General features: G+C 43.0%; 3 protein-coding genes and 2 pseudogenes across 5 annotated transcripts; 2 read left to right on the forward strand and 3 right to left on the reverse strand.

Annotated features, from left to right (window-relative positions):
- The first annotated feature begins 13,700 nt into the window (after window positions 1-13,700).
- Window positions 13,701-15,587, forward strand: LOC308344388 (H/ACA ribonucleoprotein complex non-core subunit NAF1-like; annotated as a pseudogene). Its single transcript has 2 exons — window positions 13,701-13,741; window positions 14,661-15,587. The product of its transcript is annotated as an H/ACA ribonucleoprotein complex non-core subunit NAF1-like (transcript).
- Window positions 15,588-18,548: 2,961 nt separating this feature from the next.
- LOC308344389 (CREB-regulated transcription coactivator 2-like) lies at window positions 18,549-22,812 on the reverse strand (annotated as a pseudogene). Its single transcript has 3 exons — window positions 22,807-22,812; window positions 18,905-20,489; window positions 18,549-18,824 (listed from the first exon to the last, which is right to left on the reverse strand). The product of its transcript is annotated as a CREB-regulated transcription coactivator 2-like (transcript).
- A 1,795-nt stretch (window positions 22,813-24,607) lies between these two features.
- Window positions 24,608-26,277, forward strand: LOC308344390 (ATP synthase subunit epsilon, mitochondrial-like; the record flags this gene model as incomplete). Its single annotated transcript, XM_080805942.1, has 2 exons — window positions 24,608-24,635; window positions 26,111-26,277. The coding sequence occupies 2 exons, from the start codon at window positions 24,608-24,610 to the stop codon at window positions 26,275-26,277; spliced, it is 195 nt and encodes a 64-aa protein (XP_080662068.1).
- A 2,401-nt stretch (window positions 26,278-28,678) lies between these two features.
- On the reverse strand, window positions 28,679-32,782 carry LOC308344391 (butyrophilin subfamily 1 member A1-like; the record flags this gene model as incomplete). The annotated part of the gene is made up of 3 exons (XM_080805943.1): window positions 28,679-29,343; window positions 32,535-32,561; window positions 32,764-32,782. 3 exons carry the CDS (start codon window positions 32,780-32,782, stop codon window positions 28,679-28,681), a joined length of 711 nt encoding a protein of 236 aa, XP_080662069.1.
- Window positions 32,783-33,690: 908 nt separating this feature from the next.
- LOC308344392 (butyrophilin-like protein 1) lies at window positions 33,691-52,162 on the reverse strand (the record flags this gene model as incomplete). Its single annotated transcript, XM_080805944.1, has 5 exons — window positions 33,691-34,588; window positions 35,043-35,243; window positions 35,358-35,550; window positions 39,178-39,260; window positions 52,153-52,162. The coding sequence occupies 5 exons, from the start codon at window positions 52,160-52,162 to the stop codon at window positions 34,434-34,436; spliced, it is 642 nt and encodes a 213-aa protein (XP_080662070.1). The 3' UTR covers window positions 33,691-34,433.
- Between the last annotated feature and the right edge of the window lie 13,504 nt (window positions 52,163-65,666).

The raw sequence follows: 65,666 nt of genomic DNA on the forward strand, positions 1-65,666 counted from the left end.
TGAGCAGACAGAGTTCCTAAGCATTGGAATGAAGAAAGCAGTGAGGGTCAACAAGCCCCGGAGAGGCAGTCAGATCGCCCTCACAGCTTTGTCTTTTTTAATGAACATATAATGTATTATTTGTTTCAAGGGTACAGGCCTGTGATTCATCAGTCTTACACAATTCACATCACTCACCATAGCACATACCCTCCTCAATGTCCATCACCCAGTTATCTTATCCCTCCCACCCCCCACCACTCCAGTAACCCTCAGTTTTTTCCTGAGATTAAAAGTCTCTTATGGTTTGTCTTCCTCTCTGGTTTCATCCCATTTCATTTTTTCCTCTCATCCCCCATGATCCTCTGCCTTGTTTCTTAAATTCCACACTTCAGCGAGATAATATGATAATTGCCTTTCTTTAATTGACTTATATCTCTTAGCATAATATGCCCTAATTCCAGCCATGTCGTTGCAAATGGCAAAATTTCTTTTTTTAATGGCTGCATAATATTTTAGTGTGTGTGTTTGTGTATGTAGATATGTATATAGATAGATAGAGATAGAGATGATATAGATACAGATAGATGATATAGATATATCAATCACATCTTCTTTATCCATTCATTTGTTGATGGACATCTAGGTCCTTTCCATAGTTTGGTATTGTGAACATAGCTGCTATAAACATCGGGGTGCATATGCCCCTTTGGATAATTACATTTGTATCGTTGGGGTAAATACCCAGTAGTGTGATTGCTGGATCATAGGGAAACTCTATTTTCAACTTTTTGAGGAACCTCCATACTGTTTTCCAGAGTGGCTGCACCAGCTTGCATTCCCACCAACAGTGTAGGACGGTTCCCCTTTCTCTATGTCCTCGCCAACATCTGTCGATTCCTGAAGTGTTTATTTTAGCCATTTTGACTGGTATGAAGTGGTATCTCATTGTGGTTTTGATTTGTATTTCCTTGATGCCAAGGGATGCTGAACATTTCTTCATGTGTTTGTTGGCCATTTGGGTGTCTTCTTTGTAGTTCCTTCACCACCTTGGTTAGGTTTATTGCAAGGTATCTTATGGTTTTTGGTGCTACTGTAAATGGAATCAATTCCTGAAATTCTCTTTCGACAGTTACATTGTTAGTGTATAGGAAAGCAACTGATTTCTCTACATTGATTTTGTATCGTGTCATATTACTGAATTGCTCTATGAGTTCTAGTAATTTGGGAGTAGAGTCTTTTGGGTTTTCCATATAAAGTATCATGTCATCTGTGAAGAGAGAAAGTTTGACTTCTTCTTTGCCCGTTTCAATACACTTTCTTTTTGTTGTCTGGTTGCTGAAGCTAGGACTTCTAGTACTATGTTGAACAACAGTGGGGATAGTGGGCAACCTTCTTGTGTTCCTGATCTTAAGGATCTCGGCTTTTCCCCATTGAGAATGATATTCTTTGTGGGCTTTTTGTAAATGGTTTTTATAAAATTGAGGAATGTTCCCTCTATCCCTATACTCTGAAGAGTTTCAATCAGGAAAGGATGCTATATTTTGTCAAATGCTTTTTCTGCACCAATTGAGAGAACCATATGGTTCTTCCCTCTCCTCTAATTAACGTGTTCTATCACATTGATTTGCCAGTGTTGAGCCACTCTTGCTTCCCAGGGATAAATCCCACCTGGCCCTGATGGATAATCCTCTTAATGTACTATTTTTAATGTACTCTTTTTAGGCACTGTTGGATCCTGTTAGGTAGGATTTTTTTGAGAATCTTGACATCCATATCCATCAGGGATGTGGGTCTGACATTCTCCTTTTTGATGGGGTCTTTGCCTGGTTTGGGGATCAAGGTAATGCTGGGCTTACAGAATGAGTCTGGAAGTTTTCCTTCTGTTTCTATTTTTTGAAACAGATTCAGGAAAATTGGTATTGTTTCTTCTTTGAATGTTTGGTAGAATTCCACAGGGAATCCATCATGTCCTGGACTCTTGTTTTTTGGGAGGTTTTTGATCACTGCTTCAACCTTGTTACTGGTTATGGGTCTCTTCAGGTTGTCAATTTCTTCCTGTTTCTGTCTTGGTAGTTCATAGGTTTCCAGGAAGGCAATCATTTCTTCCACATTTCTTACTTTATTGGTATATGTTTGCTGATAATAATCTCTAATAATAGTTTCTATTTCCTTGGTGTTAGTTATGATCTCTCTCCTGTCATTCATAATTTTATTCATTTGGGTCCTTTCTCTATTCTTTTGGATAAGTCTGGCCAGTGGTTTATTGATCTTATTAATTCTTTCAAAGAACCAGCTTCTAGTTTGTTGATCTGCTCTTGGCAATTCTGGTTTCTAATTAATTGATCCCTCCTCTAACTTTAATTATTTCTCTTCTCATGCGTGGCGTAGGCTTCATTTGTTGTTTTTACTTTAGTTCCTTAAGGTGTAAAGTTAGTTGGTGAATTTGGGATTTTTCTATTTTTCTGTGGCTTGGTTGGCTATGTATTTCCCCCTTAAGACTTCCTTTGCAACGGGGCACCTGGGTGGCTCCGTGGGTTAAAGCCTCTGCCTTCAGCTCAGGTCATGATCCCAGGGGCCTGGGATTGAGCCCCGCATCCGGCTCTCTGCTCAGCAGGGAGCCTGCTTCCTCCTCTCTCTGCCTGCCTCTCTGCCTACTTGTGATCTCTGTCTGTCAAATATATATCTTTTTTTTAAAAAAAGACTTCCTTTGCAATATCCCATAGTTTTTTTTTTTAAGATTTTCTTTATTTATTTGACAGACAGAAATCACAAGTAGACAGAGAGGCAGGCAGAGAGGCAGGCAGAGAGAGGGGGAAGCAGGCTCCCCGCAAGGAGCAGAGAACCTGATGTGGGGCTTGATCCCAGGACCTCGGGATCATGACCTGAGCCGAAGGCAGATGCTTTAACCCACTGAGCCACACAGGTGCCCCTCCCATAGGTTTTATAATGATGTGTTTTCATTCTTATTGGTTTCCATGAATCGTTTAAGTTCTTTGATTTCCTTGTTGACCCAAACATTCTTAAGCAGGATGTCTTTAGCTTCCAAGTGTTTGAATTTTTTCCAAACTTTTTCTTGTGGCTGACTTCCAGTTTCAAAGAAAACATTGTGGTCTGAGAATATACAGAAAATCATCTCAGTATTTTGGTATGGGTTGAGACCTGATTTGTGACCCAGTATGTGGTCTATTCTAGAGAAAGTTCTATGTGTGCTTGAAAAGAATGAGTATTCTGTTGTTTCAGGGGAACGTTCTGTATATATCTACAAGGTTCATCTGTATATATCCTAGAGGTTCACACTGAATGCAGTTTGTCATTCAAGGCTCTTGTTTCTTCTTTGATTTTCTGCTTAGATGATCTGTCTATTGCTGAGAGTGGAGTGTTGAGGTCTCCTACTATTAAGGTGTTATTATCAATATGGGGTTTTTTTGTTTGGTTGGTTAGTTGGTTTTTGAGGGGGGGGTAATAGTTGGATTATGTAGTTGGATGCTTCTATGTTGGGGGCATAAATATTTACAACTGTTAGATCCTCTTGTTGGATGGACTCCTTAAGAATGATATACTGTCCTTCTGTATCTCTAACTACAGTCCTTATCTTAAAATCTAATTTATCTGATATGAGAATTGCTACCTCAGCTTTCTTTTGAGGTCTGATGGCATGAACAATGGTTATCAATCCCTTCACTTTAGAGCTAGATGTATCTTTAAGTTCAACATGAGTCTCTTATAGAAAGCATATGGATGGGTCCTTTTTATCCAACCTGCAACCCTGTGCCATGTTATGGGAGCATTTAGGGCGTTCATGTTGAAAGTGATTATTGAAAGATGGGATTTTATTGTCCTCATGCTGCCTGTCCTTGTTTCTGTAGATTGTCTCCATATATTTCTGTTCTATATCACTCTTGGGGACTTTCTCCTTTTATCAAATTGCCCTTAATATTTCTTGCAGGGCTGGATTAGTGGTCACATATTCTTTCAGTTTCTGCCTGTCCTGAAAGCTCTTTGTCTCTCCATCTGTTCCGAATCACAGCCTTGTTGGATAAAATATTCTTGGCTGCATGTTTGTGCCACTAAGACCTTGAGTGATCCCAGTCTGGGTGGGTGACGTGGCAGCTGCGGAAGCTGCCCTGCCAAAGGCCAGCCCCCCAGGTCCACAGGCACAAGTCCTCACAAGTGCCTGCCCTGGTCCAGCAATTTCCCCATAAGCTCCTGGATTCTGTTCGAGTGCTGTTATATTGGGCCCTTCCTGTCCCACCACCACCCCTCTGCAAACTATCACTGGTCCCCAGGTGCAGGATGTTTTTGCACTGGGATATTATTTTACTTCCCAGTGGGTAGCTTCTGGTGGGCCCCTCCCCCTTCTGTTTATCCTCTGATATTGGTCTGCACAATCACAACTCCATCCTTTGTACCTCCCAACTCAAAATCCTCTGCCCCCATAGAGATCCAGACATGCAATCTTACATCTCAGGCTGATATCATGGGTGTTCAGACAGCTTGGTAGATATCCAGCTATAATCAGGGGATCAGGTGAAATGGAGTCCCCTACTTCTCGCCATTTTGCCCCCCTCTATCAGTTGATGGCATTTTGACAGGGATTGCATTAAATATGTAGATTGCTCTAAGCAGAATAGACATATTAACAATATTTGTCCTTCCAAGCCATGAGCATGGAACGTCTTTTCATTTTTTTTATGTCTTCCTCAATTTTTTAAGTCTTTTTCTGTCATTTTTCACGCTTACATTTTATCAATATATTCTGCATTTTTGGCTTCCTTTCCCTGTATTCATTTTATTTTTGTGTGTATATAAGTTTTGCTTTCTTTACAATTTTGGGATTTAGTGTCTTCTAACAAACAGACTAAAATACACTCAGGACAAGTGGATCACCCCGTTTTGTCCATCTGGGAAATTATATTGTCTCTTCTTCCTCTCTCTTTTTTTTATTTTCTTTCTTTCTTTTTCTTTTCTTTTTGGTTTTGACCTCTTTGGATTTGTCTGGTGTATATTTCACATGGGTCATGGTTGATGTGTTTTATTTATTTCACTTGTTCACCTATTCTTCTCTGAACAAAATGACTAGAAGGAGGAATTCACAACAATTAACCAGAGTTAATGCTCTCTCTCTGTCATGGATCCAATCAATATGGATATAAGTAAAGTGTTGGAGATGGAATTCAGGAAAATGATTATAAAGTTACTAGCTGGGCCTGAAAAAAAGAATAAAAGACACTAGACAGTCTCTTAGTGCCGAAATGAAATCCAATCAGGCCTAAATTTAAAATGCTTTAACTAAGATGCAGTTTAAACTGGATGTTTGAACAGCTAGGGTAAACGAGGCAGAAGAGAGTGTAAGTGACATAGAAGTCAAGTTGATGGAAAGGAAAGAAGTTGAGGAGAGAGAACAACTAATGGACCATTAGGGGAGACTTTGAGAAATCAGCAATGCCATCAAATGAAACAACATTAGAATTTTGAGGGTCCCTGAGAGAGAAGAAAGAGAAAGAGAGGGCCAGAAGGTATTGTTAAGCAAATCATAGCTGAGAACTTCTCTAATCTGGGGAAGGAAATGGGTATTCAAGTCCAAGAAGTAGAGAGGACCCTCCCAAAATCAATAAAAATAGATCCACACCCCGACATGTAATAGTGAACCTTGCAAATTTTAGGAATGAAAGCAAAATCCTGAAAGCAGCTCAAGACAAAAGGTTCTTAACCTACAATGGTAGAAACATTAGGCTGGCAACAAACCTATCTTAATGCAATGGCATACACATTCTTCTCAAGTGCACATGGAACATTCTCCAAAGAGATCACATCCTGGGTCACAAATCAAGTCTCAAGCAATACTGAAAGACTGGGATAATTCCCTGCGTATTTCCAGACAACAATGTTTGATCTTGGGTTCAATCACAAGAGCAAATTTGGAAGGAAATCAAACACTTAGAGGTTAAAGAGCACCCGACTAAAGAATGAAGAGTCAACCAGGAAATTAAAGAACTTTAAAAATTCATGAAAACTAATGAGAATGAAAACACAACTGTTCAAAACTTTGGGATACAGCAAAAGCAGTCTTAAGAGGGAGCTATATTTCAATACAAGCCTCTCTCAAAAATTAGAAAAATCTCCAATACACAAGCTCTCCTTACACCTAAAAGAACTGCAGAAAGAACAGCAAATATGGCTTAAACCAAGCAGGAGAAGGGAAATAATAAAGACTAGAGCAGAAATAAATGAAATAGAAACCAGAGGAATAGTAGAACAGGTCAGTGAAAATAGAAGCTGGTTCACTGAAAGAATTATTAAGATTGATAAATTCCCACCAGACTTTAAAAAAAAAGAAAAGAAAAGAAAAGGACCCATGGGCACCTGGGTGGCTTAGTTGGTTAAGCACCTGCCTTCAGCTCAGGTCATGATCCCAGGATCTTGGGATCGAGTTCCACATCAGGCTCCCTGCTTTGCAGGGTGTCTGCTTCTTCCTCTCTCCTTTTCCCACTTGTTCTCTCTCTCTCTCACTCACACTCTCTCTCTCTCTCAGAAATGAATAAATAAAGCCAAAAAATTTGTTTAAAAGAAAAGAGAAAGGACTCAAATAAAGAAAACCGGAGGTGAAAGGGGAGAGATCAAAACCAACACCGAGGAAATAGAAACAATTTTAAGAACATATTATAGCAACTATATGCCAACCAGCAAGGAAATTGAAAGAGTAATAAAAAAAGCCAATAAGTTAAGCAACCTAGATGAAATGGATGCATTCCTGGAAAACTATAAACTTCCAAAATTGAACCAGGAAGAAATTGACAACCTCAACCTAAATAGACTGATATCTAGTAATGAGATTGAAGCAGTGATCAAAAACCTCCCAAAAAGCAAGAGCCCAGGACCTGACGGATTCCCTGGGGAATTCTACCTAACTTTCAAAGAAGAAATAACACCTATTCTCCTGAAGCTGTTTCAAAAAATTGAAACAGAAGGAAAACTTCCAGACTCTTTTTTGAAGCCGGCATTACCCTGATCCCCAAACCAGGCAAAGACCACACTAAAAAGGAGAATTTCAGACCATATCACTGATGAATATGGATACTAAGATTCTCAACAAGATCCTAGCAAACAGGATCCAACAGCACATTAAAAAGATTATCCACCACGACCAGGTGGGATTCATCCGTGGGTTTCAAGGATGGTTCAACATTCGCAAATCAATCAATGTGATAGAACAAATGAATAAGAGAAGAAAGAAGAACCACATGGTCCTCTCAATTGATGCAGAAAAAGCATTTGACAAAATCCAGCATCCGCTCCTGATTAAAATGCTTCAAAGTATAGGGATAGAGGGAACATTTCTCAACTTCATAAAATCTATCTATGAAAAACCCACAGCAAATATCATCCTCAATGGGAAAAAGCTCACAGCCTTCCCGTTGAGATCAGGAACATGACAAGGATGCCCACTCTCACCATTCTTGTTCAACATAGTATTAGAAGTCCTAGCAACAGCAATCAGACAACAAAGAGAAATAAAGGGTGTTCAAATTGGCAATGAAGAAGTCAAACTCTCTTCCTTCACAGATGACATGATACTTTATATGGAAAACCCAAAAGACTCCACCCCCAAACTACTAGAACTCATACAGCAATTCAGTAATGTGGCAGGATACAAAGTCAATGTACAGAAATCAGTTGCTTTCTTATACACTAACAATGAAAATACAAAAGGGAAATGAGAGAATCGATTCCATTTACTATAGCACCAAGAACCATAAAATACCTGGGAATAAACCTAACCAAAGAGATAAAAGATCTGTACTCGAGGAACTACAGAACACTCATGAAAGAAATTGAAGAAGACACAAAAAGATGGAAGATTATTCCATGCTCATGATTCAGAAAAATAAATATTGTTAAAATGTCTATACTGCCTAGAGCAATCTATACTTTCAATGCCATTCCTATCAAAATTCCACCAGCATTTTACAAAGAGCAGGAACAAACAATCCTAAAATTTGTATGGAATCAGAAGAGATCCTGAATTGCTAAGGAAATGTTGAAAAAGAAAAACAAAACTGGCAGCATCACGTTGCCTGATTTCAAGCTTTACTACAAAGCTATGATCACCAAGACAGCATGGTACTGGCATTAAAACAGACACATAGATCAGTGGAACAGAGCAGAGAGCCCAGATACAGACCTTCAACTCTATGGTCAAATAATCTTCGACAAAGCAGGAAAGAATATCCAGTGGAAAAAAGAGAGTCTCTTGAATAAATGGTGCTGGGAAAATTGGAGAACTATATGCAGAAGAATGAAGCTTGACCATTCTCTTAGACCATACACAAAGATAAACTCAAAATGGATAAAAGACCTCAACATGAGGTAGGAATCCATCAGAATCACAAAGGAGAACATAGGCAGTAACCTCCTCGATATCAGTCACAGCAACTTCTTTCAAGACATGTCTCCAAAGACAAAGGAAACAAAAGTGAAAATGAATTTTGGGGACTTCATCAAGATCGAAAGCTTCTGCACAGCAAAGGAAACAGTCAACAAAACAAAGAGGCAACCCACGGAATGGGAGAAGATATTTGCAAATGACAGTACAGACAAAAGGCTGATATCCAGGATCTATAAAGAACTTCTCAAACTCAACACACACAAAACAGATAATCATGTCAAAAAATGGGCAGAAGACATGAACAGACACTTCTGCAATGAAGACATACAAATGGCTATCAGACACATGAAAAAATGATCATCATCACTAGCCATCAGGGAGATTCAAATCACAAACACATTTAGATACCACCTTACACCAGTTAGAATGGCCAAAATTAACAAGAGAGTAAACAACGTGTACTGGAGAGGATGTGGAGAAAGGGGAACCCTCTGACACTGTTGGTGGGAATGCAAGTTGGTGCAGCCACTTTGGAAAACAATGTGGAGATTCCTTAAGAAATTAAAAATAGAGGGGGCGCCTGAGTGGCTCAGTGGGTTAAGCCACTGCCTTCGGCTCAGGTCATGATCTCGGGGTCCTGGGATCGAGCCCCACATCGGGCTCTCTGCTCAGCAGGGAGCCTGCTTCCTTCTGTCTCTCTGCCTGCCTGTCTACTTGTGATCTCTCTCTCTGTCAAATAAATAAATAAATAAATAAAATCTTAAAAAAAAAAAAAAAAGAAATTAAAAATAGAGTTTCCCTATGACCCTGCAATTGCACTACTGGGTATTTACCCCAAAGATATAGATGTAGTGAAAAGAAGGGCCATCTGTACCCCAGTGTTCATAGCAGCAATAGCCACGGTTGCCAAACTGTGGAAAGAACCAAGATGCCCAACAGACAAATGGATAAGGAAGATGTGGTCCATATCCACTATGGAGTATTATGCCTCCATCAGAAAGGATGAATACCCAACTTTTGTAGCAACATGGAGAGGACTGGAAGAGATTATGCTGAGTGAAATAAGTCAAGCAGAGAGAGCCAATTATCATATGGTTTCACTTATTTGCGGAGCATAACAAATAACACGGAGGAGATGGGGAGATGGAGAGAAGGGAGTTGAGGGAAATTGGAGGGGGAGATGAACCATGAGAGACTATGGACACTGAAAAACAATCTGAGGGTTTTAAAGGGACGGGGGTTGGGAAGTTGGGTGAGCCTGGTGGTGGGTATTATGGAGGGCACGTATTGCATGGAGCACAGGGTGTGATGCATAAACAATGAATTCTGGTACACTGAGAAGAAATTTAAAAAATAAAAAAATTAAAGAAAATCTTTTGGCAAACAAGAATACAGGGCCAGATGACTCCAGGGGAATTCTACCAAACATCTAAAGAACCGATACCTATTCTTCTGAAACTGTTTAAAAAAAAATAGAAATGGAAAGAAAATCCCAATCATTCTATGAGGCCACTTTTACCTTGATCCCAGAACCAGATAAAGATCCCACCAAAAAGGAGAATTACTGACAGATATCCCTGATAAACATGGATACCAAAATTCTCACCAAGGTACTACCCAATAGGATGCAACAGTACATTAAAAGGATTATTCACCACGACCAAGTAGGATTTATTCCTGCGATGCAAGGGTGGTTCAACATTCACAAATCAATCAATGTGGTAGGTCACATAAATAAAAGAAAAGACAAGAACCATATGATCCTTTCAATTGATGCAGAAAATGCATTTGACAAAACACAGCATTCTTTCTTCATTAAAACTCTTCAAAGTGTAAGGATAGAGGGAACATACACCAGTATCATAAAAGTCATCTATGAGAAGCCCACAGCAAATATCATTCTCAATGGGAAGAAACTGAGAGTTTTCCCCTTAAGGTCGGGAACATGACAGGGATGCCCAGTCTCACTACTATTGTTCAACATAGTGCTAGAAGTCCTAGCCTCAGCAATGAGACAACAAAAATAAACAAAAAGCATTCACATTGGCAAAGAAGAAGTCAAACTTTCTCTCTTCCCAGATGGCATGGTACTTTATGTGGAAAACCCAAAAAACTCCACCCCAAAATTGCTAGAACTCATACAACAATTCAGCAACATGACAGGATACAAAATCAATGCACAGAAATCAGTTGCATTTCTATACATTAATAATGTGACTGAAGAAAGAGAACCACACACCATACACAAAGATAAACTCAAAATGGATGAAAGACCCAAATGTGAGACAGGAATCCATGAAAATCTCTGAGAACAAAGGCAGTAACCACTTCAACCTTGGCCAGAGCAAAGTCTTGCAAGACATGTCTCTAAAGGCAAGAGAAACAAAAGCAAAAATGAACTATTGGGACTTAAGGTAAAAAGTTTCTGCACAGCAAAGGAAACAGTCAACAAAACTAAAAGCCAACCCACAGAATCGGAAAAGATATTTGTAAATGGTATAACAGAGAAAGGGCTGGTATCCAAGATCTATAAAGAACTTCTTGGGCACCTGGGTGGCTCAGTGGGTTAAAGCCTCTGCCTTCGGCTCAGGTCATGATCTCAGGGTCCTGGGATCGAGCCCCACATCAGGCTCTCTGCTCAGCAGGGAGCCTGCTTCCTCCTCCTCTCTCTCTGCCTGCATCTCTGTCTACTTGTGATCTCTCTCTGTCAAATAAATAAATAAAATCTTTTAAAAAAATAAAAAATAATAAAAAATAAAAATAAAAAAAGAACTTCTCAAACTCAACACCAAAGAAACAAGTAATCCAGTCAAGAAATGGGAAGAGACATAAACAGACACTTCTCCGAGGAAGACATACAAATGGCCAGCATACACATGAAAGAATGCTCTGCATCACTTGACATCAGGGAAATACAAATCAAAACCACAATGAAATACCACCTTATACCAATTAGAACGGCAAAAAGCAGCAAGACGGGAAACAACAAATGTTGGAAAGGATGTGGAGAAAGGGGAACCCTCTTACACTGTTGATGGGAATGCAAACTGGCACAGCCACTCTGGAAAACAGTATGGAGTTTCCTCAGTAATTTGAAAATAGAGTTACCCTACATCCCAGCAATTGCACTATTGGCTATTTAGCCCCACGATACTTATGTAGTGAAAAGAAGGAGAACATGAACCCCAGTGTTCATAGCAGCCATATCCACAATAGCAAAACTCTGGATGGAGCTGAGAAGTCCATCAACAGATGAATGGATAAAGAAGATGTGGTTCTTATATACAATGGAGTATTACTGAGTATTACTCAGCCATCAGAAAGGATGAATACCTTTGACATCAATGTGAATGGAACCAGGGGGTATTACACTGAGCAAAATAAGTCGGTCAGAGAAAGACAATTATCATATGGATTCACTCGAAGAGAGGGAAAACTGAATGGGAAGAAATCAGAGAGGGACACAAACCATGAGAGACTCTGGACTCTGGGACACAAACTGAGGGTTGTGGAAGGGGAGGTTGGTGGGGGTATGGGGTAACTGGGTGATGGGCATTAAGGAGGACACACGATGTGACGAGCACTGGGTGTATATGCAACTGATGAATCATTGAATACTGCATCGGGAACTAATGATGTACTATACGCTGGCTAATTGAATTCAAATTTTAACAAAATGCTTTCCCTGTGTTCAAAGATATTTTTACCATTGTCTCATCATTTTCATTATTTTTATGTTTTTTATTATATGGAGAGGAATATTTTTGTTTTTTATGTTTCCACTTTTTATAGACATTTATATATATTTTCCACTTTTTCATTCCCTTAGACTTCTTTGTTGCATCACTAGTTGTTTAGTATCATGTTGTTTAGACTCTACGTGTTCATGTGTTTTCCAGTTTTTTTCTTGTGGTTGATTTCTAGTTATATACCACTGGGGTCAAAAAAAGTTGCATGGCATGATTTCAATTTTTTTAAATTTATTGAGGCTTGTTTTATGCCCTAACATGTGATATACTCTAGATGTCTCATATACACTTGAAGAGAATGTGTATTCTGTTGTTTGGGGATGGAATGGTCTGTATACATCTGTGTTGTCCACATGGGCTCATTTCTCATTCAAAGACATGATTTCCTTATTGATTTTCTGCACTGATGATCTATCCATTGATGTAATTTGAGGTTAAAGCCCCCTACTCTTGCTGTGCCATATCATCTTATCTCCTTATGTCCATTAATATTTGCTTTATGTATTTAGGTGCTTCAGTGTTGGGTGCATAGATATTTAGAATTGCTATATCTCCTTGTTAGATTTACCCCTTTGCATTATGTAATGTCTTTCTCTATCGCTCGTTACAGTCTTTGTTTCATAATTCCATTTATTCTGATATAAGCATTTCTTCTCTGGGTTGTTTCTGTTTTGTTTTGATTTTGTTTGTTTGGTTATTTTTTTGCTTCCAAACGCATGCATCTACATTTTCCATACCTTGGCTTTTACTCTGCATGTATCTCTACATCTGAGATGATCTCTTCTGGGCACTATATAGATAGGTCTTGCTTATTTATTCATTATCTACCTTTGATTTGGATTTGATTTGGAACATTTGATTTGATTGGAACATTTAGGCCCTTTACATTTAACGTAATTATTGAAACATATGTCCTTACTGAAATTATTTGTTGTCTGGTTGTTTGTAGTTAGTTCTCTGTTCCTGTCTCCTCAACTTCCTCTCTTTCTTTGTGATTGATGAGTTTCTGTAGTGTTGTTTGGCTTTCCCTTTTTTTAATTTTGCATATCCACTACAGGTTTTAGGTTTGCCGTTACCCTGAAGTTCTTATATAATATCCTGAGTTATAGCAGTGTATATTAATTGGACAGGCACTTGAGTCTAAACACATTCTCTACACGTACCTGGGTGACTCAGTTGGTTAAGCATCTGTCTTCAGCTCAGGTGTGATCCCAGGGTCCTGGGATCAAGCCCTACATCCAGTTCCCTGCTCAGCGGCCTGCTTCTCTCTCTCCCTCTGCCTGCTGCTCCCCCTTCTTATGCTCTCTCTTTTTCTCTCTCCCTGTCAAATAAATAAAATAAAAAAATAAGAAATAAACACATTCTTTAAAAAAAAAAACTTCTCTTCCTTTTTCTTTATCTCTTCCATATTTTATGTACATGCCATCATATTTACATATTTTTTGTATTTTACATCTCTTTACTCATAACTTACTTATGCAATTTCTGGCCACTCATTTTCCATTTTAAAAAGTCAGTTTAACATTTATCGTAAGGCTGGTTTGGTGGTGATAAACTCCTTTAGCTTTGGTTTCTCTAGGAACATGCTGATCTCTCTTTCAAATCTGAACAATAGTCTTGCCAAGTACGTTCTTCTTGGTGGTACTTCTTCTTCCTTTCAGCACTTTGCATATATCATGCCACTCATTCTGGCTTGCAGAGAGCTTCATTTATTTTGACACTGTTAAGATGAAGGGTTCACTGGGTTATCTTCTACTGCAGGGTAAAGTTTTTTGCTTGTTTGCTACCTGGAAAGATGTGGAATATGACAACACACACACACATACACACACACACACATAAAAACACACACACGCAATAGTATTCTTTTGAATTTTCAAAATTTTCCTTCCTCCTCTAACCAGCATTACTCTAGCTGGTGGGCTGAGTTTTGCCCTGGCAGCCTGCTATGAGACGTCAAAGGGTACAGTGCGAATGTTCATCATCCTCTGAGCCCACACATCTGCCCCTCTGAAGAGCACAAGCCCCTCCCAATAGATTGTCATCCCACAACGGAAGTATCAAAACAAAGGTGCCTCTGAGAATTCCTTAAGGAACTCCCAAGGGTTGGAGCATGCTGATGTCCACCCAGGGGTCAGCTGCACAGTGCATGTGACAGTGGGCACCTGTCCCAGCACCGTCTGAGTAGGCAATCCACTCTACTTCTAATGTCTGAGATTCCAAGGAAAGTGAGGAGGCATCACTCCCACCAAAGCCCTGAGCTATATAAAGGCAAAGGACTCACACATAAGGAAAAAGACATTCTTATAGACACTTGGAGAAATTTTAGCATACTCATTAATTAACAATGAGTAAATAAGAAATTAAAAGAAAATCAAGTGCAGAGTAGGCTCCCCCGGAAGTGCCCCTGTGTAAGTGGCGGGGGCATGTTTCCAGGCAGGCCCCCAGTGCAGTTACCCTAGAAACCCGGGAAATCTGGTGCAGATGCGGTTACAACCCTCACAGTTCTATTTTTTTCCTAGCGAGCTGTGAGCCTGTCTAAGGGCCCTCTGGCGCAACACCGTGGAAGTAGTTGAGGCCACCGCCGCTCAGCGGGAAACTCTGAAATTTAATGGCACCGGTTTAGGGGATGGCCAATGTCAGGCGGTGCAGTCTCGGGCCTGTATACCTGTCCCAGGGTCACGGCCGTCACTGCAGTCGGATGAGGTGTCCCCGGACAGCAGACAGGCCGCGGAGGTTCAGCCTGCCAGTGAGCAGCCGCCTGAATTCGTGCCACAGTCAAGGCCAGGACCTGCCCTTGGAGGGAACTACGTCACCGCCCCCGGCGCGGCAGAGCTGGCGGGGACCCCTGACTCTCTAGAGACTTCCGACTCGCATTTGGACTTGGACAGTGAAACAGATTCAGATAGTTCAACCACCTCCTCATTCTCATCATCTTCCTCTTGAATATCACTTCCTCCACTGCTCTCGGGCAGAGAAGATGATTGACAAACTGGGAAGGAAAATAAGAATTTTCGTCTTAAAACAAAAGATGAGTTACTCCTTAATGAACTACCTTCTGTTGAAGAACTCACTATTATTCTGCCTGAAGATACTGTTTTAAAGCCCTTTGGGTTGGTTTCAAGTATTATTGAGCAATTAGTAATAATTCCATCTATGATTAACCTACCTCCAGTTAATGAGTCTGTAATTTTTTTTTTTGAGACTGTAATTTTTAAAAGCAATCGACAGGCAGCAGGAAAGATATTTGAGATATTTGAACCTGTTGCACATCCATTTATGTGTCATGGTTTAATTCTTCAGAGCACATTGAGAGAAAAGGTATGAAAATAAAGGACATTGTGTATTTTGGTCCGTCAGTGAAAGACTTTACTCAGTACATAGTCACAGAAATGCCCAGAGCGTCTCAATCGCATTCCTCAGTTCCTGCGATGTCAGTGAATCATTTGCAGAGAGCAAGTGTGACCTAGAAGAATTTATTCACTCTCTCAGTCCCATGTAGGTCAGGCCCATCCAAGGTCAAGGCTGAAATGGGCAAATCCCGGTGGGAGGGATGTGAGTGCCAAGTTATGGGAAAAGGCCTGGAGAACTGGCACTTTGGCCTCTCACCTTGAAAACATCAAGGGAGAGAGGCCTGGGGCAGAAAAAGCAAGGGAGCCCCTGACCAATCCTGAGAGACTGATTCCAGTACTCTGCAATTCTCTGCATTCTCTGTCAGAGAAACTTACCTGCACAGGCTGGACTGTAGGCTGAAACCATGAGGCCAGGATCCTACTCCCTGCTGACCTTCACCAAATAATCAGGCCCACCATTCACCAAGTGCCATTTCACTCTGAACATTATGTACTTTATTTCAATAAATAATTTACACTAATCCTCAGAGGAGAGTCTTTCCTCATTTTAAATTTGAGAGACAGGAGCTCAACAATAGGAGAGCACCTGTCAAGGGTCATCTGGTTGTGTGGCCAAATCCTACAGGAGCCAGGGGCACCCCAACCTCAGCTGAGCTCTAAACAGAGGGCATCAGATTGGGAGCACCAGCAATAGGAGTGCTCCAGAGATCAGACAGGCAGGAGAGGAGACAGAAATCATATTAGAACTTCTACTATAAAAAAGGGAACTAATGTCTGTACATATTTATTAGCTGCACATTTAAAATATGTTCTGAAAGGAGTAGATGATCCAAAGAGTTCATTGTTCTGCTTGTGTTTCTCCAGTTTTCCCAGCACCATTTCTTGAAGGGACTATCCTTTCCATTGGGTGTTCTTGGCTTCCTTACCTATTATTGGTTGACCACATGCATTGGGATTTAATTCTGGGCTCTCTATTCTGTTTTATTAGTGCACATGTTGCTTTTTGTGCCATTACCACATTGTATTCTGTTACTATGGCTTTCAGGTATGGTTTGAAATGAGGAAATGTGCTACCTTCAGCTTTGCTCTCCTTTTGCAGGATTCCTTTGGCTATTTGGAGTCTCCTATGCTTCCACACAAATTTCAGAATGATTTCGTCTATTTCTATAAAGAATGCCTTTGGTATTTTGATTGAGATCACATTGACTCTGTAATGGCTTTGTGTAATATGGTCATTTCAACTGTATTAATTCTTCAAATCATGAACATGGGATGTGTTTCCATTTGTTTGTGTCTTCAACTTCTTTCAGGAAAGTCTTGTAGTTTTCATTGTACAGGTCCTTCACTTCCCTGGTTACTTACATTCCTATTTTGTTGCTTTTGATGCTATTTTCCTTTTCTGATGCTTCAGCATTAGTGTAAAAGGATGCCACTGATTTTTGTAAGTCAATTTGTAATATGTCACTTTATTGAATCATTGATCACTTTCAACAGATTTTTTTAATTTATTTATTTTTTTATAAACATAGAATGTATTATTATCCCCAGGGGTACAGGTCTGTGAATCACCAGGTTTACACACTTCACAGCACTCACCATAGCACATACCTTCCCCAAAGTCCATAATCCCACCCACCTCTCCCGACCCCCCTCCCCCAGCAACCCTCAGTTTGTTTTGTGAGATTGAGTCACTTATGGTTTGTCTCCCTCCCAATCCCATCTTGTTTCATTTATTCTTCTCCTACCCTCCTAACCCCCCATGTTGCATCTCCACTTCCTCATATCAGGAGATCATATGGTAGTTGTCTTTCTCCGATTAACTTATTTCACTAAGCATGATACCCTCTAGTTCCATCCACGTCGTTGCAAATGGCAAGCTTTCATTTCTTTTGATGGCTGCATAGTATTCCATTGTGTGTATATATACCACATCTTCTTTATCCATTCATCTTCAACAGATTTTTTTTTATTGACTCCTCAGATTTTTCTGTATGTAAGATGATATTTGCAAAGAATGACATTTTCACTTCCACCTTCCTGATGTGGAAGGCTTTTATTTCTTTCTCTTGCCTAATTGCTCTAGCTAGGGCTTCCGCTACTATATTGAATAGAGGTGGTGAGAGTGTCCTTCCTTGTTATGTTCCTGTTAGAGGAAATGTTTTCAATTTTTCTTCATTGAGTAAAGTGTTTGCTGTGAGGTTCCTGTAGGTGGCCTTTATTATGTAGTGGTATGCTCCTCCTATACCCAATCTGTTAAGAGTTTTTATCATAAATGAATGCTATATTTAGTCTAATTTCTCTGAGCAACTTTTGAGATGATCACGTGATTTTTATCTTTCATTCTCTTGGTGTATTGAATTACATTTATTGATCTTTGTAAGTTCAACTACCCTTGCATCCCACAGATAAATCCCATTTAGCCATGGTGTCTAATTCCTTTAATGTATGAACTCAGTTTCATAACATTTTGCTGAGAATTTTTCCATCTGTATTCATCAAGGATACTGGTTTACTGCTTTTTTGATCTGGTGTTATCCTTATCTGGTTTGCTATCAAAATAATACTGCCTTTGTAGAGTGAATTTGAAATTGTTGCCTCTTCCTTAACATTCTAGAAGAGTTTAAGGAGTGTTGGTATTAGTTTTCCACTGCATGTTCATTAGAATTACTAGTGAAGCCATTTGACCATGAGGTTTTCTTTGGGGAGTTTTTTGATTACTTACTCCATCTTTTGAGTTACAAGTTATAAGTGTTAGGCCCCCTGGAGCTTCAGTGGACCCAACCCTTGTGCAGAATTCAGGGGCCACCAGGACAAACCCCTGGCTTTTCCTCATTCTTTGGTTCCCTCATTCAGGTTAGAAAGAGGCTCTGCGGGCAGAGTGGAGTCTCTACTGACCCAGGGGAAGGGAGAAAAGGAACAGTGATGGAGCAGGGCCAAGAAGTGGGAGGCTGATGAGGCTCCTCACTGCAGATGCTGACTTTAGAATGAGTCCTCCACAGCAGGATCACACAGCGAGCCATAGGGGTCGCTCAGCATGTGGAATCATTCCAGGCCCAGTGATTCCGTGTGCAACAACTCCTAAAGCCCCAGCCCCGGCCTCAGCCAGGTTGCTGACACCTCAAAGCCAGGCACTCCAGCCAGGACTGCCACAATCTCCTTACAAATACCTGGGGAGGACTCTCCTGGGAGGATGATGTTGGGCCCTGAGCCATGGCAGGAACAGAGGGTCAAGTTCTGGTGGTTGAGGGCATGGGGGTCCTGTAGGAACACTAATTGGTCCCTTGTCCTCCAAAAATAAAGGCTCCTCCAAAAAGCTGGGGGCTCCAACACCAGACTGGTTGATGGGCTACCATGCTAAATCATACCTGCAGCTGAGACAGAGTGCGTGCATGCCAGGGGACAAACAAGTCAGCGCAGCGGTCATCAAAGACCACGCTGTGAGGAAACAGGTTTCCCTGGCGGAAGTCCCTAACTGACTGATGGTAAAATTCTTGCTCATGCCCACTGAGCTGGGTGGGTATAGTGTCCCACAGTGTGCTGGGCTGCCCACCTGAATGTTGCTTTGAGCAGGCCTGAGAGGACATCGCGGGATGCTGCAGAGGCTTTGGGGTAGGTGGCTGGGTGGGCAGAACCAAATTTGGGGGGCTGTATGGGTATGGAGGCAGCCTCTGGTCAGTGGGCAGATTGCTGGTATCCAGGGGGACACCCTGAGTGATGCAGGACAAGGCAGGTGACATTGTTGTCAAAACCTTTTTGAGCAGCTGCTCTTGGGTGTCAGCTGGGCCCTTGGGCAACCTCAGGCAGCTGAGGGGCACATGGTACTGGCAGGAAGGGATTTCAGAGGAAGAAGCTGGGTAAGGGGGGTACCCAGCACAGGAAAGGAAGCTGAGGGGGAGGAATTGGAGGATGAGAGAGCCAGAGCACTGAGTGAGGGATGGCCCAGGGAGGAGGCTGACAGTGAGGGGTGGCTATCAGAGCCTTGAACATGAGGGTGGGGAATGCTCCAGGAAGCCTAGGGGTTGGGATTGCTCAGGGAAGACCACAGGATGGGTAGCTGAGCAGGGAGTAAAGTCCTGTCTCATCATAGCCCAAGCTTGGTCCAGGCACTGGCTCCCACTGATCCTGAGGTGGATCATGCTGTGTCTTAATTTGGAGGTACTGATGCCCTCACTCAGGCTGGGGTAGGCTGTTGCCTCAGGGCCCTGGGGGGTGGGGTGTGCCAGAGGAAAGTGCAGGTTGGTGAGATCAGATAGGGAGCTTCCTGTGTTCATGGCTGGTGGAAGGGCAGGCACATTGGCAGGCTGGTCGGGAAGCACATGGTTCTCTGATTAACATCAGAAAGGTGTTCATTGCAGGGAGTTCACAGGACTAAGATCAGAAAGAACATAAGGACAGCTTCCAAGCATGGCAAGGCTTCAACAAATCTTTGCCCTCTAACAACTTCTCTTCAATAACAGGGACTTTGGAGTGCACTTTGCCATTCAGAAAATCTCCATGGTGGCTGTGCAGGATGCTAGGAGAGGCGGGGCCTGGGTAAGTGTCCTGAGGGCTGGAGTTCCTCACACTGGTGTGAAGGCAGAGTCAGTACTTGTCCTATTCAGTCAGATGGTAGTAGAAAGACCTGCCCCTTCTCCGGGACGTTGTCCCAGGGCACATCCTCCACCAGCTGGGCTCTGGGGGAAGAGACAAATAGGTAGGACCACAGGGAGAGCTGTCTTTCTGGCAGGGATAGCAGTGGAGTGGGGACACCATTTTTCTGGAATCTCTCTGTAACTGTTCCGAAGCTCCCAGTGCCCAGGGCTCCACAATGAATACAGAGGCAAGTTGAGGGGGCTTTTGGAACTCAGCCAGGTCAGGGCTCATCTGGTTATCAGTGGGCAGAGAACGGCCATAAGGAGAGCTCCTTGTGTATGCCAGTTGCAATTTGGGGGCGTGTAGGTCCCATGTGTTCCTCAACCCCAGGCTCTCTGGTGTCTGTGCTTTCCCTACAAGCCTGTCTTCCTGCCCTTCAGTCTCCACCTGTGCCTCTCAGATGACTAGACTGGTCTGTTCACGTTGTCTACACCTTCTTGATATAGTCAGGAAGTCTTGGTCAGTTGTGTGTTAGTCAGTCTTGGTCAGTTGTGTGTTTCTAGGAATGTACCCATTTCCTTTAGATACATAATTGTTGGTATGCAATTATTCATAGTCTTTCATGATTCTAAATATTCCTGTCCTATCCATTGTAATAACCCTCTTTTATTTCTTCTTTTTTTATTATATTATATTAGTCACCGTACAGTACTATGTCTCTTTTTTTCTTGGACTAGCTAACTTATTGCCAGCTTGTGTTCATCATCTTCTAGAACCAGCTTTTAGTTTCATTGATCTTTTCTATTGTTTTTCTGGTCTCTGTTTCATTTTCTTCTGCTCTGATTTTTATTATTTCTTTCTTTTTGTTAACTTTGGGTTTAATTTGTTCCTCTTTTTCTAGTTCACTGAAGTATAAAGGTAGATTGTTTGACATCTTTCAAATTTTTTGTTGCTCTAAACTTCTTCTCAGAACTGCTTTTACTGCAAACCACAAAATTTGATACATTTCATTTTCATTTTCACTTGTTTGAGACCATTATTTTATTTCCCTTTTGATTTCCTCTTTGACCTATTGATTGTGTTACCAAACTCAGACTAGTTGAGCACCCAATGCCCAGTAAGCGAATGTCTGAGACATGGGTTTTGAGGCAAAGAAACCTTCATTATCACAAGGAAAGCCCAGTGAGAAGGCTGGCTATCATTCCCAAAGCTGCAGTGCCCTCTGGAGGAAAAGGGACAGCCACTACTTGTTTAGGGAAGGAGGTGAATGTATGAGAGGAGGATGAGGTGTTTCTGGAAACCTTGAGAGGGTGGGCCTTGAAACAATCTGGAGCTCTATATTCTTCCGGAAAATAAGGCACCCCATTCAGGACCTGGAATGATGAGGTATGTCAGATAATTTTGAGACAAATGTTTCTTTCCACTCCCCATTAGGTTCCTATAATCAGTGGGTCAACAGGGAGTAGGGGTAAAAAGCAAAGTAAATGATTGATCATGCATGAGGTTAAGAGATGCAAAAACGTCCACAGTAGGGAATAAAATGTGATGTGTAGCTAAGGTAATAATGCAACTAATACAATATAGCTCTGCATATGCTTTCAAGACTAGTCCAAGAACCAGGTGTCTGACCTCAGTTGTTTAAAATTTTGTGATCTCTTTCCCACATATTTTTAGGTCTACTGAGTTTCCTCTTGTTCATTTTACTTTCATACCAACGTGGTCAGAGAAGTTGGCTGATATGGTTTCAATCTTCTTAATTTTGTTAAGATTTCTGTGTTCCATCAGGGGATCTATCCTGGAGAACGTTCAAGGTACACATGAGAAGAATATGCATTCCTCTGCAGGTGGACAGAATGTTCTGGAAATGTCTGTCATTTTTTTCTGAAGTGTGGTTATGTTCTGTTTCCTTGCTGATTCTGCATCTGGATGATCCATCCATTGTGGACCATGGGATATTAACGTCCCTGCTATTACTAGATTATTGTCTATTTCTCCCTTAAGATCTGTATTTGTTTAATGTGTTTCAATACTCAGGTGTTAAGCACAGGTATTTACAACTGTTATATCTTCTTTTTGGCTTAAAGTCTATCTAGTCTGATGTACATATGGCCACACCTGCTTTCTTTTCAGTACCATTTTCTTGGGTTATCCACATCCATTCCTACACTATAAACCTACATTTGTCCATTGTACAGCTAAAATGACCCTTCTGAAAGCATCACAAACTTGGTCTATGTTTTTAAGTTATCAAGGCACTCTCTGTCATTTGATTGGTAAAGTCAACCCACTTACGTTTACATGATTATTGATACCTAAGGACTTACTATTGTCCTTTTATCTTTTTTTTCTGGTTGTTTTGTATCTTTATTATTTCTTCTTTGTGTTTTTGTCTACTTTTATCATTTGATGGTTTTCCATGATGATTCCCTCAGTTTCCCCCTTTTTAAAGTTCTCTCTGCTCTAGATATTATTTTGTCTTACCATGAAGTTTGTATAAACTGTCTCATAGATTAAATGGTGCTTTTCCTGCTGTTGGCAACTTTTCTTCATTTGCCTACATAGCTGTTCTCATTTTCCCCCTCCCCTTTGACATTTTTGCTGTCACAAACTGTTTTCCTGGTATAGGTTTCTTACCAACTGTAGTAGCTCTAGTTATTTTTAATAACTTTAGCCATTGCTGTTATCATTAAGTGTTTAATGCCCTATTCTAAGATAAGGTTACAGTTTCTGACTCTGTCTGCCAGCTTACTCAGAGTCTCTGTACCTTCATCTTTTCATTACAGTATTAAAGTTCCGCTCAATATGTCTTGGAGGCAGGACTAGTGATGGGGAATACCCTCAAGTTTTCTTTGAATGGCAAAGTCTTTATTTCTCCTTCATGTCTGAAAGATAAATCCTGGATACAGATTTCTTGTCTGGTAATATTTATTTGTCAATGTTATGAGTATGTCATTCCATTCTCTCCTGGCCTATAGACTTTCTGCTGAGAAATCTGCTGATGTTCTCTCTTATGGGGGCTCGTTTTTAGGTTACTCTCTTTTATCCTTTCAAGATTCCTTCTTTATCTTTGACATTTGGCGGTGTCATTGGAAAGTGTCTTGGAGATGGTATTTTTGTATTGAGATAATAAGGTTGTCTATTAACTTCATAGACTTCTATGTCCACTTCTTTCCCCAGGATTGAGAAGTTCTCAGACAACACTTTTGTAATAACAGCTCTGCCCCTCTTCTCCTTCTCTTCTCCTTTTGATATACCCACTCTTCTTAACTGGCTTTCCTAATGGAGACTGGAAGCTCTTGCAGGATTTCTTCATTTTTTAAGCTTGTTTTCCTTTAAAGTAATCTCTACATGCAACGCAGGGCTTTGGGTCACAACCCAAAGATCAAGAGTCGGATGCTCCACTAACTGAAGCAGCCAGGCACCCCAGGGTTTCTTCACTTTAAAAAATAATAATAAACCTTAGTTCTCTTCACTTCCACCTGAATCATTTCTAGATTCCACCTTTCAGATCATGTATTCTCCCTTCCACCTGATCTGCTCTATTTCCAACGTTTCTAATGCATTGTTCATCTCATTTACTGAGTTCGGCTCCAGAATTTCGGTTTGGTGCTTTTTTAGAAATTCAGTCTCTTGGGTAAAGTACTCCTTCTATCCATTCATTTTATTACTGAGTTCATTGAATTGCCGATCTTCTTGTATCTTGCTGAATTCTGTTCTGACATTTATTTTGAATTCTCTATTACTTAGATCACAACCTTCTGTAAATGTAGGCTTGGTGGCTGGAGAACTGTCATTTTTTTTAGCAAAACCATATTACCATGATTTTTCATGCTCTTTAATGAGATTTTCCTCAGTCGAATACTTTGAAGTAGCCAACACCTTTTGTATGTAGGTAAAAATTTGTTAACTTTGATTCTAACAGTTCGTGGGTGGGAGGTTAGAGACCCTTCTTTAGTATTACAGCAGGTGGCAGAAGAGCACAAGTTTCTGGTTTCTCTTACCAGAGTAGCCCTGGTGGCTGTATAGACCAGGCTCAAAGAAAAAAAAAAAAAGGATGGAGCACTGGGTGTGGTGCAAAAATAATGAATACTGTTACGCTGAAAAGAAATTTTTAAAAAAAATTTTTTAAAAACCCACAAAAAAAAAAAAAAGTAGGAGGCTGGCACTCTGGAGGGGCCAATATGTACTAAGCCTTTGGGCCTTGGGTGTGCCCCACACTCCAGGAGGAGGATCCTCAAGTTCGGGAGTCCCACGGAGCTGGGAGCTCTCTTGCTGAACTCTGAGGGCAGACGGTGAATAAAGTGTTTCTTCTTCTCTGCCTCCTTCCCTTGCCTTTTCCTTCCCCCCACTGTCCCCTCCTGGTCACAGATGTCCTACCTCACAGGACCCTGCTCTGTGGCTTCATAGCTAGGGGGTCCTCCAGCCACAACCCAAAGGGCCAAGTAGCCTTTCACTCACCCCTTTCCAAACCCAGCTCCTCCGCCACAGGAGTCACAGGTGAGCATTACCACCACTGTAGAAGCCAGGATAGCAGGCCCCACCAAGCTGACTGGGCTCTGGTCTCCATGAGGCCCAATACACACCTCTTCAGATGTAAACATGGATGCATCTCTTTGGTGTCTCGTGTGCTGTGCAGAGGAACTTTGTTGGGTTTTGGAATCTTACTAGTTGTAAACAGAAAGGGGGAGACAAATGGAAGGACTCATTCTGCCATGATGCTGACCTCACTCCTCCCAAGAATGATGGTTTTAACCACTCTTTCTGGAATTACATGGGCAACTGGTGCACTTGTTTCAAAAGATTCCTCTTTTTGTGTGGATAATTCATATCACATCCATACCTTCCTTTCCTCTCCATTTCAAAGGAAATATACCCGTAGCCCCTCTAAAAGTAATCCACTGTCATAAAGCCACAAGCCATATGGAAGAAGGAGATGAACATGTCAGATAATATATTAACATGTAGAGCATTTAAAATATATGCACAGATCCCAAAGAGTATATTTATGGCTTTATTGGTATGTTGTTTTGGTTTTGTTTTGGGTTTTTTTTTTTTTATAAATTTGAACATTCTTCCACTACCCTTTCCCATATACTATGAGAAGTGCAGTGCCCTGTTCCAACATACAGTTCAGTTTAGATGTTTGTATCAGCCAGTGTCCAGTCAGGAGGCAGAAGCCACATCAGTCATTTTAACAAGAAAATCTGATATAAAGAATTATTAAGAAAGAGGTATTTAGTGGGGAAATGGACATTGGGGAGGGTATGTGCTATGATGAGTGCTGTGAAATGTGTAAACCTGGCGATTCACAGATCTGTACCCCTGGGGATAAAAATACATTATATGTTTATTAAAATAAAAAAATTAAAAAACAAAAAAAAAAGAAAGAAAGATGTATTTAATTTGAAAGAGATAAAAGAAAGCTCTATGGAAACCAAAAGTAGAAGATACAGGAAGCAGACATTACCTCTAGAATTGAGGTAGAGCATCCAAAAAACGGAATACATTTGAAAGAATAAGATTGACATTCTGTTTATTGGACCAGGTGGGACCAGAGTCCCCAGGAAGGAAAGAAATTCACCAATAGGCTGCAGAACAAGCCTGTTGGGCAGGAAAACCCTCACTAGAGAACTGGCAATATTCCCTGGGAGACAGCGTTCTACAACACAACCTGCTACAATGCCATACTCATTCACCCAAAGGCAAGAGAAGCTAAGTCTTCTCCAGGCCACTGTCAGCAGCATTATAAGATCAAGGGGGAAACGACACCAAAGGTAGGACACCTAGGTGGCTCACTCAGTTACATGTCTTCCTTCAGCTCAGGTCAGGATCCCAGGTTCCTGGGATCAAGTCCTGCTTTGGGTTCTCTGCTCAGCAGGGAGTCTGCTTCTCTCTCTGCCTGCCACTCTCCCTGCTTGTGCTCACTCAATCTCTCTCTGACAAATACATAAATAAAATCTTTTTTAAAAAACACAAAAAGAGTCCTTCCTGCCCCTGGGCCATGCGTCGAGCCGACATTGAGGCATCCTCGTGATTCGACCCCACACGCCCACCCTCGCGACATCAAGATGACTACTGGCAACAGGCTGGACTCAGCTACATCCGATACTCCCAGATCTGTGCAAAAGCAGTGAGAGATGCATTGAAGGCCGAGTTCAAAGCAAATGCTGAGAAGACTTCTGGCAGCACTGCAAAAATTGTGAAACTGAAAAAAAGAGTACTCTACTCTGGCTAAAGCTTGAAATGCTACATTTTCCAAGGTGAAGATGTGTGGGTCCATGTTACAACAGATTGAAAACGATCTCCTGGGGCACCTGGGTGGCTCAGTGGGTTAAGGCCTCTGCCTTAGGCTGGGGTCGTGATCCCGGGGTCCTGGGATCAAGCCCCACATCAGGCTCTGCTCGGAGGGGAGCCTGCTTCCCCCTCTCTCTCTGCCTGCTTGTGGTCTCTCTCTGTCAAATAAATTAAGAAAAAAAAAATCTTTAAAAAAAAAAAAAGAAAGAAAGAAAACGATCTCCCTGCATGGAAAAGAAATCCTGCCTTGTTTTCAAATGACAATGCCAATAAATTAAAATATGGTTCCAAAAAAAAAAAAAAACCCAAAAGAAAAAAGCTTTTACTCCTGCTCCATCTTGCTGTGTTCCCTCTGGTGCCCTGTAGGAATTCAGTGTCTGCATACACAAAATCTGACTTGTATACGCCTCCCTGGATGAGACTAATTGAAAAACAAAGGAGGAATGCCCAGAACGTTAGGCCTCCATTGAAATTTCTTGGCTGAAAGTGACCACATTCTTACTGCGGCTCAAGGCTCTCATCTAGGAAGTAAATGTTTAAATTTTAAGGAGAAACAGGCACATGGTGCTCATGTACTTCATGAACTCCTACCCTCCTTGCCCTATTCACACACTGCCCCATATATTATTGTCCTGACCATTAAGGCTACACTCTCCTCCTTGCTTTGTGCCTGTGCTTGGTGTATTGATACGACCCCAGTGAAACTGGAGACAAAGCTTGGCTGGAGGCTCTCTGCCACTAGAGTGTCTGGTCCCCAGGCCTCTCCTTTCTCCTATGAAGGTGTCTGGAGGAGTCTTTTCATTCACCATCTCAGGGTTTGCTGGCCAAACCCAACAGTGCACTAACTGACAAAGACTGTGCCAAATATGCCACATGGCAAAAATGAAACATTTATGACATCCGGTATCAACAAGTAGGGCACATACAGGGTAGATTTGACTCAAAAGGCAATGAATTGATAATGGGCAGATTTCACACTTTTAGTTCCTCAATTTCCACATACACCATTTACTCACATTGGAACTTCCATATAACAACACAACAACTCCACATTTTCACCCATCTACAGGGCTACACTTACAAATGAAAAAGTTCTCACTCTTTCCCCAAAATAGAATAAACAGGCAGTCCCAGGCATTGAATCAGTTATATTTATTCCTTAAGTCCAGCCACACTCATTTGACTAATCTGTTACCTAGAGATTATATTTGAAATATTACCAGGGACAACTTGCATAAAATCACACTGGTAAGAAGGGAGAAGGAAAATAGATAATTAATACAAATGACATATCTACATGACGAGAAAGAAATATGCAACCTGACTCCAGTCCTTTTCCTATTTTTGGTCACAGGCAGGAACTGAAATCAGTGACCTCCTTCTTCCACTTCCCATTCCGTGTCTTCCTGATCTCTCCCAGAACCACAACAGGTCGGTGTTCTAGTTCAGGAGCCAAAAAACCTTTATTCATTAAGGTCTGAGTCCTCAAGAGTTTGGCTTCCTTCTGTTTCCTGTGGAAACAGGATGTAAAGTTGGATGGAACCCACCTTTACAATTGGACTAGAAGTACTGAGAAGCCGTACATAGATTCTGGAACTGTGCTCATGGTCAAAACTTTCTACAATTCATACAGGCTCTGAAAACACTCATCTTCATTTACCTCTTTATTCTGGTAGCAGTTCTGTTCTTTCCAACTGCTGTTGACTCACAAGGAAACCCAAACTCTCATTTTCCATTCTCTGAATAAATGCAGCATCAGTATTTCAGAAATAACAAATATTTACTAAGTTTCGTTAAGATAAGTATGTCTCATCCATTCCAGAATAGGAAGCATGTACAATAGAATATTACACTCCACTCTTCTTAAGTCTATTAGCCATACATTTCTTCAGAAATGTTCAGATGGACAATGTTTTTTAGTCAGAGTGCACATTTCCTAAATAGAGCTGGTAACCCACCCATAGCCTCTGGGTTCATCTGCACATCTCAAACTATATAAAATAAAAACCATTTAATTCTTCAGAATAATTCAGACCTCATCTTATTTCATATCAAAACAATACAAAGACTCCATGAAATAATGTTCATGATCAAAAGAAACATGACTTCCAATAGCAAAATTCAGCCAACCCCATTATAGCTGAAAAAGTCAACATTTATCTTCTAATACCTGAGCATAAGGCATGAACCAACTATTCTCATAACCACACCCCAGCAGTCTATACCCAGAAGAGAAGGGCAAGACACCCGGTCATTCAGGACTAACTTCAGAGGTTATTACTCCTGGGAGTCTGCAGCTCCAGGAGGAGACACCATGAGGAATCTGGGACAGTGTTGGAGCATTATGGGGATATAACTTCAGGGCGCCAGGGGAGTAATGGAGATTCAGCCCCTGGGAGATCACCATCAACACCACAGCTTGAACTGAACCCCTGCCCTGAGAGGCTCACAGGCTCCTCTGAAGAACAAGGAGGGTTGTTAACAGGTACAGGGGTCTGCAAAGGCCCACCCACCCCAGAGCAGATGGTCAGGGACACATCTCCTGACCTCAACCTGAAGTATGGAAACAGAGTCCCACAGGAAGAAGCGAGAGGGAAGGAGAAAATGTGGGAACCATCAGTCATGTTGTAGAATGAGACATCCCCTTCCTTCAGGTCCAGGAAAACCCCTACCCTCTGGGGAATTCGCACGTGTTCTGAATTATATGGGAGGTAACAGAGTGTATTTTCATACATCCCCACAACCCAGAACTCCTTTTCTGGGGATTCATGGTAATAGGCTTTCCTCTCCAAATCTCCCCTACAGACTCCCAGCGCCCACTCACTTCTATTTGCATTCCTGATCTCCACCTCCCAGTAACAGCACCCTGATGTGATGCCTTCATGACCCAAGACACTATATAACCCAACTTCTGTGTCTTTGGGTGAGTCCTTCGAAGTCACACTAGTCTTGTCTTCAGAGACAGCAAGGTCGGAATGGGCAGACTCTGGATCCAGACTGACAGACACTGCAGAGACAGTTGCCAATCATTCAAGGACTTGCCTTACCACATAACAAGGCACACAACCACCACCCCACCCCCAGACAACTAGCTGCATACAGGGAGGACCAAAGCTCCTGAGATGAGAGCCTTCTGGCTCAAGTACACAGCCCTCCAACCAGAAGAAGTAAGCATAAGACTGATCTGGGGGTTAGACATGTCACAGGGCACTTGAGGGCCAGACTGGACTCCAGCACTAAAGAATACCCATTTATATCCAGTATCAGTCACACCCAGTAATCCCAGCTACATGACTTTCACCGCCCCATCCCACCCCACTACCACTGATGATGCCAGCATCTGCATCACCACAGCAAGCTGAAGGAAATGTCAGCAGCCATGGGATAGCAGTAGGAGCACCCAAACAACAGAAGTAACTCAAAGGCCTGGAACTTCTCCTTCTGCCAATCTACAAGAAAACCACATTGCACAAATGTGAACAACAAATCAGATATTTGAGGAGACTATACAAACCATTGTTGGTATATCCTCTGAAATACACTGAACCAAGACTTACAGGGAATAATGTTTTGGAAGCTTTCACCTGATAAATTTATTTTTCACGCACATTAATTCATTCTCTCTCTCTCTCTCTCTCTCTCTCTCTCTTTCTCTCTCTCTCTCTCTCACACACACACACACACACACATGCACACTCTCTCTATCATACACCCACAGCCATCATGTTCCCATGAAACCCAAGCCATAAAGCTTAACTCCACTGAGCGGCTGGATACTGACCTAAAAAGAAGGCTCTTTGCACAGATTTCATTATCAAAATAGGCTTTCTCAATTTCTAGCCACGTATCCATCCTGAAAGCTAAGTTTTCTTGAGAAAGAACTGAGGAGATCAAAATTTCTGAGGCCGGGACGCCTGGGTGGCTCAGTGGGTTAAGCCTCTGCCTTCGGCTCAGGTCATGATCTCAGGGTCCTGGGATCGAGCCCTGCATCGGGCTCTCTGCTCAGTGGGGAGCCTGCTTCCTCCTCTCTCTGTCTGCCTCTCTGCCTACTGGTGATCTCTGTCTGTCAAATAAATAAATAAAATCTTTAAAAAAAAAATTCTGAGGCCTCCATTTACTTATAAAGAACTGGCTGAACTGAACTTGCAGGTTGACTCAAAGCCATGGTAGAGGCAATAGAACTTGGTGAAGCTGCACTTGGAGGATGACTCTCAGCCATGGGTGAGGAGAACTCAGGATATGGCACCAGAGAAATCTGGTGCCATATCCTGAGTTACCCATCAAGAGGTAATGGAGAAGATTCAAGGAAGGAGAGAGAAAAGTTCAAAGCAAGAAAGACATACATCTAGTGAAAGAAAGTAATGAATTTGCTTCCCTATATCATGGAGTATTGCAAGGAAAAACATCCCTGCTTCTCCCTATAATCACCTAGAGAGATCAAAAGCAGCAGGAGACACCACACATGATCAGCCCCCAAGTATGGCTGTGTCCTATGCCCCAGAAACTGTGAATATGTTTTGGCAGAGAGGACTTTACAGATGTGAGTAAGGTTAAGGAACTGGAGATACAAATGCAGCAGGGGTGGAATAACAATTTCTCCAAAAACCTAGACGGAACCTCAAACCCAATTATCCTAAGGACCACATCAAGCTACCCTCTATAAAGTGAGGTCCTGAAATGAGCAAGAGAAGAATAGAGAGACTCCATCCCTCAGTGATGCAAAGCATAAACTCCTCCAACCTTCATACTCCCTTTTGGGAAGAAGAAAAGCCAACTGATCACAGCAAATATGTATCTGTCATTAGACCCTGAAAAGTCTGCACGGTAAAGCTGTGACCTCCAACAGGACAGAGACCCCAGAACAAAATTAGAACGATTATAAAATAAGAACAGGACACTTTCTCTAATATTTGCCGACAACATGGGACCCCTATTCTGCAACCCTAGGATCACACTCCTCCCCCGACAACTTCGGAAGGGTGAGATGGCCTCATTATGTGAAGCAAACCCAGTTAGAGAATTAATTCAAAACACCTTAAAATAAATATGTCTTTTAAGAAATCTCTCAAACATGTATCAAGGAGTTTATTACTTGTTGCACACCCAATAACTTGCATGTCCTTTGTGTACTTCCAACTCTAACCACCATGGCTGTCATTTGTGGTCTCTCTCCTGCCCAAAGCCACCCAAAGTGTCTCTTCTACTCTCAGCCCCCCAAAGTGTCTCTGAGAGGAATCACAGGCTCTCTACTTTCCTTCTCATCTCCTCCTCTCTTCTCCAACCAGCTTTTCTTTCCCTGATGTACTCCCAAATTTTCTCTGGTAAACAATTTTCACTCCTCAGATCTTCTCCTATTGCACTCCTCACACATTGCCCCTAATGAATCTAACAAGTACTGAGCCCACCAGGTAAATCCAGAATTCTCCTAAAAGGAGAGATAATGGTCGTGAACAATTATAAGTTACTGTCCTTTAAAAAATTAATTTCTTAATGTTGTAATACAAACACTTACATAAGATTTCGTATATAATGGTCAGAATCTCACAAACCCACTACCAGGACTCCCTACACATCCTGGAGACTCTGGATCTGAGAATCAGAACAGCTGACCTAAGGAAAACTACTTCCAACACAACCATGGAGGTTTAGAGGAAGATACCTGGCTTGGACAAGGAGTCCGAGCATGCAGAAGCAAAATGAAGACCATCGCTCCAGAGAAAGAGAAAAAAAAAAAAAAAAAAAACAGGAAAACCAAAGCAAGATCCAAAAAGAGGTAGGAATTTCAGGGTAAAATGGATTCAGAAACAAGGATCCCTTAAGGAAGACCTGAGTCCTAAGCAGGCAAGCTTGATTTTGAAATCTTCCAGAGACAACAAATTCTGAAGTACACCGTCAATGCCATGGTCCAACCGCCCTTACAAATGACCACTCTGTTGTCACTGTACCAACAAACTATCCGTTGAACAAGGTGTGTCCAGAGGGTGTTGCTAATTCTAACAGCAACCTACAGTAGAGGATGGGTCAGAATAGAGGCAGATCTGTGTTCCCAAGGACAGTCCCTGCAGTCTTCAGAAGGACACAACAAACATAACAAGGAGATCAGGGACACCAACCCCATCCTGGTGTGAGGTCCAATGACAGAGAAGGTGGCACAGTGGAGGCTGGGGAGGTAAAGCCACAGGAAACGGAGTCACTTACCTGCATACAGTTTTGCCTTCTTCAGGGCTGAAAGGGAAGACACCCTGGTAAGACATGAGCCAGAACAAGTCTACATAGTATTGATCTACTGGCACTTGACTCCTCTCTGTGCTACAGGTGACACTATCAACAGAGTCAGGAGAGAGGCCAGAGAGGAGATATCCTCCTGACATGGGCAGACAATAGGATGTTGTGGGAAATTGCCTGGACCACAGGTCAGAGAGCCGGCATTGCAGGCTGAGTTCCATGCCTGCCAATTGCTGTTGTGTGACCTTTGCCAAGTTAATGTCCTGAGTCTTAAAAACCACAACATTAAAATAAAAACTCTGAGAAACAAACTGAGGGTTTTAGAGGGGAGAGGAGTGGGAGGTTGGGTGAGCCTGGTGGTGGGTATTATGCAGGGCCCAATTACATGGAGCACTGGGTGTGCTGCATAAACAATGAATTATGGAACACTGAAAAGAAATTAAAAAAAAAAAGATACATGTGGTTGAATAGTAAAACCATCAAAATGACAATTAAAAATCAAAAGCACTTTTAACTATTCAACTTCTACTCTCCTACAGACAAGTAGACTCAAGAGTCAACCAAGAAAAACAATTTTAACCAGAAGAGACAAAATTTTAAAAATAAACAAATAAATTCAGCAGAGTCCAAAGAGACAAATGAAAATAACATAGAATTGAACGACTGATTATGACATTAAGAATCTCTAAGGTGGGGGTGCCTGGGTAGCTCAGTGGGTTAAAGCCTCTGCCTTCGGCTTACGTCGTGATTCCAGGGTCCTGGGATCGAGGCCCGTGTCAGGCTCGAGGCCCACGTCAGGCTCTTCCTCTCTCTCTGCCTGCCTCTCTGCCTACTTGTGATCTCTGTCTGTCAAATAAATAAATAAAATCTTAAAAAAAAAAGACTCTCTAAGGTGAAAAAACTCAAGTTATTCATTCAATTTAATGCACACAAGCATTGCAAGACCAGTTATCTATATGCATTTTATTTTCTGAACAATAGAAGAGACACAACTTCTGCAGAAACACTGAACCCATAAGAGTCAAGTAGACCTCCTGGGGCCAGTGGAGAAGAATTTCAATCTCTAAAGAAATTTCATGTTTAAAAAGTTGGTAGCAGTGTGGGAGGTACTCAGCATAAATACAGTCAACATCTAAATCTGTTTCTTCTTTTTTTTAAGGGGTGCAGGGGGATTCAACAATAAGTCAAAATGTGCATTTCAAATAAATTTTCAATAAAAAATAGTATTCCTTCAAAGAAAAATACACTGTGTCCAACCATTCTTGATCACCAAAAGAAAATGCATAATACTAACAGATTTCATCCACAGAATTTTTCTGAAATGAATTCCAATATCAATCGCATCCCAAAATAAAGAAATTTTCACATAAAAAAAAGTGCAAAATTTTTATTCCATCTGCTTTCAATTGCTTAAAGTTCAAAAATTATGCAATGTATAAAAATGTTTTAGGGAATAATGTATACATTATTACATGAAAGTAAGAAGTCATTATTACATCCAATGATTTCCAGAAAAGAGAGATATGGGAAATAACACAAAGGGGGAGATGAAATAAGGACCGGGATGATAGGTGAGCTCTAGGGTAAAAGTGGCCAAACGTTCTCAGAAAACCCATCACTGGACCATTAACAACTTATCCCATGACATTCCCACCCAAGCTCTGCCCAGTTCGCTACCCAAAACTTTGTGATCAGTACCACCAGGAACTGGAGCGAAAAGACTCTCCCACGATGCTGTTATGTGGAGGGATCACACTCCTAAATTTAATGACCCCATTTATTTATATAGTTTCTCTAAAATATTCCAGAGTATTCAGGCTGACTGAGAACCAGTTGCATTGAAAACTAAAAGCTACAAAGGCGGTGGGTAGATCAACCCAAGATGCACGACAGACTCCAGTGACCACCATCATTCCAGGTTTCAAAACACCATGTGCGAAACAATAGCCCAGATGGGGAAAGCCCATGGAGCAAGTTCTGCCTCCCACGAGTTTCCACCTCTGCACCAGGGATGGGTCCACATGTCTCTGCATAAAACGGAGAGAGAAAGCTATGGCTTAGGGGGCAAGAGATCCAAGGACATCCGGACAATCACTCACCAGCCAGGTAAACAAATTTCCTCCAGTCTGAAACGCAACACAGGAAACAGGTGAGCTAAGAACCAGAATGTCTCCTACAAATGTGACACAGGAACTTCTGGGAAAAGGACACAACATACCAAGATCTGCTTGGAGTTCATCCAAAAGTGAAAAATACACTTAAACTCCCATCACTAAGAGCAGCAAAGACTGTACCTGGAAAACCCACAAGAGCATCTATATGTCTCTGTGAAGATCTAACTCCAGACCCCTCGAGACTCCGCAGCCCCACCTGTCCTCTCTGGTCCTCCTCAGTCCCCTGCTCCTGGCCAGGGGCCCTACTGTCCACTTCTCCTCTGCACCAGCTTCCACACTTGTCTGCCTTGGCCCTGTCCTGCCTTACCTCTGGCCTTCAGTGCCTCCTTCTTTATCTGCTGGTCCTCCTCCTTGTCTCTGTGCAGTTTCACCCATTCCTGCATCTCCTGGTGCTTTGCAGTATGTTCTCTCATGATGTAAAAGGCAGCCCCAAGGATTGGGAGCATCAGCACAGTCAGGATCACCATGAAAGCCGGCTTCCAGGGAGAACTCCGAGGGAAGAAGGGTTCTGTGCCCAGCCAGACACCCCATCAGGGCATTGCTCAGGACGGCCCAGCCCAGCACACACAGGGACCCCCAACCAGACCACCCCACCCTTCTAGGAGTGGGAAGTAGTACTGACCTGGGATGAAAATGGCCATTGCCTTCTCCTGGCCCAGGATGGGGTTGAGGACTGAGCAGGTCACATTCCCTGAAGAGCTGTCCCTCACCACAAGAGTGGCCTCTATGGTGAACAGCCCTTCAGCATCTTGGACCTGGGTCTCAGAGAACGTCAGGAACTTCTCTCCACTGAGAGCTCTCCACTGCACCTGGGACTTTGGGAACCACCCCGAGGCCATGCACACAACTTGGACCCCGTCCTCCTCTGGCCCTGTGATGTGCACTTGAGGGGCAGAGCCCACACCTAAAGAGAGAAGCTGGAGAGCACAGGGAGGCCACCCAGAGCCCAGGGCTTCCAGCAGAACCTTCCCGTACACAACTCCATGTGCAGCACTGCATTTTGGGGGCTCCTTGGGGGAGTGGTCCCTACAAGGGACCACCAATATAAGGGTTCCTGCCATGGGGAACAGAAGGAAGAAACATGGGGACCTGTGGCAGGCCCAGAGGGCAGGCACTGCTCCCCAACCGTGAGGGTGGGAATTCCATCACCCAGAGGGATAGAAGGAGGAATTTGGCTCCAGGATCCATCCTTCTCTGCTCTTCTCAACTCACACACTCTCCAGGGCATCTGCGGGCACACCCACTGCCACTCGGTCATCACTTCCACCAACCTACATACCTCCTGAGCTCATTCCCTAATATCCACATCTATGGTTTAGCTGTGCCAGGATTCCTCACAGATGCTTCAGACTCAAACCCTGAACTAATTCATGTTTGGCCTCTGTGACAGGATAATGAGGAAAATACCCCCAATCTTTAAGCCTTCCTTACATCTAGCCAGCCCTCTACCACCTATTGTTAATGCCTTCACACTCTGCTTCTGGGCTCATCTTGTGACTTGAATCCCTGAGAGTTCAGGGAATGTGACTCTAGCAGAGGTTGGAAACTGCTTCCGCCATTGCCTTGTCCTCTGCCACAGGACAGACATCTTCAGGCTAGGGCAGCCTTTCCAGCTGAAGCTGTCCTAGATCAAGCAATAGCCACCTGGACAACAGCAGCTGAGCAAACCCAGCCAGGGTCCACTGGGAGGACAAAATAGATTTAAAGTAAGAGTCTTATTGTCCCAGTTGAAAATAGGGAAAGAGAGCCCCTTCCCAGCCTTTTCTTATAGCTTTTACTTGAGGAAACTTGTGGTTCTGGGTGTTTTCTCTCCTCTTTGAAATGTATAGAAGTACTTTAAAAATAATAATAATTAGGCCTTTGCCAGCTCTGTGATCCAAGAATGTGTTTCTCAAGGACCTGGGAACCCTCTCTTTGAAGTGCTCACACCAAGGAAGACAGCAGCCCTCTCTTCCCCTTCTCTGCCGGGGTAGGATCCTAACCTCAGTGGGTACCATGATCCACGTGTAAAATCACCGCCTGTCATCATGATGGGAGAATTGGTAACAAAACAAAACAAAAACAAAACAAAACAGTGCTCGTTTCGGCAGCACATATACTAAAAAAACAAAACAAAACAAAAAAAAACACCAATTTAACTTTTATTTGTCTGGGAAACGCTTCATCTCTCCTTCTACTCTGAATGATCCCCTTGCTAGATTCTTGGCTGCAGATTTTTTTTTTCCTTTTAGTACATTGAATATATCACACCACTCCATTCTGGCCTGCAGAGTTTCTATTGAAATTCCCACTGAGTATATGTAAAAGTGTTGAATCACTATATTGCACATTTGAAATGAATATAACACTCTGTGTTAACTACACTGGAATTATTTTTTTTTATTTTTAAGGTAGGAGAATTTGGTTTTCCTCAGAATAAAGCCAATTAGCTAACTTACATGCTCACCCAATTTCCAAGCAAATATAAGGTGCACCACCTAGGACAAATAGTGCTGGCAAGTCCAGCTACTTGAGGGCTCATAACTGTTGATCCTGAGAATGTGTATGGGATGAGTTCTGTCTGTATATGGAAAAGATGAGATTTCTTCTGTCTTTGCATTTCTTCATAGAATCTCTGTGATGCACAGCACATTGTAGTTAATGCTAATTTAATAATAAAAAGGATCTTTCTTCCTACTATCTTAGAGACAAGATTCTGAGTTGGAAGATTATGTTTTTAATTATATTTCCCCTACATGACTGAAGATTTATGAGTAAGACCTAATAAGATTAGCCAAACACAGCCCAGATGAGCAGAACTCCCTGAATGCCAGATTAAATACATGGTTGGTGTTATAGGCCACTGAGATTTCTATGTCTGTGTTACACAGCATTATGGCAGCAACCTGCAGCTTACACATAAAATCAATATATCAACCACTAAACAACAACAACAAAAAAAAAGACCTATGAGTACCTGAAGTCCCTTCTCTCCACACCTCCAAACTCCTTGTCCCCAAATCTCCTCACTCAGCTGGGTCTACTTTCCAAAACTCTCCGATGCTGAAGTGCTCCCTTCCCACCACACCGCCCCTACATGAATGCAGGAGGCCATCCTCTCCACCCCATAACTACATCCAGGCCTCCAGTCTTGTTCACCTTCCATACACCTTCCATTACAGCTGTCAAAGCAAACCTGCCCTCACATACCTTGCTCCACTGCTCTGTTGAAAATTCCCTCAGCCCTGCATCTAAATGGCATAAGAGCACACAAAGCCTTTGATGGTCTGGTATTACCACCCCCACCACCCCCACTACCCCCACTACCCCTATCCACTTCCTCCCCAATCCCACCATCAGCACCCATCAGGGAGTACACACTCCAGGCCTGGGACAATTCAGTTGACTGCTCAGAATCACAATCACCATGCTGTGTATACGCCACACAGATCCATCAACCAGAAGGCCATTTCAGAACACTGTCTGCTTCACTCAAATATCTGTTCAAGTGTGTGTTACTAATGGGCTTCTGATAAATCCCGTCTCTGTGCACCTGGACCAGGAACACCTCTTTATTCCAGAGAGTCACCTCTCACCACCCTCCCATTCACCTCAATACCAGTCATGTGGCCTCTTTCTCTACCCAGACTCACCAGCCACACTCCTCCCTCAGGTGTCTCACGTGGGTGTTCTTCTGCTTGGAAATCTCATCCCTAATATATTTATTTGGCTAAGTCTCTACTCATTACCGTCTAATGTTGTCTATAACCTATCTATTTGGCTATTTATTGTCTGTATAATATAAACTCTACAGGGCAGGGACCTTTATTTGTTACACTGAGATATCCAGGTGCAGACAACAATAGCTATCACGTACCAGGAGTTCTATATATTTATACTGAATAAATGAAGAGTGAAAGACCCATTTTCATTCTAGTATAAATTGAGGGCTATTAACTTAGACCCTGATCCTCAGCACAGGATAAAATAAGACCTGGTCAAAAAGAAGGGCTTCAAACCAATAACCCTGAGGGGGGAGGGGGGCAGCCAGTGGTCCTGGGAAGGACAGATTCTGGGCCTACTGCTAAGGTCTCCTCCCCACTCAGCCATCTGCCGTGGGAATCACCTGAGGCAAGTTTCTTGATCTGCTCTGACCCAGGTCCTATCTGCAATATGGAGAAAGTAATAAGACCTCATCCCACGTTATAAGAAGTATCCTATGAAGTTATGTATGGAGAGTCAGTGCACATTAGAACAGTGCCTGTTCCTAGGAATGCTACAGCAATGACATTAAATCAATGAATGAAGTGGAGCCCCCACTGTAGTTGTCCTGGGTCCTCTCAGATTCTCATTATTATTTGCACCAGCTCCCCAGCCCCACCATGATCTCGTCTACCTCTTCCCAAGCATCTGCTCCCCACTTTCCTCTTCTTATCCAACAAGTATCTTCAGAACCCACTCACCTGCTTGAAAACCTGGGGCTTCTGGAGCGTCTCTAACTCAATACTGTGAGACCTCAGCCAGCCCCCAAATCTGCTCTCAGAGACTGCACATGCGGTTCACTGCTCAAGCCCCAAAGCCTGCTCCAGATCCAACATTGGTGCCACAGGCTCCTCTTGTCTGAGAGGCAGCTGGTTCCAGGAGAGCGGAAAAGCACAGCCTGGCACAGGTTGCAGAGGTCTCAGCTGAATCAGGGACCTGGGGCACTCAGCACTCCCAGACAGAAGAATCCTGCGCTGACTCCTTCCACCATTTGAAAGTGAAAGCTTACAAAACACAACCCTAGCAGACTCTGCCCTGCCCACTGGACAGTGCACCCTAGTTATCAGGAAGAAAACAGCATGATCAGAGCCACAGAAACAGGGCAGCAGATACACTGACAAGGGGACTCTGTCAGGGGGGACACACAGAGACGGAGACTCCGTAATGCTTTGTTGAACAACTGCCACTCTCCAGGTTGGCTAGCTTTTAGACCAGAAGCTGGGAATGTGTGTGGCACAGCCAAGATTTAAAAAGCCCTATGCTTGGGGCACCTGGGTGGCTCAGGGGGTTAAAGCCTCTGCCTTCAGCTCAGTCATGATCCCAGGGTCCTGGGGTCGAGTCCCGCATCGGGCTCTCTGCTCAAGAGGGAGCCTGCTTCCCCCTCTCTCTCTACCTCTCTGCCTACTTGTGATCTCTCCCTCTGTCAAATAAAGAAATAAAATCTTTAAAAAAAAAAAAAAAAAAGCCCTATGCTTGGGGCTACTTGTACTTTCTGTTCACTACCAAAACTATTCTGTTGGTTGGTGAATCCTGTCAGCTGGTGAATGCTATGTGGCAGGAGCCTTTGAAAAGCCCCCAGTGCAGCTGCTTTGCTTTTTATCACCAGGAGATAACCCAGGTGCTCCCCCACAGCATGGCAACAGAGAGGTTAAACCTGAGCATCACAGAATCTTCCAGGACCAGCTCCAAGACCCTGGCCCTGCCCCAGCTGATTGGACAGCACCCTGTGGCTTCCTAATACTGTACTATCACACAAGGCCTGAGTACACCACTTACTTTTTTTTAAAGGTTTTATTCATTTATTTGACAGACAGAGATCACAAGTAGGCAGAGAGGCAGGCAGAGAGAGAGGGGGAAGCAGGCTCCCTGCTGAGCAGAGAGCCCAATGCAGGGCTCGATCCCAGGACCCTGGGATCATGACCTGAGCAGAAGGCAGAGGCTTTAACCCACTGGGCCACCCTACTGGGTACATCATTCAGCCCCTCCCCGCCAGGCCACAGTGTGCAGCAGGAAAGGCAGATTCCGTGTCTCTGAACGAACACCTGTGGAGCACTAGGGCTTCCTTTCCAGCCCCTCCCTTCCTGCAGTTCCCCATCCCAGTAAAGGACACCTGGGGTCACCCAGTTATGTCTTCCAGAAACTGGAGGGTCATTCCACCACACACTCCACTTTCCCACCCAGTCTGCTGCCAGTGCACCTGAAAGTTCAAGACTTTTCTCTAATCCATATCCATGGCTACCTTCTAGCTCCACACCCATCTCACTTCCCGCCTCACCCTTCCCTGCTTCCCCATGGGCGTCCCCTGCCCACCTCCAGCCTCGCCCTCTCAAGTTCATTTTCCATCCAAGGTTGTAACCTCTCAAATCATCTCCTATCAGCTCTGCTTCACCCCTTCCAGGGATCCCCCTGCCAAACCTCTTGTCTGTGGCTCCTGGGCCCCAGCTTCCTCCCTGACCTCATTCCACTGCTCCCAGGGCTCCCTCCTGGCCTGGCAGCATTCCTCCAGTTCACGGAGCTTTCCCAGCCTCAGGCCTTCTCACAAGCCCCTGGATGTCCTGTTCTCTCTCATCCCCCAAACTGCTCACCTTTCCAGTCTCACCTAAAGTGACCTCCCTCAGAGGAGCCTTCCCCAACCTGCTCATCCCCATCTGAGCCCCATACACGTGCTTGCTGGGGTTTAGTGGTGCCCTGTTCTCCTCCACAGCCCTGACATGTGATCTTCTGTGGAATGTCCGAGGCATCCACAGAGGGAGGCACTGTGTGTCCTGGTCACGTGTCCAGCACACAGCAAACACTCAGGAAACTTCGCCTGATCTCATGTGCAGAGAAGTCACCTCAGCAGCACGTTGGCTTCTCTGTCCAATTTGGAAAACACTTCAGTCCACTGAGAAACAGGAGGACTTAACTCTGACCTAAACAGGTCAGCCGCTGGGTGGATGCAACAACTGCACCAACTTCCCCGCTCTTTTGTTCTTCCTACCCCAAACATATATGCAGCACCGGGCTAGAAAATGTCAGACTCAACCACCTTGTTTGCTCCCTCAAGCGCGCCCAGCGCTCGGGTGGTCTTGTGTTTCGTGACTGGCGTTGACACCAGTTTGGGCTAGAGCCTCCCTGGCCCCACTTCTGCCAGGTTGTTGTCATTATTGTCTTCATTCTACAGGTGAGGAAACCAGTCTCTCAGAGTTCAGTCACAATCACAATCACACACCCAGCAAAACCTCTCCCAGTCTGCGTTCACTTTCAATTTTTTTGAGTGATCCACTAAATGTTTTTCATGAAGCAAAGACTGATGGACCCATTGATGCATGGGAGTGATTGCTTTATGCCCGAATGTGTGGTCTAAAATATTAAAAACTCTGGGCAGCAGCGCCTGGGTGGCTCAATTGTTAAGCTTCCAACTCAGCTCAGGTCATGATCTCAGGATCCTTGGAACAAGACCAGTGTTGTACTCCCCACAGGGTGCTGAGTCTGCTTGTCCTTCTCCCTCCCTGTTCACACATCCCCAACTGCCCCCCTCCCCTCCCAAATAAATAAATAAATAAACTTTTTTTAAAAGATTTTATTTTATTATTTATTTGACAGACAGAGATCACAAGTATGCAGAGAGGCAGGCAGAGAGAGAGGGAGAAGCAGGCTCCCTGCTGAGCAGAGAGCCCAATGCGGGGCTCAATCCCAGGACCCTGGGACCGTGACCTGAGCCGAAGGCAGAAGCTTTAACCTACTGAGCCACCCAGGCACCCCAAATAAATAAACTTTTTAAATGAAATAAAAGATAAAACTCTGGGCAAACCTCAGACATCTAGATATACATGAACACATCCCCTGCAGTCATCCCCAAAGGTCCATTTCCACTTACACACGGGAATATTGGGAAAATCCATCTTTATTCAAAAATTATGAATGAACAAGGACCAATATCAGTCTCCAAGTCCACCCCCCACTGCCACCACCAATCCCTGCCCATGAGGGAGACTCCTCAAGGCCGAAGAACATTAGAGGAATTTTGTGAAAAGTCAGAGGGGAAAAAATCAAATTTATTGAGTACCTAAGTGCCAGCACCTGGCCTACACAACTTGTATTTATGACACTTCATTCTCACACATGGAACAGAGATGAAGGCAGACATGAGCCCTACCATCTAGTAAACTTTCATCCAGGAACTTCCCAGAGGAGGGAGGGCTGGAGCTGCAAGGACAACGCCCCCACACCCCTACACACCCCAGTCCTCAAGCCCAGCCCGGCCCCCAGCTCCACACAACTCAGCGTGAAAGAGGAGCAGAAAGGGGATCTTGGACTCAGCAATGGTCCAGTGTGATATGGCCAGAAAGGTTATCTGCCCTGAATGTAGCCCTAGGATCCCATGTTGGGAGGGAAGGGGAAGGAATGACCAAACACAAGGAAGATTTTCCTGAAGGACAGTGGAAGGACCCCTGAAAACACTGCAGGAGGGACACTAAACAGTAAACTTCACTGCCTCCCCCAGCTCATTAGGCTCATGGTCCAGCTGTTTATCTACAGATACTATTAATTGGCCATGAATGATTTTTCTTGCTATGGTATAAATTATCCTGATGCTGGGGTGCCTGGGTGGCTCAGTGGGTTAAAGCCTCTGCCTTTGGCTCAGGTCATGATCCCACAGTCCTGGGATCGAGCCCTGCATCGGGCTCTCTGCTCAGCGGGGAGCCTACTTCCCTTCCTCTCTCTCTGACTGCCTCTCTGCCTACTTGTGATCTCTGTCCATCAAGTAAAATTAAAAATTAAAAATTAAAAAATTTAAATTACCCTGATGCTAATAGGGTTAATATTATATGTTCTACTTTAACAACCATGTATTACCTCTTACCTTTGGTTGCTTCAAGTGCTTTTGAAACAGTTTCAGATAAATACTGAAGCCGTAAAACAATGGCTAATGTAAAAAGAACTGTAATTTTAGGGACTCCTGGGTGGCTCAGTCAGTTTAAGCGTCCTGCTCTTGATTTCGGCTCAGGTCATGATCTCGGGGTCCTGGGAGTCTCCATGTTCAGTGTGGGGTCTGCTTGAGATTCTCTCTCGCTCCCTTCCTGCCTCTCCCCCACTCTTGTGTGCATGCGCACACTCTCTCTCTCAAATAAATAAATAAATCTTTTTTAAAAAGAACTGTAGGGACACCTGGGTGGCTCAGTGGGTTAAGCCTCTGCCTTCAGCTCAGGTCATAATCTCAGGTTCCTGGGATCAAGTCCCACATCAGGCTCTCTGCTCAGCAGGGAGCCTGCTTCCCCACTCCCCCGCTCTCTGCCTACTTGTGATATCTATCTATCTCTCTCTCTGTCAAATGAATAAATAAAATCTTTAAAATATATATATAAATATAAATAAATAAATAAAATTTTAAAAAGAATTGTAATTTTAAAATGTGATATTTGGTGGAAAGGATTAAACCCCATTTTTAGAAACCTACAATCTGGTGAATCTTAATTTTTTTTGACATTGTAAGATGAAGGTCCATTGGGTTATCGTCTACAGCACAGAAAAGCTTTTTTTTCATTCTTATCTTTTTTCTAAATCTTTTATTAACATATAATGTATTATTAGCCCCACGGGTACAGGTCTGTGAATAGCCAGATTTACACACTTCACAGCACTCCAGCATGCACCACAGCACATACCTTCCCCAGTGTCCATAAAGCAACCACCCTCTCCCTACCCAGCCCCCCACCGGCAACCCTCAGTTTGTTTTGTGAGATTAAAAGTCTCTTATGGTTTACAACTGACAGAATGGAAGAAGATATTTGCAAACGACATATCAGATAAAGGGCCGCTATCCAAAATCTATAAAGAACTTCTCAAACTCAACACCCAAAGAACCAATAATCCAATCAAGAAATGGGCAGAGGACATGAACAGACATTTCTGCAAAGAAGACATCCATATGGCCAACAGACATGAAAAAGTGCTCCACATCACTCGGCATCAGGGAAATACAAATCAAAACCACAATGAGATACCACCTCACACCAGTCAGAATGGCTAAAATGAACTAGTCAAGAAATGACAGGTGCTGGCAAGACTGCAGAGAAAGGGGAACCCTCCTACACTGTTGGTGGGAATGCAAGCTGGTACGACCACTCTGGAAAACACCATGGGTGGTGTTTTCTATATATAACCCTATAAAAGGGTTTTTCAAAAAGTTGAAAATAGAGCTACTCTATGACCCAGCAATCACATTACTGGGTATTTACCCTAAAGATACAAATGTAGTGATCCGAAGGGGCACGTGCACCCAAATGTTTATAGCAGCAGTGTCCACAATAGCCAAACTGTGGAAAGAACCTAGATGTCCTTCAACAGATGAATGGATAAAGAAGATGTGATATACATATACAATGGAATACTATGCGGCCATCAAAAGAAATGAAATCTTGCCATTTGCGACAACGACGTGGATCGAACTAGAGGGTATTATGCTGAGGGAAATAAGTCAGTCAGACAAAGACAATTATCATATGATCTACCTGATATGAGGAAGTGGAGAGGCAACATGGGGGGGTTGGGGGGTAGGAAAAGATTTAATGAGAAAAGATGGGATCGGGAGGGAGACAAACCATAAGAGACTTTTTAAAAAAAATTAACATATAATGTATTATTAGCCCCAGGGGTACAGGTCTGTGAATCGCCAGGTTTACACACTTCACAGCACTCATAATAGCACATACCCTCCCCAATGTCCATAACCCCACCCTACCCCCCCTCCCCCCAGAAACCCTCAGTTTGTTTTGTGAGATTAAGAGTCTCTTATGGTTTGTCTCCCTCCCGATCCCATCTTTTCTCATTAAATCTTTTCCTACCCCCCAACCCCCCCATGTTGCCTCTCCACTTCCTCATATCAGGTAGATCATATGATAATTGTCTTTGTCTGACTGACTTATTTCCCTCAGCATAATACCCTCTAGTTCGATCCACGTCGTTGTCGCAAATGGCAAGATTTCATTTCTTTTGATGGCCGCATAGTATTCCATTGTATATGTATATCACATCTTCTTTATCCATTCATCTGTTGAAGGACATCTAGGTTCTTTCCACAGTTTGGCTATTGTGGACACTGCTGCTATAAACATTTGGGTGCACGTGCCCCTTCGGATCACTACATTTGTATCTTTAGGGTAAATACCCAGTAATGTGATTGCTGGGTCATAGAGTAGCTCTATTTTCAACTTTTTGAAAAACCCTTTTATAGGGTTATATATAGAAAACACCACCCATGGTGTTTTCCAGAGTGGTCGTACCAGCTTGCATTCCCACCAACAGTGTAGGAGGGTTCCCCTTTCTCTGCAGTCTTGCCAGCACCTGTCATTTCTTGACTAGTTCATTTTAGCCATTCTGACTGGTGTGAGGTGGTATCTCATTGTGGTTTTGATTTGTATTTCCCTGATGCCGAGTGATGTGGAGCACTTTTTCATGTCTGTTGGCCATATGGATGTCTTCTTTGCAGAAATGTCTGTTCATGTCCTCTGCCCATTTCTTGATTGGATTATTGGTTCTTTGGGTGTTGAGTTTGAGAAGTTCTTTATAGATTTTGGATAGCGGCCCTTTATCTGATATGTCGTTTGCAAATATCTTCTTCCATTCTGTCAGTTGTCTTTTGGTTTTCTTGACTGTTTCCTTTGCTGTACAAAAGCTTTTGGTCTTGATGAAGTCCCAATAGCTCATTTTTGCCCTTGCTTCCCTTGCCTTTGGTGATGTTTCTAGGAAGAAGTTGCTGAGGCTGAGGTCGAAGAGGTTGCTGCCTGTGTTCTCCTCAAGGATTTTGATGGACTCCTTTCTCACATTGAGGTCTTTCATCCATTTGGATTCTATTTTTGTGTGTGGTGTAAGGAAATGGCCCAGTTTCATTTTTCTGCATGTGGCTGTCCAATTTTCCAAGCACCATTTGTTGAAGACACTGTCTTTTTTCCATTGGACATTCTTTTCTGCTTTGTCGAAGATTAGTTGACCATAGAGTTAAGGGTCTATTTCTGGGCTCTCTATTCTATTCCACTGATCTATGTGTCTATGTTTGTACCAGTACCATACTGTCTTGATGATGACAGCTTTGTAATAGAGCTTGAAATCTGGAATGATGATGCCACCAACTTTGGCCTTCTTTTTCAACATTCCTCTGGCTATTCAAGGTCTTTTCTGGTTCCATATAAATTTTAGGATTATTTGTTCCATTTCTTTGGAAAAAATGGATGGTATTTTGATAGGGATTGCATTAAACTTGTAGATGCTTTAGGTAGAATAGACATTTTCACAATATTTGTTCTTCCAATCCATGAGCATGGGACATTTTTCCATTTCTTTGTGCCTTCCTCAATTTCTTTCATGAGTACTTTATAGTTTTCTGAGTACAAATTCTTTGCCTCTTTGGTTAGGTTTATTCCTAGGTATCTTATGGTTTTGGGTGCAATTGTAAATGGGTTTGACTCCTTCATTTCTCTTTCTACTGTCTTGTTGTTGGTGTATAGAAATGCGACTGATTTCTGTGCATTGATTTTATATCCTGACACTTTACTGAATTCCTGTACAAGTTGTAGCAGATTTGGAGTGGAGTCTCTTGGGTTTTCCCCATATAGTATCATATCATCTGCAAAGAGTGATAGTTTGACTTCTTCTTTGCCAATTTGGATGCCTTTAATTTCTTTTTGTTGTCTAATTATACAGCACAGAAAAGTTAAGTTTTAAGAGGTATTTTCTGTTTGTTTTGTATCTGGAAAAAGTGAAAAATAACAGGAAACACACAAACACACATACATACACACACGTACACCCACATGAGGTGATAGTTTCTGTGTGGACTTGAAAATCTGTCCTTCCAAGTTAAAAATAGAGCTACCCTATGACTCAAGAATTGCACTACTAGGTATTTATGTAAACAATACAAACATAGTGATTCAAAGGGGCACCTGCACCCCCAATGTTTATAGCAGCAATGTCCACAATAGTCAAACTAAGGAAAGAGTCCCGATGGCCATCAACAGATGAATGGATAAAGTAGATGTGGTACATAGAGAGAGTGTGGACTATTACTCAGCCATCAAAAAGAATGAAATCTTCCCATTCACAAGGATGTGAATGGAACTAGAAGACATTATGCTAAGTGATATAAGTCAGTCAGAGAAAGACAAACTATGTATGATTTCACTCATATGTGGAATTTAAGCAAGAAAACTGATGAGTGTAGGGAAAGAGATGGAAAAATAAAACAAGATGAAATCAGAGAGGGCGACAAACCATAAGAGATTCTTAACTCTAGGAAACAAACTGAGGGTTGCTGGAGGGGAGGTGGGAGACAGATGGGGTAACTGGGCAATGGGCATTAAGTAAGACATATAATATAATGAGCACTGGGTGTTATAAACAACTGATGAATCCCTAAACTGATGAATCCCTGAAACTAAAATACACTAAAGTTAATTAAATTGATTTTAAATAAAATTTTGCCTTTCTCCTCTAACCAGCACGACCCTGGCTAATGGGCTGAGATCTCCCCTGACAGTCAGCTGAGGACAGGCCAAGGGCTCAGTGGGGATGATCACTATCCTCTGAGCCTGCACATTTGCCCCTCTGGGGAGCACAGCCCCTCCCAGTGGAGACTGTCGTCCTATAACTGAAATATCCAACCAACGGTGCCTCAGAAAATTCCTAAGACCTTACACACTCTCAGGAATGGGGCCTGGCCAGGACAACCCAGCGGTCAGCTGCAAAGCCTGCCTGGCCAGGAGCACCTGCCCCAGCACCCTCTGAGTGAGTAAGCCACTCTGCTTCCAAAGTCTGAGATTCCAGCGACATGAGGAGGCATCACTCCCACCCATGCTCTCTGAGCTCTAGGAAAGCAAAGGAGTGAGACCAGGGAGAAAAACATTTTATAGGAATTTTAATAAATTTTGGGCACCTGATGGCTCTGATGGTTAAGCATCTGCCTTCAGGCAGAGGTCATGATCTTGGGGTCCTGGGATCGAGTCCTGCATCGGGCTCTCCACTCAGTGGGGAGTCTGCTTCTCTCTCTTCTTCTCACTCTCACTCTCTCTCTCAAATAAATGAATAAAAATATCTTTTTAAAAAAAAGAAATTTTAATAAATTTTATTACACTCACCAATTAGCAAAAGATAGATAAGAAATTAAAAGGAAAGGAAGCTGAGAGGAAGATGGTATAAGAATGGAAAGAGCGGGGGGAAAAAGAAAGAATGGAAAGAACAGGAAGGAAGAAGGGAGGGAGGCAGGGAGAGGAGAAAAGGAAGGAGCAGCTTCTCCTTGCGTTCAGTCCTGATATATCTGGGGACAAGATACAGGTCTGCCCAGAGTGTCTCAAGCAGGTTTCCCAGTCCCTGAGATGTCAGTGAATGATTTGCAGAGAGCAAGTGCATGTACTACACACATGGGTGACCCATGGAGTGACCTGGAAGAATTTACTCACTCTTCCAATCCCATGATGGTCAGGTCCATCCAAGGTCAAGGCTGAAGCAGGCTAGTCCAGGGGCGGTGGGGGGTGGGGGGTTGTGAGTGCCAAGTTATGGGAAAGGGCCTGGAGAACTGGCAGTTTGGCCTCTGACCTTGAAAGAATCAGAGAGGCCTGGGGCAGAAAAGGCAGGAGAAGCCCTGACCAACCATGAGAGGCTAATTCTAACAGTCCCCAAGATGCCTGACACCCTGTTCCTCCATGTCAGAAAGACGTGTCTCCATAGGATGTAGGCTGAAGCCCTGGGGTCAGGCCCCTGCTCTCTGCTGACCTTCACCAAATATTCAGGCCCACCATTTATCAAGGGCCACTTTATTCTGAACATGGGGAACTTTATTTCAATAAATGTACTCTAGGGGTGCCTGGGTGGCTCAGTGGGTTAAAGCCTCTGCCTTCAGCTCAGGTCATGATCCCAGGGTCCTGGAATCGAGTCCCACATCGGGCTCTCTGCTCAGCGAGGAGCCTGCTTCTTCCTTTCTCTCTGCCTGCTTCTCTGCCTACTTGTGATCTCCACCTGTCAAATAAACAAATAAATTATTTTTAAATAAATAAATAAATGGACTCCAATCCTCAGAGGAGAACCTTTCTTCATTTTAAAGCTGAGAGACAGAAGCTGAACAAGAGGAAGAAACCTGCCCAAGGTCACGTGATTCTGTGACCAAACCCTGGAGGAGCCAGGTCCACCCCAAAGCTCACTGAGCTCTAAACAGAGAGCAGCAGGCTGGGGCCCAGAAATCAGAGAGGGAAGCAGCAGGACCTAACTGCAGCAGCCTGGGAGGCCACCAGACAGGGAGCTGGAAGGGCACAGTCACCCTGAGGCCCTCGGCTCTCCCAAGTTCCATCAAGTTCTGCTGCCCCCTAGTGACCAGCACGCACAACACTGAAGGAGGGCTTCCCTGGGGGAGGACAGAGAGAGGGAGGGAATGTACTATACAAACAAGGAATCTTAGAAATGTGGATGGAGCACAGGAAACCAGACACAAAAGACCACCCTCTACAGGATACCTGAAAGATGAAGTTAGAGAACAGGCACAGATCTGTGGTGGGAGAAGTCAGATGAGTTTCCCTGACACTGAGGGGGTAGTTAGGACAGGAAGACACCAGAGAGTGTCCTGGGGGTGCGGCTTAATTCACATACTTACTCACTTCCAGAAGTTAGCTTACTCATTTTATTAGCCCTATTTTATTTCTTTATTTTAATTAAATATTATTCATTTCTTAAGAACACAGGAAAGTGCTAGGACAATGTCAGCATCTCTGTGCAACCAAATCCCCAGATATTGGTCTGTCCCACAATGTTCCCCATTGTCACTGTTCCCCTGAAGCCTAGTAGGGTGAGGATGCCCCTTCACAGACACCCCCATAAACACACACACACACACACACAACTGCACCTTGTCTTTGCAAAAGGTCCACGCACAGCAGACCTTGGCTCTGCCATTACCCCCAAACCAAAAGCTTTCTTCTCCACCTGCCCCCTCCCTTTTCGCCCCTTACTGTGCCCCTAGTGAAGGGTTATAGGATACAACGCCCACACTCACTTGTTCAGTGGGCATTTATTAATAGCCAGCTGCATACATCTGGGGAAGAAAAAGAAAGTCTCTTGCCCCAGACAGTCTCACAACCCGGCCACTGACAGGACACATGGTGAAGCAGAGAAAACCCTCAGCAATGTGAGCAGGAAGCAGAGACTCTCAGATACACTGAAGACAAGATAAAGCTAAGGGAGGCCCTGGGCAGAAATGCTAGAGAAATGCCCTGGGTTTGCAGCCTTGACTCCCCTGGGGGAAACTCCAGGTTCCCTGAACAAAGCTGGAAATGGTTGATCCAAATCTGACATCTCTGAGAAGATGGCTTCCTTGCTGAGGAGACACTGACACAGAGTTGGAAACAGAGGTTTAAGGTAGAGGGAGACATTGAAGGCAGAATCCCAAGAAGGTGGGCGATGGAAAGGAAGATGAACACTCTGCCCTACGGTTTGTGGTGAGAAAGAGCACAGTTGTGAGTGAGGCGAGAGTGTCCTCCACCACATGCAAACTCAGTCCTTATCAGCCCACCTGAGGGCCAGAGTAAGAAGAAGAGAGGAGGACAGGCCCAGAAGAACGCAGAATTCCATCGAGAGCTCAGACAAGGGCAGTGAGGGAGCAAGGGCAAATACCCCACCTGCTCTCCTTCCACCAAAGCCTCCCTCTAGTGCCTCCCACAGGCCATACCCAGTGAAAAGCTGCCAGCAAGTTCCCTGTGTCCTCCTTCCCCATGATCGGTCCACAGTGGTCAGTCTCCCCAGTTACAGAGCAGGCAGGGAAAAGTGAGAAAGGACAAGAAGAGGGGACAGACAGAAAGCAAAGCAACAAAGGACAAAAGGACCCCGGGGGAGAGGTTAACATGAGAAGCCCCACACTGATCCACCTCTACCACAAGCCCCTTCCCAGGTGACCCAGTGATTGCTTCTGCCAGATGGCAACCCTCCCCCAACAAAGATAAGGGCACAGTGACCACCCAGTGACAAGTTCAGTGAGTGGGGAATCCAGGTGCACGTAGAGGTGGGAGAGCTAGGGAGGCCTGCTAGGGGGTTCTGGAGTGGAAAAGCCATAGCTTTTGATGTCTCCAGACCAAAACCCATAGCCCAGACCACCCTGTGGGGCCAGCAGGGCCCCTGCCACCACTTCTGCTCCATCCCCTACTGCTGGCTGAGCCTCCTGGGAACAGGTGACCTCCTCAGCTGGGAAGGTGGGGGCCTCCCAGCAGGTGTTAAAACAGACCTCAGGTCTGGGTTGTATGTAAGTTAACCCCCAGGAGCCTTCCCCAGACACAGCCTCCATCCACTCCTGCCACCACCACCACAGAGACCAGGAAGAATCACCCTCTTTGTTCCTTTAGTTCACACTCAAGAGATAGAGATTTTTAGAGAATTTTGCATAGGAAATGCAAGTGGGAACACATGCAGTAAGGACACAGAGAAGAAGGGTTTTCAGTGTACATGGCTCTCAGAAAACCAGTCACAGGTGACCTAGGTGCAAAGCATGGTCCCAGCTAAGGACCACCTCCTCTCCCTAAATCTCTCATCCCAGTGAGCTCTGGGGCTCTCCCTCATGCCGCTGCTTCACTCTGCAAGTATGTCTCCATCCCCTCAGGACTTTCCTGTCCCATCTGCCTGCTCTGGGAAGGCCAGTGCCTCAGCTCCTGATCCCAGCTCACCTTCCCCCATGTTGCCCTCCTGCTCCCACCCACACTGTCCTCATGTCCCGTCCCTGCCCTCATTGCCGCCCACGCAGGCTAGCTTCTGTGGGCAACAACCATCCTCAATTTCCTTCCACCTTGACTCCGAACCTTTTCCTGCCAGTCTGTTCTGCTCAGTCCCTCCTCAAACTACTCACTGCCACCTGGGGTCAGATAGGAGACAGAAAGAAGCACCCAAAATGTCTAGTTCATGCAATAGGGTTCAAATTGTCCACTAACCCTGCTCACCATTTCCCACTCTATCCCTCTACCTGTGAAGTAACACCTTCTCCTTGACTAAAATGCAGGTGGATGAATGGAGTGGCTCCCAGTGATTGTGACAGGTTGCCCCTCCCCAAGGCTGCCTGCCCTCCCTGGCCCTGGGATTTCCCATTTGCTTCCTCCATTGCAAGGTGAGGGTTCTTCCCTGTCCTGGGGCTGCACCCAACAGATAACACAATTCCTCTTCCAAAGGGCCAAGCATGGCCACCAGCTTCTGAAGAGGTCTGAGGTGCACAGACCACATCAGCGCCTCCCAGGAGACAGGGCTCAACCTGCTCCTCTCCTCCCACAGCCAAGAGTTTGGACACCCTCAGTGAGCAGAAACCAGGTGCCCACACATCAACGAGTCTTTTCCCCCAGGGAGCAGGTGACAGGTCACATTCATCAAAAGATATGCTGGGGGATGGGAGTGGGAAGTATTCCAGAAACTTCCTAAAGACCTCCTCATTTCCCCAGTCCCCCAGGCCACAGAAGGGGAGAGCCTTCAGTGCTCAACAGCACCCAAGGAATTCCTATGCCCAGAAAGGCAGAATCCAGAGCACCTCTGCCCACATCCAGCCCAGAGCACTTCATTGCAGGGAGGGGAATCGTGAGTTTGGAGGTAGACATATTTCTGTTGACTTTCCTGTTAGACATCTTGGTGGGGAGTGGAAGACACAGTTGAACATGTGGGTCTTGAGCCCATGGAAAGTTCTGGGCTGGAACCATCCATTGTTTGGCTACAAGGCCATTGATGGTGGTTAGAGCTGAGGGCATGGAGAATAGTTGGCTTCTCCCAGAGCTTCCACAAGGAATGTTCACACCCCTTCCCTTCACATCCACAGTTCTACTTGTTATAACTGTCTCCATCTCCCATGTAGGTTCGGAACCTCTAGAGGGCAGAGCGTGGGAGGCCAAGATCCTTTAGTACAGAGAGATCCTCCAACACCTAAAGCTAGGTTAGTTCCAGAACTAACCAAGGCTAGGCAGGCCTTGCCCCATGACTGTGCCAGGCTGGAGCCCAGGATCCAGGAGAGTCACTCCCAGCTTTGCCATCAACACAGACCATGGACTGGAGAATTTACCTCCTGTCCCAAACACGCAGGGAGGGTGGGTTGTGAGAAGAGCAGAGCAGCCCAGAAAGGGCTACTAGCTACTTTCACAGCACACTGACCTCCTCACTCCCACATCATGCATCTTGGGACCCTCTGCATCTCCACTGAGTCTGCCCCTTCATCCACCCCTAAACAGTCCCTGGGATAGGCCGTAAAAACCCCAGCCAAATATCTGCTGCCCCCACCCAGTGTCATACTCCACCCTTATTACCTCCCTAACTCCGCCCCTCCCCATCCTACCTTCTGCCATCCCACTCCCTGCCCACCCAGCCACTCCCCCTTCAGGACCCTTGCCTAAGGGCTTTCTTCTACCACTGCCAAAGCACTACACTTCCCCCTGAAAACACATCTAAGGGTCCTCTCTCCCCAGCAAGTGTTCTGTGAACTTTGGCAAGACAGGCAGGAAAAAAGGAGAAACTAGACTCCCAAACCCTGTGGGTCCCTGGGGCTTTGAACTTGGGGACATTTACTAAAGATGGACCAGTTATTTTGTTTCTATTACTTATCCTATCAATCATTCTTATACTTAGGAATTTTTGGACTTAAATTTCCTCTGTATTTTAATAGATTTGCTCCTCACAGGAGACCCCAATACAAGACTGCTTTTCTCTTCAGGAATAAATAAATAAATAATTCATTGTGCTGTCTTTAACTTTGGCCTGTTTATGCAATAGTTTCTAAACTTAAAATGGAGGATTTGGGGTGGGGGTGGGTGCCTGGGTGGCTCAAGTTGTTAAGTGTCCAACTCTTGATCTCAGCTCAGGTCTTGATCTCAGCATCATGAGTTCAAGCCCTGCATTGGGCTCCATGACCAGTATGGAGCCTACTTAAAAAAAAAAAAAAAAAAAAAAAGGAGGACTTTTTGAATCAGTCCTTGATCATCTATGTCTAGTAAAAATTTTAGTCTATTTTCATGGTTTAATTGTTGATCTTTCTGGGAAAAGGATAACCCATAATGCTGCACCTCCCAGTTTAAGGTCTTCTAGGACAGTTTCTGACACTGGCCAAGTACCCATGTATCTTCCTGTCCATCTCCATGCTCCTCATTCAGCACCCACTCACTGACCCTCACCAGCTCCTGGCCTCCCCAGCCAAGATCTGAGGGCCTGTTGGGTCCCCCAATAATGGGTCCATGGTCAAAGGAGTGAGACTGATACAAACTGAAGGTCAAGCAAAGCTTTATTTCACACCAAGCATCAAGAATCAGACCAACCATCAAACAGACCGGTCGGGGCCGCCCCTTACAGAGAGGATGACCACTCCCTGCTTTCCAGACTAACTTTTATAGAGCAAAGGCCATGTGGTTGGGCCTGGCCACACACAGGTGGCCAATGAAATTGTAACACACAGAGAAAGCTGCACAGTCATGCTAGGTGACCAATTGAATTACAATTTACCCTAGTAGACATTTGAACCAGCCTATCACCTTGGTAGCTAGGAGACAGTATGCGCCCCCACTGATTGAATGTCTCCACCTGACCTGACCCACCCTTGTATTTAGGCTGTTACCTGGGACTGGTTTCCCGGACTTGCTTTTAAAGAAGTTCCCCTGGGGGGGACAGGATCAATTTAAGTTTTACTGCATAAACAAAAAAAAAAAAATGGCTGTTCAACCCAGGTGGGTCCGCTCTGGCTAAATAGGCTCTTACAGGCCCAGGGCCGGTTGTGTGCAGGTGAAAGGGGGGTGGGAGTGCAGACACAGCTCACTGACTTAGTAAGAACACACCCTGTGTTGTGGCAGGAGCCACTCTCAGCCCCTTCTGAATCCCAGCCCTGGAGCAGTGGCCATTTCCTTAGCCCACCACCTCCTCCCAGGTCAAGCTTTCCAGAAGGAACTACCACGGGCTCTGACATTATGAAAGGATGTCAGCATCATCAGGGTCATCTTCAGAGCCACTGTCTAAAAGTCCCAAGGGCCATTATCTATATCTTCCATGAACATCACACTCCATGTGATGAATTCTCCAGAATGTCCAAGAACCCTTAATGGTCCTTTGTGGGGAGAGGGCCAGGGCAGCGGGAGATGGATGTGGAGGGAAGCAGTCCCTACAAGGAAGGCAATAAGCCTGGTTCACAAAACCCCAGGACCCAGGAAATGGAAAGGCTTCTCTGAAGCTGAAGGGAGGTCATTAGGAAATACTGAATGAATTTTAAGTATCCCACACTGTGCTCAGCACCTCCTGTCCTTGCAAGTCACTGTCTCCCCTGCCCGCCCCCCCACAATTTTTCCTCTTCCCAGACTTCCAGCCCCTTTAACCCTAACAGTAACAGATTCTGCCCCATTTCAACAATATCCCACTTAAATTTCGTGACCCATTGTTATAACTACCTTGCATGCTCAATTTCTATTTTCCTCACTGTCTCCATCATACCAGCCTGGAAAAAATCCAGCTCTGCCTAAATTCAACTTCCCACCTACTCCATGCCTGCATCCAAGCAGCCAAGTGATTGGATAGAACTATTCAAACATGCTTACAGAATATTTATAATCACACCCTTCAAGTTGGCTGATAAGAAGACCCAGCATTTTCCTGGTTACTCACACAAACTTTCAAGGCAATTATTTCACATTTTCTTCTTAATCACACACCCTCCCTCCTCTTCACCTTCAACTGATAACCAACTCCTCCACCGGAGCACAGTAGCACAGTAGCCTGGGCCCTCTCATCTACTCAAGGACATTCCTCCAGCAACCCTCCCTCTTCTGCAATGCAAAAGATCACACCCACCAGCAAGCTAATATGGTGTACTTCCTATCTTAAAAAATAAATAAGTAATAACCTTCCCTAGCACCTAAACTGAGGTCTCTTAGTACCATTTTCACTAAAAAGAGCTATATGTAAGAGATGACCCTGATGGCAAGGAGGCCATCAGAGACACTAGAATCTTGTCAACTTGAGACTCACACTGGCCAAATATGGAACAATCTGAGCATCAATAAAAGGATTCACTGCAAGAGATTAAAATATATTAAAATGTCTTTATTCATAGTTATACTAAATAAAAATTCCTGGGTTACTTTTAGAGGATACTAAAGAATTAACTCTGTTCTGAAAATGAGAAAATAAACAGTAAAGAAAGGTATCAATCTGCCTTTCCTAAATAAATTGTGCTGAAATAGTAAGTATTTCTTTGTATGAATGAAATAAACAAGGACAGAGTGATAGAACTAGAATATCACCACTTTACAGCCCCTGTAAAATAATGGGTCTAGACAATGTTCATCAATGGCTGCCAGTTAGAATTATATGTCTCCTGATGGAAAGTACCGCCCAACACTATCTATGACACATCCTTGCCAAAAAAAAAAAAATCCTGAATCATATCAGGTCTTTAAATGTAACTACCAGTTTACATGAAAAATGACACAGCATGCAATTAGCAAAATTTAGAATATAGAAAATTCTATAGGAAACAAACCATTTCCTCAACAAATAAATGACAAGAAAAGTCCTGAAAGATTAAAAGACACTTAAGCTCTCAGCCTAACCATGAGAAAAACACCAAACAAATTCCAAAAGAAGAGAATCTGACAAAATACCTGATTAAAAATTGTCAAGATCATCAAAAACAAGAAAAGTTTGAGAAAACATCACAGCCAAGAAAGACCAAGAATACATGACAAATACATGTAATATGGTATCTTGGATGGTAACCTGGCACAGGTAAAGAACATTAGATAAACACTGAGTAAGTCCAAAGAAATAATGAACTTTAATGATAATTTATCAATATTGATTCGTTAATTAGAAGAAATGTACTATATTCACATAAAATGTTAGTAACAGGGAGTCACCTGGGTGGCTCAGTTTGTTAAGTGTATGACTCTTGATTTCGGCTCAGATCACAATCCCAGGGTGGTGAGATTAAGTCCCCTGTCCAGCTCTACACTGAGTGAGGAGCCTGCTTGGGATTCTCTCTCTCCCTCTCCATTTGCCCCCTCACCCCCACCTCATCCCCACCCCCACTCACTCCAGGGCTCTCTTTTCTCTTTAAAAAAAAAAAAAAAAAAAAAAAAGGTTAGTAGTAGGAAGCACCTAGTGCAGGATACATGGAATATACCATCTTCTCAATTTTCTAAAACTAAAACTGTTCTAAAAAATAAAGTGTAGGGCACAGATTACGGGGAGCATTGGGTGTTATACACAACCAATGAATCATGGAACACTACATCAAAAACTTATGATGTGGGGCACTTGGGTGGCTCAGTGGGTTAAAGCCTCTGCCTTCGGCTCAGGTCATAATCCCAGGGTCCTGGGATCGAGCCCCGCATTGGGCTCTCTGCTCAGCAGGGCGTCGGCTTCCCTTCCTCTCTCTCTGCCTGCCTCTCTGCCTACTTGTGATCTCTCTCCCTCTCTGTGTCAAATAAATAAATAAATAATCTTTACAAAAAAAACTATTAAAAAAAAAAGAAGACTCTGAAAGATGGAGAGAAGACAGACTGGCTAGGAATCTCAAGACTGAAATAACAATATGATGAGTTCCCTAGGTTTTCTTTTTGCTTCGTACACATGAGACTGGGTGCTAGAAAAGCCAGAACCAAGAAACTCTTAATGGGCATATACACACACACGCACAGGCCCAAAAGTCTCTAGTCGAAGAGCCAAGAAAGGGACAGCCTAGCTAGACAGAAAGCTTTTAGACAATAATGGCTATACTCCAGCCCAAATATTACGGGGAGAAAAAGAAAAAAAACCTGCTAGCAAAGGTTAAATGGGGAGCCTAGACACTCACATTTACCCACAAGGTGCTCCTCCCTACAGCTGGCATTGGTGTCAAAGAAGGCCAAGTGGGAAGCTGCGACTTCCAGCCCTGCTGCTGGTAACAAGTCCCCTTCCATCACAGTGTCACTGAAAACCTAGTCAGAGCAGTAAAAAGGTGCTTCACACTCCCAGTCAGGGTGTGTCAGCAGAGGTTTCATGGGGAACCCAAATGCCCAACCCCACCTAGCAGTATTAACATGCCCCCCACAAGTGTCAACAGAGGCCAAGTGAGGAACCTGGACTTTGCCCATCTAACAGTAATGAGGAGGCACATCTTTGCCTTACCAGCACAGTGTCAGAAGATACCTGTTAAAATAGATTTAACTAAAATCCAGAGTCTTATAACATGATATCTAAAACACCCAGGATACAATTAAAAATCTCTTATCATAGCAAGAACCAGGAAAATCTCAAATTGGGTAAGAAAAGACAATCAACACTCAAGATGACCTTGATCTTGGAATTATCTGACACATATTTTAAAGAAGACAAGTATTTTTTTTTATTTTTTTTTAATTTTGAGGTTTTTGCATACACTTTTTTTAAAAGATTTTATTTATTTATGTGAAAGAGAGAGAGAGAGATCACAAGTTGGCTGAGCAGCAGGCAGAGAGATGAGGGGAAGCAGGCTCCCCGCCCAGCAGAGAACCCGATGCGGGGTTCGATTCCAGGACCCTGAGATCATGACCAGAGCCGAAGGCAGAGGCTTAAACCACTGAGCCACCCAAGGTGCCCCAAGAAGGCAAGTATTTTAAAGTAAGAATTAAAAACGCCTCAAAAAAGATTTATGACCTCTCTTGAAACAAATGAAGAAATAAACAGTCTCAGCAAAAGAAGAGGAGGAGGAGGAGGAAGAGGAGATAAAGAAGAACCAAACAGAAATTTACAAACTTAAAAATACCATAATCAAAATTCTAAACTTAGTGGATTGGCTTAACCGAAGAAACAGCAGAAGAAAGATTCAGTGAACTTAAAGACAGAAAAATAGAAATTACTCAATCTTGACAACAAACAGAAAATAGACTTAAAAAAAAAAAAAAAGCAGAGTTTCAGAGATGTATAGGACTATAATAAAAGATCTTTCATGTCATCAGAGTAACAGAAAGAGAGGAGAGAAAAGTTATAGCAGGAAAATATATTCAAAGAAATAATGGCTGAAAGTTCCCAAATTTGGCAAAAGATACAAACCTATGGATCCAACAAGTTGAGTGAATTCCAAAGAGTTTATTTCCATGTATTTGTTGGCCATTGGTATATCTTTGGTGATATGCCTATTCAAATATTTTGCCCATTTTCTAATTCTCATGATTGAGTTATAAATTCTTTATATTCTGGAAAAAGACACTTGAGAATCACTACAACAGGCCCCTCCCCCAGAAGATCAACAAGAAACCCAGCCAAGACCAACTTCATTCACCAAGAACAGCGGAATTCCAGAGGAGGAGAAAGCAAATCTTATCTGGACAAAATGACAAGGCGGAAAAACTCACCACAAAAAAAAAGAACAAGAGGCAGTACCAAAGGCTGGGAACCTAATCAATACGGACATTGGTAATATGACAGATCTAGAGTTCAGAATGTCGATTCTCAAGGCTCTAGCCAGACTCGAAAAAGACATAGAAGATATTAGAGAAACCCTCTCCGGAGAGATAAAAGCCCTTTCTGGAGAAATAAAAGAACTAAAATCTAACCAAGTTGAAATTAAAAAAGCTATTAATGAGGTGCAACCAAAAATGGAAGCTCTTACTGCTAGGATAAATGAGGCAGAAGAAAGAATTAGTGACATAGAAGACCAAATGACAGAGAATAAAGAAGCTGAGCAAATGAGAAACAAGCAAATACTGGACCACGAGGAGAGAATTCGAGAGATAAGCGACACCATAAGATGACACAACATTAGAATCATTGGGATTCCAGAAGAAGAAGAAAGAGAGAGGGGAGCAGAAGGTATATTGGAGAGAATTATTGGAGAGAATTTCCCTAATATGGCAAAGGGAACAAACATCAAAATTCAGGAGATGCTAAGAACACCCCTCAAAATCAATAAAAATAGATCCACACCTTGTCACCTGATAGTAAAATTTACAAGTCTTAGCGACAAAGAGAAAATCCTGAAAGCAGCCCCGGAAAAGAAGTCTGTAACATACAAGGGTAAAAATATTAGATTGGCAGCGGACCTATCCACAGAGACCTGGCAGGCCAGAAAGAACTGGCATGATATATTCAGAGCACTAAATGAGAAAAACATGCAGCCAAGAATACTATATCCAGCTAGGCTATCATTGAAAATAGAAGGAGAGATAAATAGCTTCCAGGACAAACAAAAGCTGAAAGAATTTGCAAACACCAAACCAGCTCTACAGGAAATATTGAAAGGGGTCCTCTAAGCAAAGAGAGACCCTAAAAGTAGTAGATCAGAAAGAATCAGAGACAATAGACAGTAACAGTCACCTTACAGGCAATACAATGGCACTAAATTCATATCTCTCAATAGTTACCCTGAATGTTAATGGGCTAAATGCCCCAATCAAAAGACACAGGATATCAGAATGGATAAAACAAAACCCATCAATATGCTGCCTACAAGAAACTCATTTTAGACCCGAAGACACCTCCAGATTTAAAGTGAGGGGGTGGAAAACAATGTACCATGCTAATGGACATCAGAAGAAAGCTGGGGTGGCAATCCTTATATCAGATCAATTAGATTTTAAGCCAAAGACTATAATAAGAGATGAGGAAGGACACTATATCATACTCAAAGGGTCTGTCCAACAAGAAGACCTAACAATCTTAAATATCTATGCCCCTAACATGGGAGCAGCCAACTATATAAACCAATTAATAACAAAATCAAAGAAATACATCGATGGTAATACAATAATAGCAGGGGACTTTAACACTCCCCTCACTGAAATGGACAGATCATCTAAGCAAAAGATCAACAAGGAAATAAAGGCCTTAAATGACACACTGGGCCAGATGGACATCACAGATCTCTTCAGAACATTCCATCCCAAAGCAACAGAATATACATTCTTCTCTAGTGCACATGGAACATTCTCCAGAATAGACCACATCCTGGGTCATAAATCAGGTCTCAACCGGTATCAAAAGATTGGGATCATTCCCTGCATGTTTACAGACCACAATGCTCTGAAGCTAGAACTTAATCACAAGAGGGAATTTGGAAAGAACTCAAATACATGGAGACTAAACAGCATCCTTCTAAAAAATGAATGGGTCAACCAGGAAATTAAAGAAGAATTGTTAAAATAAAAAAATTTAAAAAAAAAAGAAGAATTGAAAAAATTCATGGAAACAAATAATAATGAAAACACAATGGTTCAAAATCTGTGGGACACAACAAAGGCAGTCCTGAGAGGAAAATATATAGCAGTACAAGCCTTTCTCAAGAAACAAGAAATGTCTCAAATACACAACCTAACCCTACACCTAAAGGAGCTGGAGAGAGAACAACAAAGAAAGCCTAAACCCAGCAGTAGAAGAGAAATCATAAAGATCAGAGCAGAAATCAATGAAATAGAAACTAAAAAAACAATAGAACAAATCAATGAAACTAGGAGCTGGTTCTTTGAAAGAATTAATAAAATTGACAAACCCCTGGCCAGACTTATCAAAAAGAAAAGAGAAAGGATGCAAATAAATAAATAAAATCATGAATGAAAGAGGAGAGATCACAAACAACACCAAAGAAATACAAACAATTATAAGAACATACTATGAGCAACTCTACACCAACAAATTCGACAATATGGAAGAAATGGCTACATTTCTAGAGACATATAAACTACCACAATTGAACCAGGAAGAAATAGAAAACCTGAGCAGACCCATAACCAGTAAGGAGATCGAAACAGTCATCAAAAATCTCCAAACAAACAAAAGTCCAGGACCAGAGGGCTTCCCAGGGGAATTCTACCAAACATTTAAGGAAGAATTAATGCCTATTCTCCTGAAACTGTTTCAAAAAAATAGAAATGGAAGAGGGGCGCCTGGGTGGCTCAGTGGTTAAAGCCTCTGCTTTCGGCTTGGGTCATGATCCCAGGGTTCTGGGATCAAGCCCCACATCGGGCTCTCTGCTCAGCAGGGAGCCTGCTTCCTCCTTTCTTTCTGCCTGCCTCTCTGCCTACTTGTGATCTCTGTCTGTCAAATAAATAAATAAAATCTTTTAAAAAAAATAGAAATGGAAGGAAAACTTCCAAACTCATTTTATAAGGCCAGCATCACCTTGATCCCAAAACCAGACAAGGATCCCATCAAAAAAGAGAATTACAGACCAATATCCTTGATGAACACAGATGCGAAAATTCTCACCAAAATACTGGCCAATAGGATCCCACAGTACATTAAAAGGATTATTCACCACGACCAAGTGGGATTTATTCCAGGGCTACAAGGTTGGTTCAACATCCGCAAATCCAACAATGTGATACAATACATTAATAAAAGAAAGAATAAGAACCATATGATACTCTCAATAGATACTGAAAAAAGCATTTGACAAAGTGCAGCATCCCTTCCTGATTAAAACTCTTCAAAGTGTAGGGATAGAGGGCACATACCTCAATATTATCAAAGCCATCTATGAAAATCCCACTGCAAATATCATTCTCAATGGAGAAAAACTGAAAGCTTTTCCGCTAAGGTCAGGAACACAGCAGGGATGTCCATTATCACCAGTGCTGTTCAACATAGTACTAGAAGTCCTAGCCTCAGCAATCAGACAACAAAAAGAAATTAAAGGCATCCAAATTGGCAAAGAAGAAGTCAAACTATCACTCTTTGCAGATGATATGATACTATATGGGGAAAACCCAAAAGGCTCCACTCCAAAACTGCTACAACTTGTACAGGAATTCAGTAAAGTGTCAGGATATAAAGTCAATGCACAGAAATCAGTCGCATTTCTTTACACTAACAACAAGACAGAAGAAAGAGAAATTGAGGAGTCTGTCCCATTTACAATCGCACCCAAAACCATAAGATACCTAGGAATAAATCTAACCAAAGAGGCAAAGAATCTATACTCAGAAAAGTACTCATGAAAGTACAAAGTACTCGTGAAAGAAATTGAGGAAGACACAAAGAAATGGAGAAATGTTCCATGCTCATGGATTGGAAGAACAAATATTGTGAAAATGTCTATTCTACCTAAAGCAATCTACACATTTAATGCAATCCCTATCAAAATCCCATCCATTTTTTTTAAAGAAATAGAACAAATAATCCTAAAATTTATATGGAACCAGAAAAGGCCTCGAATAGCCAAAGGAATATTGAAAAAGAAAGCCAAAGTCAGTGGCATCACCATTCCAGACTTCAAGCTCTATTACAAAGCTGTCATCATCAAGACAGTATGGTACTGGCACAAAAACAGACATATAGATCAATGGAACAGAATAGAGAGCCCAGAAATAGACCCTCAACTCTATGGTCAACTAATCTTCGACAAAGCAGGAAGGAATGTCCAATGGAAAAAAGACAGCCTCTTCAACAAATGGTGCTTGGAAAATTGGACAGCCACATGCAGAAAAATCAAATTGGACTATTTCCTTACACCACACACGAAAATAGACTCAAAATGGATGAAGGACCTCAATGTGAGAAAGGAATCCATCAAAATCCTTGAGGAGAACACAGGCAGCAACCTCTTTGACCTCAACCACAGCAACTTCTTCCTAGGAACATCGCCAAAGGCAAGGGAAGCAAGGGCAAAAATGAGCTATTGGGATTTCATCAAGATCAAAAGCTTTTGCACAGCAAAGGAAACAGTTAACAAAACCAAAAGACAACTGACAGAATAGGAGAAGATATTTGCAAACGACATATCAGATTAAGGGCTAGTATCCAAAATCTATAAAGAGCTTAGCAAACTCAACACCCAAAGAACAAATAATCCAATCAAGAAATGGGCAGAGGACATGAACAGACATTTCTGCAAAGAAGACATCCAGATGGCCAACAGACACATGAAAAAATGTTCCACATCACTCGGCATCAGGGAAATACAAATGAAAACCACAATGAGATACCACCTCACACCAGTCAGAATGGCTAAAATTAACAAGTCAAGAAATAATAGATGCTGGCGAGGATGTGGAGAAAGGGGAACCCTCCTACACTGTTGGTGGGAATGCAAGCTGGTGCAACCACTCTGGAAAACAGTGTGGAGGTTCCTCAAAAAACTGAAAATAGAGCTACCCTATGACCCAGCAATTGCACTACTGGGTATATGTCCTAAAGATACAAACGTGGTGCTCCGAAGGGGCACGTGCACCCGAATGTTTACAGCAGCAATGTCCACAATAGCCAAACTGTGGAAAGAACCTAGATGTCCATCAACAGATGAATGGATAAAGAAGAAGTGGTATATATACACAATGGAATACTATGCAGCCATCAAAAGACATGAAATCTTGCCATTTGTGACAACGTGGATGGAACTAGAGGGTATTATGCTTAGCGAAATAAGTCAATCAGAGAAAAACAACTATCATATGATCTCTTTGATATGAGGAAGTGGAGATGCAATGTGGGGGGTTTGGGGGGAGGTAGGAAAAGAAAAAATGAAAGAAGATGGGATTGGGAGGGAGACAAACCATAAAAGACTCAATCTCAAAAAACAGACTGAGGGTTGCTGGGGGAAGGGGGGACGGGAGAGGGTGGTGGGGATATGGACATTGGGGAGGGTATATGCTATGATGAATGTTGTGAAATGTGTAAACCTAGCGATTCACAGACCTGTACCCCTGGGGATAAAAATACATTATATGTTTATTAAAATTAATTAATTAATTAAAAAAAATTCTTTATATTTTGGATACAAATTCCTTATCTGATATATGATTTGCAAATATTTGCTCCCATTCTGTTGCTTATCTTTTCATTTTCTTGACGTGCTTTATGGAGCACAAAAATTTTTAATTTTGATAAATTCTAATTTGTCAAAATTTTAATTTGTTGCTTGTGCATTCGGTATCATGTTGAAACCACTGCCTAATCCAAGATCATGATATTTGCTCTTAGGGTTTCTTCTAACAGTTTTATTGTTTTAACTCCTACATTTAGGTCTATGATTGATTTTGAGTTAAATCTTATGTATCGTGTGAAGTAAGTGTCCAAATTCACTCTTTTTGCATGTAGAGAACCATTGTCCCAGTACCATTTGGAGAAAAGACTTTTCTTTCTCCCTCTGAATTGTTTCTGCACCTTTGTTTACAATCTACTGACCATAAATCAATTCTATTGCATTGAGTTTTATGTCTAAACTTTTGCCAATACCACACTGCCTTGATTACCATAACTTTACAGTAACTTGTGAAATTGGGTA

Source organism: Martes martes (genome assembly GCF_963455335.1).
Source record: "Martes martes genome assembly, chromosome: 6".
Taxonomy (NCBI): Eukaryota; Metazoa; Chordata; class Mammalia; order Carnivora; family Mustelidae; genus Martes; species Martes martes.